The following is a 72089-nucleotide window of genomic DNA, read 5'->3' as shown; positions in this document are numbered from 1 at the left end:
AAAGCCAGAAGATGCTGGGAAGATGTCATATGGACCCTGAGGAAACAAAAATGCCAACCCAGGCAACTATACCCAGCAAAACCTGGGAGGCTCTGTTAGTGCATGGCAAATACAGAGGGGGAACCTCTCAGCCAGCCACTGAACTGAGCACAGGGTCCCCAATGGATGAGATAGAGAAAGAACCAAAGGAGCTGATGTGGTTTGCAGCACCATAGTAGGAGGAACAACAATATGAGTCACCCAGTACTCCCAGAGATCCCAGGGACAAAACCATCAACCAAAGAGTACACTTGGAGTTACCCATGGCCCCAGACACATCAGCAGCAGAGGATGATCTTGTTGGACACCAAATGGGGGAGAGGCCCTTGGTCCTGGAAAGACTTGATACCATAGTGTAGAGGGGGAGGTGAGGTGGGTTGATTGGGGAAGGAGATGGCTTACAAGATTTTTGGGGGAGGGGGAACCAAGAAAGGGGACAACAATTGAAGTGTAAATAAAGAATATACCTTTTAAAACTCTCAATTATCATAGATGGAGACACCAAGGTATTCCATGACAAAAATAAATTTACAGAGTATCTTTACACAAATCCAGCCCTACAAAGGATAATGAATGGAAAACACCAACAAAAAAGAGGGAAACTACACACTAGAAAAGCAAAAAAATAATCTTCTTTTAACAAATCAAAGGGGAGAAAGCCACATAACATAACTCCACCTCAAATAACAAAAAATAACAGGAATCAACAATCATTTTTCCTTAATATCCCTAAATAATCAGTGGAGTCAATTCTCCAATAAAAAGACATAGACTAACAGACTGGATACATAAACAGGAGCCAGCATTTTGCTGCATACAAGAAACACACCTCAGTGACAAAGAGAAACATTACCTCAGAGCAAAAGGCTAGATAACAATTTTCCAAGCAAATGGTTCCAGGAAACAAGCTGGAGTAGCCATTCTAATATCAGATAAAATTGACTTTCAACCAAAAGTTATCAAAAAACACAAAGGATGCTTCATACTCATCAAAGGAAAAATCTACCAAGATGAACTCTCACTTCTGAACACCTATGCTCCAAATGCTAGGGTATGAATATTCATAAAAAAATTACTAAAACTCAAAACACACATTGTGCCTCACACAATAATAGTGGAAGACTTCAACATGTCACTTTCATCACTGTACAGATTACGGAAACAGAAACTAAACAGAGACACAGTGAAACTAACAGAAGTTATGAACCAAATGGATTGAACAGATATCTATAGAATATTTTATCCTAAAACAAAAGAATATACCTTCTTCCCAGCATGTCACATTTCTCCAAAAATGACCACATCCTCTGTCACAAAACAGACTTTAACAGATATACGAATAATCCCATGCACCCTATCAGATCACCACAGACTAAGGCTGGTCTTCAATACCAACAAAAAACAATAGAAAATCCACATACACATGGAAACTGAACAACAGTCTACTCAACAATAACTTGGTGAAGGAATAAAGAAAGAAAGAAATTAAAGACCTTCTTGAATTTAATGAAAATGAAGGCACAATACATCCAAACTCATGGGATGCAATGGAAACAGTACTAAGAGGCAAGCTCATAGCTCTGAGTGCCTCCAAAAAGAAACTGAAAAGAGCATACACTAGCAGCTTGAAAGAACATCTTAAGGCTCTATAACAAAAAGAAGCAAATACAGCCAAGAGGAGTAGATGGCAGGAAATAATCAAACTCGGGGCTGAAATCAACCAAGTAGAAACAAAAAGAACTATAAAAAGAATCAACCAAAATAGAAGCTATCTTTGAAAAAAACCAACATGATAGATAAAGCCTTAGTCAAACTAATGAGAGGGCACAGATATAGTATCCAAATCAACAAATTCAGAAATGAAAAGGGAGACATAACAACAGATACTAGGGAAATCAAAAAATCATCAGATCCTATACTCAACAGTGGGATTGCTTCAAGTTTCTCTCCATTTAATTTGGTGTTGGCTACTAGTTTGCTGTATATTGCTTTTACTATGATTAGGTATGGGCCTTGAATTCCTGATCTTTCCAAAACTTTTATAATGAAGGAAGGCTGGATTTCGTCAAATGCTTTCTCAGAATATAATGAAATGATCATGTGATTTTTTTTCCTTTGAGTTTGTTTATATAGTGGATTACATTGATGAATTTCTGTACATTGAACCATCCTTGCATCCCTGGGATGATACCTACTTGATTGTGGTGAATGATTGTTTCATGCAATGGAAACAGTGCTAAGTATACTAAAAACCTATACTCAACAAAACTAGAAAATCTAGATGAAATAGACAATTTTCTAGACAGGAATCATGTACCAAAGTTACATCGGGATCGGATAAATTATCTAAACAGTCATATAATACCTAAAGATATAGAAGCAGCTATTAATATTCTCCCAACCAAAAAAAAAAAAAAAACCCACCCTGGACTAGATGAGTTTAGTGCAGAGTTCTATCAGACCTTCAAAGAAGACTTACTACCAATACTCTTCAAACTATTCCACAAAATAGCAGCAGAAGGAACACTACTCAGTTTATTCTATGAAGCCACAATTACTCTGATACCTAAACCACACAAAGACCCAACAAATAGAACTTCAGACCAACTTCCCTTATGAATATTATGAATATCAATGCAAAAGTACTCAATAAAATACTTGCCAACTGAATCCAAAAACACATCAAAACAATCATTCACCACAATCAAGTAGGTATCATCCCAGGGATGCAAGGATGGTTCAATGTACAGAAATTCATCAATGTAATCCACTATATAAACAAACTCAAAGGAAAAAATCACATGATCATTTCATTGTATTCTGAGAAAGCATTTGACAAAATCCAGCATCCCTTCATTATAAAAGTTTTGGAAAGATCAGGAATTCAAGGCCCATACCTTAATCATAGTAAAAGCAATATACAGCAAACTAGTAGCCAACACCAAATTAAATGGAGAGAAACTTGAAGCAATCCCACTGAAATCAGGGACTAGACAAGGCTGGCCCCTCTCTCCCTACCTTATCAATATAGTACACTAAGACCTATTCAGAGAAACTAGACAGTAAAAGGACATCAAAGGGATACAAATTAGAAAGGAAGAAGTCAAAGTATCACTATTTGCAGATATTATAATACACTTAAATGACCCCAAAAATTCCACCAGAGAACTCCTAAACCTGATAAACAACTTCAGCAAAGTGACTAGATATAAAATTAACTCAAACAAATCAGTAGCACTCCTATACTCAAAGTATAAAGAGGCTGAAAAAGAACTTAGGGAAATCATACCTCTCACAATAGTCACAAATAATATAAAATACCTTGGTGTGACACTAACCAAGCAAATGAAAGATCTGTATGAGAAGAGCTTCAAGTCACTGAAGAATGAAATTGAAGAAGACCTCATGTGATGTAAATATCTCCCATGCTCATGGATTGGTAGGGTTAATATAGTAAAAATGGCCAATCTTACCTAAAGCAATGTACAGATTTAATGCAATGCCCACCAAAATTCCAAATCAATTCCTCTTAGAGTTCAAAAAAGCAATTTCCAAATTTATCTGGAATAACAAAAAAACAGTATAGCAAAAACTATTCTCAACAATAAAAACACCTATGATGGAATCACCATCCCTCACCTCAAGCTATACCACAGAGCAATAATGATAAAAACTGTGTGATATTGGTACAGTGACAGGCAGGTAGATCAATTGAATAGAAGACCCCAAAACAAACCTACACACCTATGGTCACTTGATCTGCACCACTACATTTCTTGGTTGGATTGCAAGCTGCCACAACTACTCTGAAAATCTATTTGGAAGTTCCTCAGAAAACTGGACATAGTACACCAGAGGATCCAGCTATACCACCCCTGGGCATATACTGAGAAGATGCTCAAAATGTATTAAGGATACATGTTCCACTATGTTCATAGTAGCCTTATTTATACTTTCTAGAAGCTTAAAATAATCCAGTTGTCCTTCAACAGAGAAATGGATAGAGAAAACATGATACATTTACACAACTGAATATTACATAGCTATTAAAAACAATGAATTCATAAAATTCTTAGCCAAATGGATAGAACTAGAAAATATCATCCTGAGTGAAGTAAACCAGTAACAAAAGAACACACATGGTATATACTCACTGGATAAGTGGATATTAGCCCAGAAGCTCAGAATACCCAAGATATAATTCACAGACCACATGAAGCTCAAGAAGAAGGAAGACCAAAGTGTGAATACTTCAGTTTTTCTTAGAAGGTAGAACAAAATGCCCATGGGTGGAGATACAGAGACAAAGTGTGGAGCAGAGACTGAATAAAAGGCCATCCTGAGAATGCCCTACCTGGGAATCCATCTTATATACAGTTACCAAACACAGACACTTTTGTGGATGCCAATAAGTACTTGCTGACCAGAGCCTGATATATCTGTCTGCCACACCAACCCCAGTAGAATCTGTGTGACAAGTTCCACAGACTGAGGTATTAGACTTCAAAAGAAGGAGCTCTCCTGGAACTGGTTGTGGAACTCTGCCGGAGCAAACATATTGAGCCATAGTTCTCATGACAGTTTTTCTGGTTTGCTTTCTTTTGTTCTTTTTTCTTAGTTACAGGTTCCTGGTAGCCTAGGCCAAAATCTTAAGCAACAATAATAAGTATGAAACATCCCTTGAGATGGGATCACTAGCATGACCTTATCTTGGGGAAACCAACACTTTACTTTTTAAACGATTTACAAAATTATTATTATAGATAAAAACTTTCCCAACAACAAAATTTCATATGGCTACATGTGTGGCATCCAAGGTGGGTTCCTGTATATGGTAAAGTAAGCCTTAATTAGAAAAAATTGAGATAGTTTAAATTTATGTATTGAAGATTTATTAAAAAATATCAGGCATTAGATGTTAAATAATAATTAACCATATGGAACTGAAAAGTTAGCTCAGCAGTTAAAAACACTTACCATAAGATTTATTAACCTGTTCTTGGGAATATGCCACTAACCTTGGATGACCGCCCTATTGAATACATCCTTTTAGAATTGCTATATTTTGATGATTTATATTAATAATTATGTTACCTGTTCTGTTTGTGATTCACTGAATATGCAGTTTCAGAGTTGTAATGCTTGGATAATTTTTGTATTTTACTGTGCCAAATGATCTTAGATAGTATCAGTGATTGTTTCACTAGATATGGTTTCTAAGAGTTGTTATGTTTGGTTTTTAGTGTATAAAATCCTCTGCTTGAGAGCTGTAAAATACACTTAGATTCAAACTGTCTTTGTGTTTGTTTCTGTTTGTCACTGGCAAATCCTTACCCACCTGAACTTTGAGGACACTCATCTCAGGGACTCCCATACCTGACTGGGGTGGTCTGTGGCAGCTGTCTCCTGAGAGGCTCTGCCAGTGCACAGGATCCCCAATAGAGGAGCTACAAAAAGGACCCAAGAACCTGAAGGGATTTGCAGCCCCATAGGAGGAACAACAATATGAACCAACCAGTACCCCCAGAGCTCCCAGGGACTGAACCATGAACCAAAGAGTATACATGGAGGGACCCATGGCTCCAGTCACATATGTAGCAGAGGATGGCCTTGTTGAACATTAATGGGAGGAAAGGCCCTTGGTCCTGTGAAGGCTAGATGTCCAAATGTAGGGGAATATCAGGACAGGGAAGCAGGAGTGGGTGACTTGGTGAGCAGGGAGGGGAAGGATGGGATGGGGGGGACTTTTGGGGAGGAAAGGAGGAAAGGGGATAATGTTTGAAATTTAAATAAACTATATAATTAAAAAATAAATTGGAGATGAAGGGAAATGCAAAAAAAACTGTATAATCTTATGGTCTCAAATATTCACAAAAATATATATTCAAACAAGTATCATAGCACATGTAGCATCTAGACTCAAGAAAAAAACTGAAGGGTACCAGTCAGAGCTGAACAGGGACAGGAAAGGGGCAGTATGAGTAAAATCAAGACTCAAGACACACTGTCCTGAAAATACCATAAACCCATCATTTTATACAGTGAATACATACTAACAGAAATATTTAAAGGCATTTATATACTTATAATGTAACTTTATTTTTACTATTTTCTCCAGAAGCATTTTAAATTTAGCTCAAAGTGTGAGAACTCGTTAGAAGTGAATATGTAACTTAACAGATATTATTACTCAGGATTTCTCCCCTTTATTCTATTTTGTGGAGATTTAAAAATATATTCTCCAGACGGGAGGTGATGGTGCACACCTTTAATCCCAGCACTTGGTAGGCAGAGGCAGGCGGATTTCTGAGTTTGGGGCCAGTTTGGTCTACCAAGTGAGTTCCAGGACAGCCAGAGCTACACATAGAAACCCTGTATTGAAAAACCAATATATATATATATATATATATATATATATATATATATATATATATATATATATATCCCTACCACTTAAGACAAAGAACTTTTTAATTCATTTATTCATCTATAAAAACATATACTTTTGAACAAAAACAAACAAATAAATTACCCTAATCAGACTGAGTATGTATATATGTAACAATAGCAAAGAAATGTGCCTGTGATTTCAAGAGGAACTGGAGCAGGGGTATATATGGTGGGAGCTGGATAGAGGAAAGGGAGAAATGTTGTGATCACACTTCAAGTTTTAAAAAGTAAAAATTATAATAAAAAAGAAAATATTAGAAATTAAATGAAAACCAAAATTATAACATAAGCAAGAAAAGAAAGTCACAACAGATGTACAGAAAGGAAAGAGCATCTTCTGTATGAATTCAAGAACATCAGCAAATGGAAAAGGCAGTGATTTCTGGGGGCTGACAGTAAGGGCATGATTCCACAACAGCAGAGGAACAAAGAAATTTCTGGTGGTGGTGAATGTAATCTGAGTCTCAATAGTGATGGTTAGGATCAGGTTCATACTTACTAAGAAGTAGGAGATGGTACTGCAAAAGTCTATACATTATACTATGTGTAATTCTTAAAGGTTTACTATGATTACTTAATTTCATTTTTTCATTATTGTATTAACTGAGTATACAAGCATGTCAGGAGGGAGCACAGCATTGCTACTTCAGGCTTGTAGAAATCAAAGGTGAAAGGGCTGGAGAGATTGCTCAGCAGATAAGAGCACTGACTGCTCTTCTAGAGGTCCTGGTTTCAGTTCCCAGCAACTACATGGTGGCTCACAACCATTTCATCCAATGCTCTCTTCTAGTGTGTCTGAAGACAGCAACAATGTGCTCACATTCATAAAATAAATAAGCGAATATTTAAGGAAGAAAGGGGAAAGGAAGGAAGGAAGGAAGGAAGGAAGGAAGGAAGGAAGGAAGGAAGGAAGGAAGGAAGGAAGGAAGGAAGGAAGGAAGGAAATCAATCAGAGGTAAACTTTTTTTTTTTTTGCATTTTTTTTATTCGATATAATTTATTTACATTTCAAATGATTTCCCCTTTTCTAGCCCCCCCCCACTCCCCGAAAGTCCCGTAAGCCCCCTTCTCTTCCCCTGTCCTCCCTCCCACCCCTTCCCAGTTCCCCGTTCTGGTTTTGCCAAATACTGTTTCACTGAGTCTTTCCAGAACCAGGGACCACTCCTGCTTTCTTCTTGTATCTCATTTGATGTGTGGATTATGTTTTGGGTATTCCAGCTTTCTAGGTTAATAACCACTTATTAGTGAGTGCATACCATGATTCACCTTTTGAGTCTGGGTTACCTCACTTAGTATGATGTTCTCTAGCTCCATCCATTTGCCTAAGAATTTCATGAATTCATTGTTTCTAATGGCTGAATAGTACTCCATTGTGTAGATATACCACATTTTTTGTATCCACTCTTCTGTTGAGGGATACCTGGGTTCTTTCCAGCATCTGGCAATTATAAATAGGGCTGCTATGAACATAGTAGAGCATGTATCCTTATTACATGGTGGGGAATCCTCTGGGTATATGCCCAGGAGTGGTATAGCAGGATCTTCTGGAAGTGAGGTGCCCAGTTTTCGGAGGAACCGCCAGACTGCTTTCCAGAGTGGTTGTACCAATTTGCAACCCCACCAGCAGTGGAGGAGTGTTCCTCTTTCTCCGCACCCTCTCCAACACCTGCTGTCTCCTGAATTTTTAATCTTAGCCATTCTGACTGGTGTAAGATGAAATCTTAGGGTTGTTTTGATTTGCATTTCCCTAATGACTAATGAAGTTGAGCATTTTTTAAGATGCTTCTCCGCCATCCGAAGTTCTTCAGGTGAGAATTCTTTGTTTAACTCTGTACCCCATTTTTTAATAGGGTTGTTCGGTTTTCTGGAGTCTAACTTCTTGAGTTCTTTATATATATTGGATATTAGCCCTCTATCTGATGTAGGATTGGTGAAGATCTTTTCCCAATTTGTTGGTTGCCGATCTGTCCTCTTGATGGTGTCCTTTGCCTTACAGAAACTCTGTAACCTTATGAGGTCCCATTTGTCAATCCTTGCTCTTAGAGCATACGCTATTGGTGATCTGTTCAGAAACTTTCTCCCTGTACCGATGTCCTCAAGGGTCTTCCCCAGTTTCTTTTCTATTAGCTTCAGAGTGTCTGGCTTTATGTGGAGGTCCTTGATCCATTTGGATTTGAGCTTAGTACAAGGAGACAAGGATGGATCAATTCGCATTCTTCTGCATGCTGACCTCCAGTTGAACCAGCACCATTTGTTGAAAAGGCTATCTTTTTTCCATTGGATGTTTTCAGCCTCTTTGTCGAGGATCAAGTGGCCATAGGTGTGTGGGTTCATTTCTGGATCTTCAATCCTGTTCCATTGATCCTCCTGCCTGTCACTGTACCAATACCATGCAGTTTTTAACACTATTGCTCTGTAGTATTGCTTGAGGTCAGGGATACTGATTCCCCCAGATTTCCTTTTGTTGCTGAGAATAGTTTTAGCTATCCTGGGTTTTTTGTTGTTCCAGATGAATTTGATAATTGCTCTTTCTAACTCTGTGAAGAATTGAGTTGGGATTTTGATGGGTATTGCATTGAATCTGTATAGTGCTTTAGGCAAAATGGCCATTTTAACTATATTGATTCTACCGATCCATGAGCATGGGAGGTTTTCCCATTTTTTGAGGTCATCTTCCATTTCCTTCTTCAGAGTCTTGAAGTTCTTGTCATACAGATCTTTCACATGTTTGGTAAGAGTCACCCCAAGATACTTTATACTGTTTGTGGCTATTGTGAAGGGGGTCATTTCCCTAATTTCTTTCTCAGCCTGCTTATCCTTTGAGTATAGGAAGGCCACTGATTTGCTTGAGTTGATTTTGTAACCTGCCACTTTGCTGAAGTTGTTTATCAGCTGTAGGAGCTCTCTAGTGGAGTTCTTTGGGTCACTTAGGTAGACGATCATGTCGTCTGCAAATAATGATAGTTTGACTTCCTCCTTTCCAATTTGTATCCCTTTGACCTCCTTATGTTGTCGAATTGCCCGAGCTAGTACCTCAAGTACAATATTGAAAAGATAAGAAGAAAGGGGGCAGCCTTGTCTGGTCCCTGATTTCAGTGGGATTGCTTCAAGTTTCTCTCCGTTTAGTTTGATGCTGGCTACCGGTTTGCTGTATATTGCTTTTACTATGTTTAGGTATGGGCCTTGAATTCCTGTTCTCTCCAAGACTTTAAGCATGAAAGGATGCTGAATTTTGTCAAATGCTTTTTCAGCATCCAATGAAATGACCATGTGGTTTTGTTCTTTGAGTTTGTTTATGTAGTGGATTGTATTGATGGATTTCCGTATATTGAACCAACCCTGCATTCCCGGGATAAAGCCTACTTGATCATGGTGGATGATCGTTTTGATGTGTTCTTGGATTCGGTTGGCAAGAATTTTATTGAGTATTTTTGCATCGATGTTCATAAGGGAAATTGGTCTGAAGTTCTCTTTCTTTGTTGGATCTTTGTGTGGCTTTGGTATCAGCGTAATTGTGGCTTCGTAGAAGGAATTGGGTAGTGTTCCTTCTGTTTCTATTTTGTGGAATAGTTTGAAGAGTATTGGTGTTAACTCTTCTTTGAAGGTCTGGTAGAATTCTGCACTGAAACCATCTGGTCCTGTGCTTTTTTTGGTTGGAAGACTTTCTATGACTCCTTCTATTTCTTTAGGCTTTATGGGACTGTTTAGATGGTCTAGTTGGTCCTGATTTAATTTTGGTATTTGGTATCTGTCAAGGAAATTGTCCATTTCCTCCAGATTCTCCAGTTGTGTTGAGTACAGGCTCTTGTAGTAGGATCTGATGATTTTTTGGATTTCCTCAGTTTCCGTTGTTATGTCTCCCTTTTCATTTCTAAGTTTGTTAATTTGGATACTTTCTCTGTGCCCTTTGGTCAGTCTGGCTAAGGGTTTATCTATCTTGTTGATTTTCTCAAAGAACCAGCTCCTGGTTTTGTTGATTTTTTGTATGGTTCTCTTTGTTTCTACTTGATTGATTTCGGCCCTGAGTTTGATGATTTCCTGCCTTCTACTCCTCCTGGGTGAAATAGCTTCTTTTTGTTCTAGGGCTTTCAGGTGTGTCATTAAGTTGGTAATGTATGCTCTCTCCATTTTCTTTTTGGAGGCACTCAGGGCTATGAGTTTTCCTCTTAGCACTGCTTTCATTGTGTCCCATAGATTTGGGTATGTTGTGTTTTCATTTTCATTGTGTTCTAAAAAGTCTTTAATTTCTTTCTTTATTTCTTCCTTGACCAAGGTGTCATTGAGTAGAGTATTGTTCAATTTCCACGTGTATGTGGGTTTTCTGTTGTTTCTGTTGCTATTGAAGACCACTTTTATTCCATAGTGATCAGATAGGAGGCATGGGATTAGTTCTATCTTCTTATATTTGTTGAGGTCTGTCTTGTGACCAATTATATGGTCGATTTTGGAGAAGGTACCATGAGGTGCTGAAAAAAAGGTATATTCTTTTGTTTTAGGATAGAATGTTCTATATATATCAGTTAAATCCAATTGGTCCAAAGCTTCAATTAGTTTCATTGTGTCCTTGTTTAGTTTCTGTTTTCCTGATCGGTCCATTGAGGAAAGTGCAGTGTTGAAGTCACCCACAATTATTGTGTTAGGTGCAATGTGTGCTTTGAGTTTTAATAAAGTTTCTTTTATGAAAGAGGGTGCCCTTGCATTTGGAGCATAGATGTTCAGGATTGAGAGTTCTTCTTGTTGTATTTTTCCTTTGACCAGCAAGAAGTGTCCCTCAGAGTCTCTTTTGATGACTTTGGGTTGAAAGTCAATTTTATCTGATATTAAAATGGCTACTCCAGCTTGTTTCCTGAGACCATTTGCTTGTAAAATTGTCTTCCAGCCTTTTACTCTAAGGTAGTGTTTGTCTTTGACCCTGAGGTGTGTTTCCTGTAAGCAGCAAAATGTAGGGTCCTGTTTACGTATCCATTCAGTTAGTCTGTGTCTTTTTATTGGGGCATTGAGTCCATTGATGTTAAGAGATATTAAGGAATAGTGATTGTTACTTCCTATCATTTTTGACGTTATTTTTTAAATTTGATTGCTTAACTTCTTTTGGGTTTGATGAAAGGTTACTATCTTGCTTTTTCCAGGGTGAAGTTTCCCTCCTTGTATTGGTGTTGTCCTCCTATTATCCTTTTTAGGGCTGGGTTTGTGGATAGATATTGGGTGAACTTGGTTTTGTCGTGAAATATCTTAGTTTCTCCATCTATGGTGATTGAGAGTTTTGCTGGATATAGTAGTTTTGGTTGGCATTTGTGTTCTCTTAGAGTCTGCATGAGATCTGCCCAGGACCTTCTAGCCTTCATAGTCTCAGGTGAAAAGTCTGCTGTGATTCTGATAGGTCTTCCTTTATATGTTACTTGGCCTTTTTCTCTTACTGCCTTTAATATTCTTTCTTTGTTTAGAACATTTGGTGTTTTGATTATTATGTGACGGGAAGTATTTCTGTTCTGGTCCAGTCTGTTTGGAGTTCTGTAGGCTTCTTGTATATTCATGGGCATCTCTCTCTTTAGGTTAGGGAAGTTTTCTTCCATAATTTTATTGAAGATATTTGCTGGCCCCTTAAGTTGTAAATCTTCACTCTCATCTATGCCTATAATCCTTAGGTTTGGTCTTCTCATTGTGTCCTGGATTTCCTGGATATTTTGGGTTACAAGCTTTTTGCATTTTGCATTTTCTTTAACTGTTGAGTCCATGGTTTCTATGGAATCTTCAGCATCTGAGATTCTTTCTTCTATTTCTTGTATTCTGTTGTTGATATTTGCATCTCTGTCCCCTGATTTCTTCCCAAGGCTTTCTATCTCCAAAGTTGTCTCCTTTTGAGTTTTCTTAGTTGTTTCTACTTCTGTTTTTAGATCCTGGATGGTTTTGCTTAGCTCCTTCACTTGCTTGTTTGTGCTTTCCTGTAATTCTTTAAGAGATTTTTGTGTTTTTTCTTTCATGACCTCAGCCTGTTGACCAAAGTTCTCCTGTATTTCTTTAAGAGATTTTTGTGTTTCGTCTTTCATGACCTCAGCCTGTTGACGAAAGTTCTCCTGTATTTCTTTAAGTGTTTTTTGCATTTCCTCCTTGTTGGCTTTTGTATTCTCCTGGATTTCTTTCAATGATTTTTGTGTTTCCCTTGCAAGGGCTTCTAACTTTTGATCCATTTTCTCCTGAATGTCCTTCATGTGTTCCTGTACCAGCATCATGACCAGTGATTTTAAATCCAAATCTTGTTTTACAGGTGTGATGGGGTATCCAGGACTTGCTGGTAGAGGAGAATTTGGTTCAGATGTTGCCATATTGCCTTGATTTCTGTTAGTGACGTTCCTGCGTTTGCCTTTTGCCATCTAGCTCTCACTGGTGTTACTTGGTCTTGTCAGTGCTGGACTCACCAGTGCAAGCTGCCCCTTCCCCGTTGGCCTCTGGTGCACAGCTTACACTCTGCACTGCCTGTAGACAGGGTGCTGTGGTCCAGGCTGTTCAGATCCCGAAGCAGGCACCTGAAGGCTCCCGCTGGGGCCCGCAGGATTTATTGGAGCACACTGACTTCTCCCAGCTGGCCGCCCGGAAGCCCCCACTAGCCTCTTGAGGGACCTGGAGATGTGGCGGCCACCCAGGCTGATCTGAAGCGGAGAGAGTTGAGCTGGGGGCTTCTGCCTGAGGCCTTGCCCCAGATTGTGTCTGTGGACCAGGTGGAACCTGTGTGCACCCCCAGGGAGCTCCGAAGGTGTGACCTCCCCTGTGCTCCGCTCACTCCGCTGGGCAGCCGATTTCCCCAACCGGGCTGGCGCACACTAGGTTAGCCTTGTCGCCCGGGCCCTGAGTCCAGGCAAACGCCTGGGAGGCCAAGGTCCGAGCAAAGTTCCCCTGGGGCTATGTCTGTTATTTGGGTCCGCCAGGTGACCCGGATGGCGGGCGTGCGTGTCCGCGCTCCCCGAAAGCACCGGGAGAGTCTGTTGTGCTAATAACCTCCTGGGCGGGTTGACACACAGATGGCCCACCAAGCCGCCCAGTTCTTGGGGTCAGTCCTGTGCCTTTTGGGGCCTAGACCCCCGTTTTGTTAGCCTCAGGCTACGCTTGTTAGCAGTCTCTGCCCTCCCGAGCACTCTGGCTCCTGTAGGCAAAAAGGCGGCGCGTGCGCCGGCCGGGGCAAAAAAAAAAACTCCTGGCTGGGTTGGCGCCCCGATGGCCACTCGAACGGCCCAGGGCCTGGGTGCAGGCCAACGCCCATCTGGCTCAGACCCCTGCGGTGTTGGGCCTAGGATTATGTTTGTGTACCTCAGTCTGACCGATCTCTGGAGCCCGGGGTCAAGATGGAGGTGAGTCTCTCCTGACTGGCGGGAAGCCGAGTTCTGAAGTGGCTTCTGTGCAGCGAAAGGCTCCACAGAACCGCAGTTGCTTGCCGCCCGGCTGGTCAGCGAAGGTCAGTGGTCGTGGGCGCAGGGCCTAACTGGACCCTGTGTCGCCTTGGTTCCACCGCTGATGGCCCTTCAGCTGGAGCAGCCACTGCTACCGCCGCCGCCGCCGCCGCCCATCAGAGGTAAACTTTTAGAAGTCAGTTCCCTTTACCTACCATGTGGGACCCAGGAGTTGAACTCAGACTATCAGAAATGGTAACAAATACCTTTACCCAATGAACCAACTTATTGGCCACCTAATTACTTATTTCAAAAACTGTGGACTGATGAGATGACTCAGTGACAAGTTTCCTGATTTCCAAGCCTGAGTAATGTCAATGTTTCAGAACCAAAATAGTGGGAGGGGAACATTAACTTCAGCAATTTCAATTTTGAACTCTATTTATAAGCAGGTGTACATAGCCAAAACAAAACAATAAATAAGTGTAAAAATTTAAGTGAACATAAGCTAATGAAGCATATTGAACAGTAAATAAATTTTATTATAATACATGCAATGCACTGTGAAACACCCAACAGAAAACAGAAGTATGCATATAGAGTAAGAACAATATCTAAGGTATATTATGTAGGAAGCAGGTATGGAGCTGGAGATACAGGCCAGTCGAATACTTGATGGCATGCTCCAGGACAACAGCTCAATATGTAGTTCTGAAAGATAATGTTTCCAAAATTCATAATAAATAATTGGTTTTATGCTTCAATATTTTTAAAGTATATTTTAACAAGTATAAACATACATTGTGATATATTCATGTTTATAAACCTCTGGAAGGTCTACCTGAAAGTATGAACAAGCTGTGTCTTGAAGAAGAATCATGGGTAGTGTTCCCTTTGGACAGTACCTTCTACATTTTCAGGGTTGAACATAAAATCTATAAAAAATAAATATCCCAAAGAACCTCACCTTCAAATCTTTGGAAGTTACTAAAAGTAAAGCTAAACTGTGAATCTTTCAAGAAAGAAAAAGAAGCACATGTGCCTATGAACACACGGGGGAGATGGACGCTCTGATGCAGGAGCATCTTAACCTGTGATGTCTCATCCTAGTAACTTGATGGCACTGAGGATGTCTGAGGGATTCCACAAATACACTCCTAGGAGTGTCTGTAAGGACATTTCCTGAGTCAATTGCTGTTCTAATCTGTGGTTTAAGACATTAATGCAGCTTAACATTGAACAAAATGTTTAAAAATGGGAGAGTCTTCTTAGGGAGAGACTGGTTGGAGGAAGTAGGAAATCAGGGACAATTCTTTGGGAGCTGTATCTCCTCTTGGTCACTTATTTCACTCAGTTGTGCTTACATAGGCCATGACTTTAAAAGCTCTGTTCTACTGCATCTTCCCATCATGGAGAAAATCTCAAAATCATGAGATAAAACTAATCCTTCCTCTTTCCATTGTTTTATGCCCAAAGCAGTGAGATTATACCTAAAATTTACCCTATGTTCTCTGAATAAGATACTGGAGCTCTTGTTTGCTGGCCAGCCTAACAAAATAAAAATAAAAAGCATCATTAAAGGTAAGTGTCAGGTCTATCATATTTACAGGGAAACCACCCCTAATTGCAGCATTTGTCAGTCAGGACAATTTGCTGTAAAAAAAAAAAAAAAAAGTGGGGGGGGGGGCAACAATCTGGTCTTGCTGCTATTTTTTATTAGATATTTTCTTTATTTACATTTCAAATGTTATCCCCTTCTGGTTTCCACTCCAAAAACTCCCCTATACCATCCCTCCCCTCCACTCCCATTCACCAACCCACCCACTCCCACTTCCCTGTCCAGGCATCAAGTCTTCTCAGGATGAAGAGCCTCTCCTCCTTTTGATGTCCAACAAGACCATCCTTTGCTACATATGCAGCTGGAGCCACGGGTCCCTCCATGTGTACTCTTTGGTTGGTGGTTTAGTCCCTGGGAGCTCTGGGGGTACTAGTTGATTCATATTGTTATTCCTCCTATGAGACTGCAAGCTCCTTCAGCTCCTTCAGTCTTTTCTCTAGCTCCTCTATTGGTGACCTTGTGCTTAGGCCAATGGTTGCCTGAGGGCATCCACTTCTGTATCTGTCAGGTACTGACAGAGCCTCTCAAGACACAGCTATATCAGGCTCCTGTCATCAAGCTCTTGTTGGCATGCACAATAGTTTCTGGATTTGGTGACTGTGTATGGGATAGATCACCAGGTGGGGCAGTCTCTGGATGGTCCTTCCTTCAGTTTCTGCTCCACAGTTTGTCTCTGTATCTCCTCCCATGGGTATTTTGTTCCTCCTTCTAAGAAGGACCAATGTATTATAATGCTAAGTGCAGGCCCCCATGATCTGGAGTCCACATATGCCTTTGACCTTGCCCCCCCAAATAATTTGATTGGTAAGTAAAGATGTCAACAGCCGATACCTGGGCACAAGAGACATAGGTAGGGTTTAGGATTCCTGGACTTGTGGTTAGAGGAGAACCAAGAAGAGAAAGATGGTGGAGAAGGAGGAGAAGTCGCCATGGGATAGGAAAGCCATGGAAACATTGCCCTGAAGGCTGGCCAACTGGAGTTAAGAGCATCCCAGATGAAACATAGTAAGTAGTAACTAGGGGTTATCAATAGGAAAGTAAATTTGAAGAGCATAGAGGGTAGGTATCTGACCAGCTCTTGTGATATTTAAGATTTATTGTAAATATAAAGGCTGTGTGTGTGTGTGTGTGTGTGTGCGCGCGCGTGTGTGTGTGTGCTTTATCTGGAACTAAGTGGTCAAAGCCGATCTAGAAACCTTAGATTGGGATTAAATAATTTCTACATCAATAGAATAGGGGGTACAGGATGCTATAGGTCCGCCAATGCTGAAAAGATGAAGGAATAAAAGTAAGGAAATCAGACTCCTAGAAATAAAGAGTGACAATTCAACTGTCAAATATAAATATCTGATGCCAAGAGACAGGTGTCAAGGCCTTGGCAGTGCTGAACATTGATGGCCCAGTTTTGTGAGGCTACAAAATCACAGGGAAGGGATAAGGGCTTACCTAAGTAGAAGAGGGCAAACAAGGACCAGGCCTTCAAAACTGGTTACACAAACGTTGGGAATCACAACATTTATGTTCTTCTTTCACATTTCCTCTGAGAAGGTATTTGTTCACGCAATGGGTCCAGCATGTCTGGGCCCCATAAATGAGAGATTCACCTGCATAGTAAGAAAGGGAAGAGGCAAAGCGTAAGTATTTTGAAAGGAATCAATGACTTTTTTAATGAAAACACCCAGAACTCAGTTTCAATCTTTCTAAATTTACACATGGAGAGTACAATATTTAAAAAACTACCAAATGGAATTTTAGTTACAAAACCTTTCATCCCCAATTATATCCACTTAGCCCTGGAGAACCTGCAAAAACATATCTTTTATCTTCATTGATTTATTTGTTTGGCCTACCAAGCCAGCTAACACTAGAGGAAGGGAGCCCTTTCCTATTGTTATATAGAAACATATTCTCCCACACTCACCATTTTTACCCACATGTCTGTGGAAGGCTTTATCCCACAAGGACAATCATTATCATTCTGAGACAACTAAGATGGCACATACCTGAAGAAACTGTCAATAAGAGACACTTCTGATCTCGTTTTGTTAGGCAATATCCTGAATGCGTAACACAATGCTTGGTAGAATTGAAATGACTGCACATGACACATAGCAGAGCTGAAAGGCAAAACACAATGTAAGAGGTTTACTCAAGATAAGCTTCAAGCATGGTGCCTGGGGTCATGAAGAAAAAATAATCACTAGTGGGGATGTTACATCCTGTGCTGACCAAATGGAATTTTAGTTACAAAACCTTTCATCCCCAATTATATCCACTTAGCCCTGGAGAACCTGCAAAAACATATCTTTTATCTTCATTGATTTATTTGTTTGGCCTACCAAGCCAGCTAACACTAGAGGAAGGGAGCCCTTTCCTATTCCTGCAGGCCTCTGGAAAAAGATGTTTTCAAGGCAGCAAACTTTAGGAGGACTCTAAATCCTGGCAATCTACCCCAATTCCTGGCAATGGACAGAACATAATGATGAACATCAGAAACCTGATGCAGGCTGCCTGAGCCAACCACACATGGATGGGCAGGTCCTTTCATTTTCTCATTGTTATCATTCTATCAAGAAATTTCCTTGCCCAACTTCCAATCTACATTTAAGATCATGAACAACTAAGTGTGAAAAGTTGAAAATGGTTTAGTATTAAGGAGGTAAAATGAAGATGAAAAGGGGAAGTAACTTAAGAAAGGACAAGGAGAGCCAAAAATAGAAGGGAGGCCATCTTTGGTCCTGTGACCATGTATAGGGGCAGACAGGTAGTCAGGGATCACAGGAGTAGAAGATTGCTTGAGACACACCCTGCCAGGAGTCCATCTGCACCCAGGAGCTCAGCAGCAACATAGCCAGCCAGCCGGGCTCCTACCCTGGCAGTGGACATCTGCCCTGCAGGGGGGCAGTTAGAGGAAGTCCCATGCTTAGAGGCAAGGTGACAGCATCTGTGCTTCTGTGACTGTGTAGAGGGGCAAACTGGTAGGCAGGGATCTCCAGAATAGAAGATCGCTTGGGACACAACACACCAGGACTCCACCTGCACGCAGGAGCTCAGCAGCACCACAGCAATCTGTGCCAGGGGAAAGCAGGTCACCCAGGGTTGCTGAGTTAGGCTTATAGGCACACAAGAGGGACAAGCACCAGCCAGTAACAGCAGGAACAACTAACACCAGAGATAAGCAGATGGGAAAAGGCAACCTTATAAATGTAGCTAACAGAAATCAAGGTAATGTGGCAACATCCAAATCCAATTCTCTGACAATGGCAAATCCTGATTACCCCAAGACACCAGAAAAGCAAGACTTGGATTTAAAATCAAAGGTCATGATGCTGACCTGTGATTCATGGATTCAAGAGGAGGGATTCAAGAAGGAAATAAATAACTCCTTTAAAGAAATACAGGAGAACACAAATAAACAGGGAGAAGCCCTTGAAAAATGTGAAGGAAAAACACAACAAAACAGGTGAAGGAATTGAACAAAGCCATCCAGGATCTAAAGATGAAGGTAGAAACAATAAGGAAATCACAAAGGGAAACAACTCAGGACAAAGAAAACCTAGGAAAGAAGTCAGGCATCATGGATCCAAGCATCAACGACACAATGCAAAACATAGAAAAGAGAATCTCAGATACATAAAATGCCATAGAAAGCATTGATACTTCTTCCTTTCCAATTTGTATCGCCTTGACTTCCTTATGTTGTCTAACTGCTCTAGCTAGAACTTCAAGTACTATAATAAAAGGTATGGAGAGAGAGGGCAGCCTTGTCTAGTCCCTGATTTTAGTGGGATTGCTTCAAGTTTCTCTCCATTGAGTTTGAAGTTGGCTACCGGTTTGCTGTATATTGCTTTAACTATGTTTAGGTATGGGCCACGAATTACTGTTCTTTCCAAGACTTTGAGAAAGAAAGGATGCTGAATTTTGTCAAATGCTTTTTCAGCATCTAATGAAATGATCATATGTTTTTTTTTATTTGAGTTTGTTTATATAGTGGATTGCATTGATGGATTTCCATATATTGAACCATCCATGCATCCCGGGGACGAAGCCTACTTGATCATGGTGGATGATCATTTTGATGTGTTCTTGGATTCGGCTGGCAAGAATTTTATTAAGTATTTTTGCATCGATATTCATAAGGGAAATTGGCCTGAAGTTCTCTTTCTTTGTTGGATCTTTGTGTAGTTTCGGTATCAGCATAATTGTGGCTTTGTAGAAGGAGTTGGGTAGTGGTTCTTCTGTTTCTATTTTGTGGAATAGTTTGAAGAGTATTGGTGTTAGGTCTTCTATGAAGGTCTGATAGAATTCTGCACTGAAGCCATCTGGTCCCGTGCTTTTTTGGTTGGGAGACTTTCTATGACCCCTTTTATTTCTTTAGGGGTTATGGGACTGTTTAGATGATCTACTTGATCCTGATTTAATTTTGGTGTCTGATATCTGTCTGGGAAACTGTACATTTTCTCCAGATTCTCCAATTGTGTTGAGTATAGGCTTTTGTAGTAGGATCTAATGATATTTTGAATTTCCTCAGTTTCTGTTGTTATATCTCCCTTTTCATGATAGTATACTTAAGTGACCAAAAAACTCCACCAGAGAACTCCTACAGCTGATAAACAACTTCAGCAAAGTGGCTGGTTATAAAATCAACTCAAGCAATTCAGTTGCTTTCCTATACTCAAAGGATAAGCAGGACAAGAAGGAAGTTAGGGAAATGACAACCTTCACAATAGCCACAAACAATATAATGTATCTTGGTGTGACTCTAACCAAACAAGTGAAAGATCTATATGGCAAGAACTTCAGGTCTCTGAAGAAGGAAATCGAAGGAGATCTCAGAAAATGGAAAGATCTTCCATGCTCGTGGATTGGCAGGATTAATATAGTTAAAATGACCATCTTGCCAAAAGCAATCTACAGATTCAACACAATCCCCATCAAAATCCCAACTCAGTTCTTCACAGAGTTAGAAAAAGCAATTCTCAAATTCATCTGGAATAACAAAAAACCCAGGATAGCTAAAACTATTCTCAACAGTAAAAGAACTTCTGGGGGAATCAGTATCTGAGACCTCAAGCAATACTACAGAGCAATCGTGTTAAAAACCACATGGTATTGGCACAGTGACAGGCAAGTGGAACAATGGAATAGAATTGAAGACCCAGAAATGAATCCACACACCTATGGTCACTTGATCTTCGACAAAGGAGCTGAAAACATCCAGTGGAAAAAAATAGCCTTTTCAACAAAGTGCTGGGGATTGTGTTGAATCTGTAGTGCTGGTTCAACTGGAGGTCAGCATGCAGAAGAATGTGAATTGATCCATTCTTATCTCCTTGTACTAAACTCAACTCCAAATGGATCAAGGACCTCCACATAAAACCAGACACACTGAAACTAATAGAAAAGCAACTGGGGGAAATCCTTGAGGATATAGGCACAGGGGGAAAGTTCCTGAACAGAACACCAATAGTTTATGCTCTAAGATCAAGAATTAACAAATGGGACCTCATAAAATTACAAAGTTTCTGTAACGAAAAGGACACTGTGAAAAGGACAAATTGTCACCCAACAAATTGGGAAAAGATTTTCACCAACCCTACATCTGATAGATGGTTAATATCCAATATATACAAAGAACTCAAGAAGTTAGAACCCGGGGAACCAAATAACCCTATTAAAAATGGGGTACAGATCTAAACAAAGAATTTTCACCTGAAGAAATTCGGATGGCCAAGAAGCACCTTAAAAAATTCTCAACATCATTAGTCACTAGGGAAATGCAAATCAAAACAACCCTGAGATTTCCCCTCACACCAGTTAGAATGGCTAAGGTTAAAAACTCAGGAGACAGCAGGTCTTGGCGAGGATGTGGAGAAAGAGGAACACTCCTCCACTGCTGGTGGGGTTGTAAGATGGTACAACCACTTTGGAAATCAGTCTGGCGGTTCCTCAGAAAACTGGACATGACACTTCCGGAGGACCCTGCTATACCTCTCCTGGGCATATACCCAAAGGATTCCCCGGCATGCAATAAAGACACATGCTCCATTATGTTCATAGAAGCCTTATTTATAATAGCCAGAAGCTGGAAAGAACCCAGATGTCCCTCAATGGAGGAATGGGTACAGAAAATGTGGTATATTTACACAATGGTATACTATTCAGCAATTAAAAACAATGAATTCACGAAATTTTTAGGCAAATGGTTGGATCTGGAAAATATCATTCTAAGTGAGGCAACCCAGTTACAAAAGAATACATATGAAATGCAATCTCTGATAAATGGATATTAATTAGCCCAGAAGCTCTGAATACCCAAGGCACAATTAGCATAACAAATGACTCCCATGAAGAAGTAAGGAGAGGGTCCTGATCCTGGAAAGGCTTGATCTAGCATTGGAGGGGTGAATCAGGACAGAAAAAAGGAGAGAGGTGATTGGAGAATGAGTGGAGAGAAGGTTTATGGGACATATGGGGAGGAAGGAACTGGAAAAGGGGAAATCATTTGGAATGTAAAGAAAGAATATAGAAAATAAAAATATATAATTAAAAAAAGAATGCAAAAAAGCATTGATACAACAATTAAAGAATATGAAAAATGCAAAAAGCTCCTGAGCTAAAACATACAGGAAATCCAGGACAAGATGAGAAGACCAAACCTAAGGAATGTAGGTATAGAAGAGAGTGAAGATTTCCAACTTAAAGGGCCAGGAAATATCTTCAAAAAAATTAAAGAAGAAAACTTCCCTAAGCTAAAGAAAGAGATTCCCATGAACATACAAAAAGCCTATGAACTCCAATAGATTTGACTAGAAAAGAAATTTCTCCCATCACATAATAATTAAAACACCAACTGTACAAAAAGTAGAAAGAATATTAAAAGCAATAAGGGGAAAAAGTCAAGTAACATAAAGGTAGACCTATCAGAATTACACTAGACTTCTCATCAGAGACTATGAAAGCCAAAAGAGACAGACATATTCCAAGTCTAACATCGGTTGGGTCTCAGCCTGTCAGGCTTCTGCCTGCACCCAGGGCCTGGGTGGCTCTGCAGCTGATCTGTGTGCCAGCTCTGTTGGGGTATGTTTGCCCTGCAGACTATAGGGCATTTGGAGGGGCTCTCTGCCATCTTGGCTCCCAGACTCCAGACAGATCTGACAGGCAGTGCCAGGTACAAAGACATTCTGAGTCTAGCATCATTTGGGTCTCAGACTGTCAGGCTTCTGCCTGTACCCAGGGCCTGAGCAGCTCTGCGGGCTGTCTGTATGGGCTAGAATGACACCCGAAAGTAGATCAGCACATCAGCAATCTGTGCCAGGGAAAACCCAATCATCCAGTGGTACAGAAATAGCCTTACAGGCTGACAGGAGCTTCAAGTACCAGCCAGTGACAACAGCCCTGTTGGGATATGTTTGCCCTGCAGATTATTCAGCATTTTGAGGGGGTCTCCGCCATCTTGGCTCCCAGATGCCATATGGATCTGACAGGCATTGACAGGTACACAGACATATTCCGAGTCTAACATCACTTAGGTCTAAACCTATCAGGTTTCTGACTGCACACAGGGCCTGGGCAGCTCTGTGGGCCAACAGTGTGCCAGCCTTGTTGGGGGACACTTGCCCTGAAAAGTGATCAGTGCTTGGAAAAGGTTCCCACAGCATCCACCATCTTCACTCCCTGATGGAGTAGAAAGGCAGCACCAGATTCACAGAGACAACCCAACTATAACATTGCTTGGGGCAAGACACACCAGGGCTAGAATGACACCCAAAAGTAGATCAGCACATCAGCAATCTGTGCCAGGGGAAACCCAATCATCCAGTGGTACAAAAATAGCCTTACAGGCTGACAGGAGCTTCAAGCACCAGCCAGTGACAACAGGACCAACTAATACCAGAGATAATCAGATGGCAAAAGGCAAATGTAGGAACATTACTAATAAAAATCAAGGCAATATGGCAGCATCTGAACCCAATTCTCCAACAAAAGCAAGTCTTGGATACCCCAACACATGGAAAAACAAGATTTGGATTGAAAATCACTGGTCATGATGCTGTTACGGGATCACAAGAAGGACATAAAAAATCTCTTAAAGAAACACAGGAGAGACATCTCCAGGTCCTGCAAGAGGCAAGAGGGGATTCCGGGAGGCTGGTTGGGAGGGTGAACCCAGCTGGCCCCAGCAGGAGCCTTCAGGTGTCTGCGTTGGGATCTGAACAGCAGATCTGGCAGCACACAGCTTGCTCAGGTGGCACAGAGCTTAGGTTCCAGTCCTGAGGCCTATGGCGGGAGCCCTCAGATCGCTCCGCTTCGGGATCCAGATCAGCCTGGGCTGCAACACCACATCTCCAGGTCTTGCAAGAGGCAAGAGGGGCTTCCCGTAGGCCAGCTGGAAGAAGTCAGTGTGCTCGGGTGAATCCAGCGGGCCCCGGCAGGAGCCTTCGGGTATCTGCTTTGGGATCTGAACAGCCTGGGCAACAACAAGCACCCTGTCTCCAGGCAGTGCAGGAGGTAAGCTGTGCACCAGAGGCCACCTGGGAAGAGGTAGCTTGCATTGGTAAGTCCAGCATTGACAAGACAAACTAACACCAGTGAGAACTAGATGGCAAAAGACAAAAGCAGGAACGTCACTAACAGAAATCAAGGCAATATGGCAACATCTGAACCCAATTCTCATTAACAGCATGTCCTGGATACACCATCACACCAGTAAAACAAGACTTGGATTTAAAATCACTGGTCATGATGCTGGTACAGGAACACATAAAGGACATACTTAAAGAAATTCAGGAGAAAATGGATCAAAAGTTAGAAGCCCTTGCAAGGAAAACACAAAATTCATTGAAAGAAATTCAGGAGAATACAAAAGCCAATAAGGAGGAAACGCAAAAAAACACTTAAAGAAATACAGGAGAACTTTGGTCAACAGGCTGAGGTCATGAAAGAGGAAACACAAAAATCTCTTAAAGAATTACAGGAAAGCACAAACAAGCAAGTGAAGGAGCTAAGCAAAACCATCCAGGATCTAAAATCAGAAGTAGAAACAACTAAGAAAACTCAAAGGGAGACAACTTTGGAGATAGAAAGCCTTGGGAAGAAATCAGGGGACAGAGATGCAAATATCAACAACAAAATACAAGAGATAGAAGAAAGAACCTCAGATGCTGAAGATACCATAGAAACCATGGACTCAACAGTTAAAGAAAATGCAAAATGCAAAGAGCTTGTAACCCAAAATATCCAAGAAATCCAGGACACAATGAGAAGACCAAACCTAAGGATTATAGGCATAGATGAGAGTGAAGATTTACAACTTAAAGAGCCAGCAAATATCTTCAATAAAATTATGGAAGAAAACTTCCCTAACCTAAAGAGAGAGATGCCCATGAATATACAAGAAGCATACAGAACTCCAAACAGACTGGATCAGAACAGAAATACTTTCCATCATATAATAATCAAAACACCAAATGTACTAAACAAAGAAAGAATATTAAAGGCAGTAAGAGAAAAAGGCCAAGTAGCATATAAAGGAAGACCTATCAGAATCACAGCAGACTTTTCACCTGAGAATATGAAGGCTAGAAGATCCTGGGCAGATCTCATGCAGACTCTAAGAGAACACAAATGCCAGCCAAAACTACTATATCCAGCAAAACTCTCAATCACCATAGATGGAGAAACTAAGATATTCCATGATAAAACCAAGTTTGCCCACTATCTATCCACAAACACAGCCCTACAAAGGATAATAGGAGGAAAACACCAATACAAGGAGGGAAACTTCACCCTGGAAAAAGCAAGATAGTAACCTTTCATCAAACCCAAAAGAAGTTAACCAATCAAATTTAAAACATAACGTCAAAAATGACAGGAAGTAACAATCACTATTCCTTAATATCTCTTAACATCAATGGACTCAATGCCCCAATAAACAGACATAGACAAAACGACTGGATATGTAAACAGGACCCTACATTTTGCTGCATACAGAAAACACACCTCAGGGTCAAAGACAAACACTACCTTAGAGTAAAAAGCTGGAAGACAATTTTACAAGCAAATGGTCTCAGGAAACAAGCTGGAGTAGCCATTTTAATATCAGATAAAATTGACTTCCAATCCAAAGTCATCAAAAGAGACTCTGAGGGACACTTCTTGCTGGTCAAAAGAAAAATACAACAAAAAGAACTCTCAATCCTGAACATATATGCTCCAAATTCAAGGGCACCCTCATTCATAAAAGACACTTTATTAAAGCTCAAAGCACACATTGCACCTAACACAATAATTGTGGGTGACTTCAACACTGCACTTTCCTCAATGGACCGATCAGGAAAACAGAAACTAAACAGGGACACAATGAAACTAATTGAAGCTTTGGACCAATTAGATTTAACAGATATATATAGAACATTCTATCCTAAAGCAAAAGAATATACCCTTTTCTCAGCACCTCATGGTACCTTCTCCAAAATCGACCATATAATTGGTCACAAGACAGACCTCAACAAATATAAGAAGATCGAACTAATCCCATGCCTCCTATCAGATCACTATGGAGTTGAAGTGGTCTTCAATAGCAACAAAAACAACAGAAAACCCACATACACGTGGAAACTGAACAATATTCTTCTCAATGATACCTTGGTCAAGGAAGAAATAAAGAAAGAAATTAAAGACTTTTTAGAACTTAATGAAAATGAAGACACAACATACCCAAATCTATGGGACACAATGAAAGCAGTGCTAAGAGGAAAACTCGTAGCCCTGAGTGCCTCCAAAAAGAAAACGGAAAGAGCATACACTAACAGTTTAATAACACACCTGAAAGCCCTGGAACAAAAAGAAGCAATTTCACCCAGGAGGAGTAGAAGGCAGGAAATCATCAAACTCAGGGCTGAAATCAATCAAGTAGAAACAAAGAGAACCATACAAAGAATCAACAAAACCAGGAGCTTGTTCTTTGAGAAAATCAACAAGATAGATAAACCCTTAGCCAGACTAATGAAAGGACACAGAGACAGTATCCAGATTAACAAACTTAGAAATGAAAAGGGAGAAACTGAGGAAATTCAAAAAATCATTAGATCCTACTACAAAAGCCTATACTCAACACAACTGGAGAATCTGGAGGAAATGGACAGTTTCCTAGACAGATATACAACACCAAAACTGAATCAGGATCAAATAGACCAACTAAACAGTCCCATAACACCTGAAGAAATAAAAAGTGTCATAGAAAGTCTCCCAACCAAAAAAAGCACAGGACCAGATGGCTTCAGTGCAGAGTTCTATCAGACCTTCATAGAAGACCTAACACCAATACTCTTCAAACTATTCTACAAAATAGAAACAGAAGGAACTCTACCCAACTCATTCTATGAAGCCACAATTATGCTGATACCAAAACCACACAAAGATCCAACAAAGAAAGAGAACTTCAGGCCAATTTCTCTTATGAATATTGATGCAAAAATAATAAAATTCTTGACAACCGAATCCAAGAACACATCAAAACGATCATCCACCATGATCAAGTAGGCTTCATCCCAGGGATGCAGGGAACATTTAATATAAGGAAATCCATCAATGCTATCCACTACATAAACAAAAGCAAAGAAAAAAAACCATATGATCATCTCATTAGATGCAGAAAAAGCATTTGACAAAATCCAGCATCCTTTCATGCTAAAAGTATTGGAAAGAACAGGAATTCAAGGTTCATACCTAAACATCGTTAAAGCAATATACAGCATACCGGTAGCCAACATCAAACTAAATGGAGAGAAACTTGAAGCAATCCCACTAAAATCAGGGACGAGATAAGTGTGTCTTCTCTCCATATCTTTTCAATATAGTACTTGAAGTTCTAGCTAGAGCAATTAAACAACATAAGGAGGTCAAGGGGATACAAATTGGAAAAGAAGAAGCCAAATTATCACTATTTGCAGATGACATGATAGTCTACTTTAGTGACCCAAAAACCTCCACCAGAGAACTCCTACAGCTGATAAACAACTTCAGCAGAGTGGCTGGTTATAAAATCAACTCAAACAAATCAGTTGCCTTCCTATACTCAAAGGATAAGCAGGCTGAGAAAGAAGTTAGGGAAATGACACCCTTGAAAATAGCCACAAACAATATAAAGTATCTTGGTGTGACTCTAACCAAACAAGTGAAAGATCTATATGACAAGAACTTCAGGTCTCTGAAGAAGGAAATTGAAGAAGACCTCAGAAAATGGAAAAATCTGCCATGCTCATGGATTGGCAGGATTAATATAGTTAAAATGGCCATCTTGCCAAAAGCGTTCTACAGATGCAATGCAATCCCCATCAAAATCCCAACACAGTTCTTCACAGAGTTAGAAAAAGCAATTCTCAAATTCATCTGGAATAACAAGAAACCCAGGATAGCTAAAACTATTCTCAACAACAAAAGAAATTCCGAGGGAATCAGTATCCCTGACTTCAAGCAATACTACAGAGCAATAGTGTTAAAAACTGCATGGTATTGGTACAGTGACAGACAAGTGGACCGATGGAATAGAATTGAAGATCCAGAAATGAATCCACACACCTATGGTCACTTGATCTTCGACAAAGGAGCCAAAAACATCCAGTGGAAAAAAGATAGCCTTTTCAACAAATGGTGCTGGTTCAATTGGAGGTCAGCATGCAGAAGACAAAACTTCATGTACTGAACTTCACTCCAAGTGGATCAAGGACCTCCATGTAAAACCAGACACACTGAAACTAATAGAAAAGAAACTGGGGAAGACCCTTGAGGACATGGGCACAGGGGAAAAGTTCCTGAATAGATCACCAATAGCTTATGCTTTAAGATCAAGAATTGACAAATGGGACCTCACAAAATTACAAAGTTTCTGTAAGGCAAAGGACACTGTTAAAAGGACAAAACGGCAACCATCAAATTGGGAAAGGATATTCACCAACTCCACATCTGATAGAGGGCTAATATCCAATATATACAAAGAACTCAAGGAACCAAATAACCATTTTAAAAATGGGGTACAGATCTAAACAAAGAATTTTCACCTGAAGAAATTTGGATGGCCGAGAGGCACCTTAAGAAGTGCTCAACATCATTAGTCATTAGGGAAATGCAGATCAAAACAACCCTGAGATTTCACCTTACACCGGTCAGAATGGCTAAGGTCAAAAACTCAGGAGACAGCACGTGTTGGCGAGGATGTGGAGAAAAAGGAACACTCCTCCACTGCTGGTGGGGCTGTAAGATGGTACAACCACTGTGGAAATCAGTCTGGAGGTTCCTCAGAAAACTGGACATGAGACTTCCAGAAGACCCTGCTATACCTTCTCCTGGGCATATACCCAAAGGATTCCCTGGCATGCAATAAAGACACATGCTCCATTATGTTCATAGCAGCCTTATTTATAATAGCCAGAAGCTGGAAAGAACCCAGATGCCCCTCAAAGGAGGAATGGATACAGAAAATGTGGTATATTTACACAATGGAATACTACTCAGCAATTAGAAACAATGAATGCACAAAATTTTTAGGCAAATGGTTTGATCTCGAAAATATCATCCTAAGTGAGGTAACCCAATCACAATGGAATGCAATCTCTGATAAGTGGTTATTAATTAGTCCAGAAGCCCTGAATACCCAAGGCACAAATTGCATAACAAATGACCCTATGAAGAAGTATGGAGAGGGTCCTGATCCTGGAAAGGATTGATCTAGCATTGGAAGGGAATATAAGGACAGAGAAAAAGGAGGGAGGTGATTGGAGAAGGGATGGAGAAAAGAAGGTTTATGGGACATATGGGGAGGGGGATCTGGGAAAGGGGAAATCATTTAAATGTAAACAAAGAATATAGAAAATAAAAATATTTTTAAAAAAAAGAATGCCTGAGAGAATTCTGCAATAAAAAAAGACAGAAATGTTTCCATGAAACATGAAATCTAAATTATATTTTAGAAGCACAGAAGAAAAAAGAAACACAGGAGAAAAATTAATCAAAAGTAGAAACCCTTACAAGGGAAACACAACACTCATTTAAAGAAATGCTAGAGAATATGGGTCAACAGATAGAAGCCAATAAAGAGGAAATGCAAAAAATCACTTAAAGAAATACAGGAGAACTTGGGTTAACAGGCAGAAGTTATGAAAGAGGAAACACAAAAATCTCTTAAAGGATTACAGGAAAATACAAACAAACAAATGAAAGAACTGAGCAAAACCATCCAGAATCTAAAAACAGAAGTAGAAATGACTAAGAAATCATAAAGATAGAAAACCTTGGGAAGAAATCAGGGGTCATAAATGCAAATATCAACAACAGAATACATGAGATAGAAGAATCTCAGATGCCGAAGATACCATAGAAACCATTGACTCAACAGTCAAAGAAATGCAAAATGCAAACACTTGTAACCCAAAACATCGAGGAAATCCAGGACACAATGAGAAGACCAAACCTAAGGATTATAGGTATAGATGAGAGTGAAGATTTACAGCTGAAAGGGCCAGCAAATATCTTCAACAAAATTATGGAAGAAAACTTCCCTAACCTAAAGAGAGAGATGCCCATGAATATACAAGAAACCTATAGAACTCCAAACAGACTGGACCAGAACAGAAATACCTCCTGTCACATAATAAACAAAACCCCAAATGTATTAAACAAAGAAAAATATTAAAGGCAGTAAGAGAAAAAGGCCAAGTAAGATATAAAGGAAGAACTATCAGAATGACACCAGACTTCTCACCAGAGACCATGAAAGCCAGAAGATCCTGGGCAGATTTCATGCAGACTCTATGAGAACACAAATGTCATCCAAGACTACTATACCCAGCGAAACTCTCAATTACCATAGATGTAGAATCCAAGATATTCCATGATAAAACCAAATGTACACAATATCTTTCCACAAACCCAGCCCTACAAAGGATAATAGATGGAAAACACCAATACAAGGAGGGAAACTACACCCTGGAAAAAGAAAGATAGTAACCTTCCTTCATCAAACCCAAAAAAAGATAACCACTCAAATATAAAAATAACATCAAAATGACAGAAAGTAATAATCACTATTCCTTAATATCTCTTAACATCAATGGACTTAATTCCCCAATAAAAAGACATAGACTAACAGACTGAGTACATAAACAGGACCCTACATTTTGCTTAATACAGGAAACACATTGACAAATGGGACCTCATAAAATTACAAAGTTTCTGTATGGCAAAGGACACCATCAAAAGGACAAATCGGCAACCAACAAATTGGGAAAAGATCTTCACCAATCCTACATCAGATAGAGGGCTAATATCCAATATATATAAAGAACTCAAGAAGTTAGACTCCAGAAAACCAAACAACCCTATTAAAAAATGGGGTACAGAGTTAAACAGGGAATTCTCACCTGAAGAACTTCGGATGGCGGAGAAGCATCTTAAAAAATGCTCAACTTCATTAGTCATTAGGGAAATGCAAATCAAAACAACCCTGAGATTTCACCTTACACCAGTCAGAATGGCTAAGATTAAAAATTCAGGAGACAGCAGGTGTTGGAGAGGATGTGGAGAAAGAGGAACACTCCTCCACTGCTGGTGGGGTTGCAAATTGGTACAACCACTCTGGAAATCAGTCTGGCGGTTCCCCCGAAAACTGGGCACCTCACTTCCAGAAGATCCTGCTATACCACTCCTGGGCATATACCCAGAGGATTCCCCACCATGTAATAAGGATACACGCTCTACTATGTTCATAGCAGCCCTATTTATAATTGCCAGATGCTGGAAAGAACCCAGGTATCCCTCAACAGAAGAGTGGATGCAAAAAATGTGGTATATCTACACAATGGAGTACTATTCAGCCATTAGAAACAATGAATTCATGAAATTCTTAGGCAAATGGATGGAGCTAGAAAACATCATACTAAGTGAGGTAACCCAGACTCAAAAGGTGACTCATGGTATGCACTCACTAATAAGTGGATATTAACCTAGAAAACTGGAATACCCCAAACATAATCCATACATCAAATGAGGTACACGAAGAAAGGAGGAGTGTCCCCTTGTTCTGGATAGACTCAGTGAAGAAGTATAGGGCAAAACCAGAACGGGGAAGTGGGAAGGGGTGGGTGGGAGGACAGGGGGAGAGAAGGGGGCTTATGGGACTTTCGGGGAGTGGGGGGCTAGAAAAGGGGAAATCATTTGAAATGTAAATAAAAAATATATCGAATAAAAAAAATACAGGAAACACACCTCAGTGTCAAAGACAAACACTACCTTAGAGTAAAAGACTGGAAAACAGTTTTCCAAGCACATGGTTCCAGGAAATGAGCAGGAGTAGGCATTCTAATATCCAATAAAATAGACTTTCAACCAAAAGTAATCAAAAAAGACAGAAAAGGACTCTTTTTATACAAATCAAAGGAAAAAACTACCAGGAAGAACTCACAATTCTGAACATCTATGCTCAGGCAAGAGCATAGGGCAAGGGCAGCCTCATTTGTAAGAGAAAGTTTACTAAAGCTGAAAGCACACATTGCACCTCACACAATAATTGTGGGTGACTTCAACACCCCACTCTCTTCAATGTACAAGGAAACACAAACTAAACAGAGACACAGCGAAACTGACATTTTGAACCAAATGGATTTAATAGATATCTATAGAACATTTCATCCTAAATCAAAAGAATATACTTTCTTCTCAGCACTTCATGGTACCTTCTCCAAAATTGGTCATATAATTGGTCACAAAACAAACCTCCACAGATATAAGTAGATTAAACTAATGACATGCCTCCTATCAGATCACTATGGAGTAATGATGATCTTCAATAGCAACAAAAACAACAGAAAGCCCACATACACATGGAAGCTGAACAATGCTCTACTCAATGATACTTGGTCAAGGAAGAAACAAGAAAAGAAATCAAAGACTTTTTAGAATTTAATGAAAATGAAGGCACAACATACTCAAACATATGGGACACAATTAAAGCTGTACTAAGAGGAAAACTCATAGCTCTGAATGTCTCCAAAAAGAATCTGGAGAGAGCACACATTGGCAGCTTAACAGCACACAAGAAAGATCTATAACAGAAAAAAAAAAAAGCTGATACACACACAAGGAGTAGAAGAGAGAACATCATCAAACTCCGGGTTGAAATCAACCAAGTAGAAACAAAAAGAACCATACAAAGAATCAACAAAATCAGGAGCTGGTTCTTTGAGAAAATCAACAAGATAGATAAACCTTTAGCCAGACCGACCAGAGAGCACAGAGACAGTATCCAAATTAACAAAATCAGAAAGGAAAAGAGAGAAATAACAACAGAAACTAAGAAAATTCAAAAGTTTATCAGACCCTACTACAAAAGCCTATACTCAGTACAACTGGAAAATCTGTATGAAATGGATAATTTCCTAGACAGATACCGACTACCAAAGTTTAATCAGAATCAGACAGGCCATCTAAACAGTCCCATAAACCCTAAAGAAATAGAAGTAATCATTGACAGTCTCTCAAGCAAAAAAGCACAGGACCAGATGGTTTTAGTTGGCCTCATTCTTCACACCTCCTGTCTGTTTCTCTGCCCTTCTCTTCTAGGGTCCCCTGTCAAAAACCCCCGTGGGCTGGGGCACAAATCAGATAGTGGTTGGTTACTCCCATAAGCTTTGTGCCAGCATTGCCCTAGCACATCTTGCATCAAGACACCAGTGTAGATTAAAGAGTTTGTGGGAAAGGTGATGTTTCTTTTTTTTTTCTTTTGCAAGCATGTAAGTATGTTCCTATACTGAAGACACTAGAATGTGAGATGAAACTGAAGCGTCTATGTAGGTACCAGCTTGACTTCTTCATGTTCAGTGAACTGTGTAGGTGTTGTCTTCAGCAATTGCACCTTTCTGTCAGTTTTTGAAGAGCAAGTTATAGTCCTACAAACAATAAGGATTGTTTGGGGATTCCTGTGGGACTCCTTTAACCAACAAGCCAATTATATGCAACCCATTCATAGTTCTGGAATCTTTATTTGGTGACAAGGAGTAGCCCATTGGTGCTCTGCCGACTCCATTATTTGGAGATTTCATTTAGATTAACTTTGTGTGTCTGTGTGTGTCTGTGTGTGTGTGTGTGTGTGTGTATGTGTGTGTATGTGTGTGTGTTTGCATGTGTGCATGCATGTGTGTGTATCCATATATAGAGAGAGAGGTAGAGATAGATAGATAGATAGATAGATAGATAGATAGATAGATAGATAGATAGATGATAGATAGATAGATAGATAGATAGATAGATAGATAGATAGATAGATAGATAGACAGATACATACATACATACATACATACATACATATATGGAAGGATCTACTGTACTATGTTCCCATGCTACACTTCAAATGAACCTTTGTCCTTTGAGACAAGTCACTTTCTTTGAGACAAGTCATTTTGTATAATTATTAAGATGCTTTCCTGGTCTACAGAGTGAGTTCCAGGACACCCAGAGCTGCACAGAGAAACTCTGTCTCAGAAGAAAAAGAAAGAAAAAAAGATGCAGAGAAAAATATTCAAAGCAACCACTGTGCAACTTTATATACACAAGAACCAATACAGAAACTGCCCATGAGAAAGGAGATAAAATTCTTGTTGAGTATTTAGCAAACTGGAACACAATACTATATTTCCTGGATCCTCTCATTGGGAGCAAAAGGGGGATGGGGGGTTTTCTGATGGACACATCTTGGCATCTAGACATGTCTTAGCAGGTCTTGGCAGCCCATCTGACTGGACCTCATATCCACAACCACTTAGCTCCTGGTGACTACCCAGCCATGCACAGGACTCACCCTCTCACTATATCTGAGGGAAACTCAAAGCCCTCTAGAATCCTAGACCTTAAAGCTGCTCAGGTCTGGCCAAGCTCAGAGTTTCAAGTAGCATTTCATATATCCTAAGTTCTGAGGAATGGCAGGAAGGACTCTACGACCTGCAGTATGTGTTATGTCTCAGCTGCTCCAAAGCTTCAGGATTTTTTTTTCCTTGTTTTATTTGTGTTTGTTTTTTGTTTTCCCTCTCATCAGGAAAAACTCAACATAGATCATAGATTGATCAATGGTTCCTCTGTGAGGTCAAAAATTTAAAGCAAGCCCAACTACTAGTACAAAAACTAGTAATTCCAAATAGGACACAAATCATTTGAGCAAATATTGATTAATATTCTGATATATGCTCAGGATGTGCACTTCTCCTGCTGATCTAACCATTACCTAAATGGATGCTTAATGTCCACAGTAAATAAACTAAGAGAGTAAAATTTAAAACTTGTGGCCATGACAATTGGGTATGTTCTTACCTGCCTATCACTATAAGAAGATGTAGAATGGTTATAAGATCCAGAAGTTATTATAAAGAGGGCTGCTATAAACATAGTGGAGCATGTGTCCTTGTTATATGTTGGAGTATCTTTTGGGTATAGGTCCAATAGCTGGGTCTTCAGATAGAACTATTTCCAATTTTCTCAGCAACCACCAGATTGATTTCCAGAGTTGCTGTACTAGCTTGTAGTCCCACCACCAATGGAGGAGTGTTCAACTTTCTCCAAATCCTTGCCAGCATCTACTGTCATCTGCGTTTTTGATCTTAGCCTTTCTAATTGGTGTGAAATGGAATCTCAGGATTGTTTTTGATTTGCATTTCCCTGATGACTAGGGATGGTGAACATTTTTTAAGAGCTTCTGGCAATTTGAGATTTCTCAGTTGACTATTCTCTGTTTAGCTCTCTACCCCATTTTCAAACAGGGTTATTTAAATCAGGTTATTTATTCATTGGAGTTTGACTTCTTTATAATAGCCAGAAGCTGAAAAGAACCCAAATATCCCTCAACAGAAGAATGGATACAGAAAATGTGGTACATTTGCCCAATGGATAACTACTCAGATATTAAAAACAATGACTTCACAAAATTTGCAGCCAAATGGATGGAACTAGAAAATATCATCCTGGGTGAGGTGACCCAGATGCAAAAGATCAAGCATAGTATGTACTCACTGAGAAGTGGATATTGGACCAAAGGCTTACAATGCCCACCATACATCCTACAGACCATTAGGAAAAGGAAGACAAGTGTGTGGATGCTTCAGTCCAACATAGAGGGGGAAACAGGTTGATCTCAGGAGGTAGAGGGAAGGTGGACCTGAGAGAGATTGGAGGGGGAGGACAAAAGGGTGCAGGATCAGGTACTGGAGGGATGAGAGAGAGGTACAGGGATTAAGGAAATCGAATAAAAGCATGTAGCAGTGAGGGATGAGGAACTGAGGGTAGCCATGGGAAAATCCCAAACATCAGGGAAGTGAGAGGCTCCCAGGACCTAAGGAGATGACTTTAGGGACAGCAAAGGAGAGATAGAACCTCCAGTAGATAGGCATGAGCCCCAGTGGAGGAATGCGGACACCCACCCATCTCAAAGTTTTTAACCCAGAAATGTTCCTGCCCAAAGGGATGACAGGACAAAAAATGGAGCAGAGACTGAAGGAAGGGCCATCTGGGAATCACCCCACCTGGGGATCCATCCCATGTACAGACATTGAACCCCGACACTGTTGCTGTTGCCAGGAGGAACCTAGTGTGACTGTTACCTGGGAGTTTCTGCCAGCACCTGGCTCATAAACCCTGGTGTGGGAGCTGGGGGAAGGACTGGAGGAGCAGAGGAGCATTTCAACCCCATAAGAAGAACAATATCAGCTGGATAGACCATTCAATGCTCCCAGGGATTAGAACACCAACCAAGGAGTGTACAGAGAGGGATGCATGGCTCCAGATACATATGTAGCAGAGGGTGGCCTTGTCTGGCATCAATGGTAGGGGAGGACCCTTGGTCCTGTGGAGTTTGAAGCCCCAGATTAGGGGGATGCTGAAGCAGTGGAGTGGGAGCGGGTGGGTATCGTGGAGAACCCTAATAGAGGCAAAGAGGAGGGGGAAGAGGGCAGATGTGGGATGATGGGTTGTGGGAGGATAACTGGGAAGATAGATATCATTTGAGATGTAAACAAATAGAATGATTAATTTAAAAAAAGAAATAAAGCAATAAAATCTATAACATATATAGAATGTATAAAATATAAAAATAAAAAGATATAAATAAAAAAATAAGATCCAGAAGCTATGAATGCCTCAGAGGAAAGAGTCTTCAAGACACAACAGAACTAATGCATTCATGAACTCAGAAAGGCTGGGACAGCATGCTTATGATCTCACTGGACTGAGCCAAGTAGAATCCAAGCACTGAGACAAGAGAAGTCTACTAGGTCCAACCACTAACTAAGAAGCTACTTCATATTGATACTGACAAAGGAAAAATCAGTTTTGTTCAGTGGAGTCTGACTGGGTATATCTACCACATTCTAGGGTAGACTCCAATTTTTGGGAGTTTGATCAAGAAAAACTAAGTTCTATGTTCTTGTGTGTGTGTGTGTGTGTGTGTGTGTGTGTGTGTGTGTGTGTGTGTGTGTGTGTGTTTCCACTTTGACTTGGGGTTTGTTGTTTTAATTTTCATTTTTTCATTTTGTTGGGTTTATTTCTTTTTTAAAGAAAAAGAAACAGAGAAAGAAAGAATATTAATAAAGTTAAGTGGTTAGGTAAGTAGGGAGAATCTGAGCTGTGTGGGGAGAAGATGGAAAGATGATTATATTGTATTCTATGAAATAAAGTAATCAAGTAAACTGGAATAACTAAGAATGTTGGGTGTTGGGCTTCAGACAGAAGTTAGAGGCATATGGTAGAGAACAGAGGGTGAGGAAGAAGACAGAATATTGGAGGAAGAGCACCAGACACAGGAAGGTGAAGAGGAAGGAAGAAGGTGATAGTAGGCAGAGCAGAGGTAAGGGAAGAAAGGAGATGTAGGGACATGAGGATGAGGGATTTGGGGATCATTTCTGAATGTAGTAAATTGCTGCTCTTCACTGCCTCACAGACAGCAATCTGTGACAATCAGAACATCTGTCCACCAACATCAGCCACATTAACTGCCAGAATCTCTTACTTTCCAAGAGGCTCACCAGCAAGGAGGGGGACAGCAGGAGCAGAGGAAGAAGGTGACATCCAATTATAGTGTGATCCTATGACCAGAGACAGTCAAAGAGGACAGAACACTCAGGGCCCAGCCTCACCAACACCCACTTTATATATAACCCAAGACTTCTTAGAGATTATCCATGTGTTCCTAAAAACCCCTCAAATAGATGTCACAGACAATAAATAAACCATGCCTACTTAGGGCCAAGATGATGTATAACCTAGAGAGTCCCATGTTATCCTTTTATGCCTAAGTGGAAACAATACCCATTGTAAATCTAGACTACATCATTATTTACAAATGAAACTTCTTGACACTTTAAAATTATTGTAAAGTACACTCTCTGAGCTATGTTTTAAAAGATGGGATTTGGGAAACTTTTAGAGACTGATACAACTGGTAATTCCTATATATACCACCTTAAAGACTGTTTATTGAGACTCTGCCATGAAAAGTCCATATCCATACTTGGGGGTTGTTAAATCAGGGCCTGTCCTTTTCTGACAAATCCACAGCCTGGAAAGTCTCAAGTTACAAATCTTCTAAGGTTCTAATTTCTATCAGCAATAGAAGGAATAAGTGTTGGTAAAGAAACACTCTGTCTGTAAGGCCATGGGAACACGGAGAAGCATTAGTATTACACACAGAATATTTTGTCTACTCTATCAGCTGTTATTTTTAGAATCCTTGCTTAACTTAGTTTAGTAAGTTACACTAGTGAGAAAACTGAAATAAGAATGAGATCACTTCTATTGTCTGGGTTGAACCTACTTATACTTGAAGACAAGACAAAACAACTAGGGAGAAACAAAGAATGAATATATGAATATGTAATAGGATAAATTGTTCAACAAAGTTTCAGTACAACAACTGAAATTCCATTGGGCTGAGATGGTAGATTTCTGTAGCTAAGAAATTCAACTGATTATCAAGACGTACGGCTATTGGCTAATTCTATTCCCCTTGTTCCACTAAGACTATCCTTATAAATATTGCTAGTAATCTCTACTGATAAATCTATCTTTGCATAACCAGGGAGCTTGTCCACATCTAAGCAATGATAAACATATAATTATGTATTAGTAGTAAACAGTGTAAAATTTTATATCAGAGTATTGAGCATTCGTGGATTTCAGTATCAGGAGAAGTTCGCTGGAGTGAATTTCCTGATTTAATATAGTTAGATCTCTATACCTACTTTACACTTTGAATTTATAGTATGCTTTATTTCATCAAGTCCTTATATTTACTTATACTTCTCTATCATTTGCAAAAATAAATAATGTTGAGCATTATTCATTGCAATATAATGAGGTTATTATAATTTCATTTGGTTGTGATTGTATCTGCAAGATCATTTCATATAAGAGGAATTGGTGGATTAAAGAGTATAGTTACTATTTTAATCAATTTGCTAAAGTAAAATCTACAGAAAAGAAAGGTGACAGGACCTGGTACAAACCAGACTGGACATAGGGAGAGTGCACTCCACCAGACATGACAGTGTCATGAAGGAAGTAAATCTCCCTAAGAATCCACAATCGTAGGATATTCTTCTAGGAGTTTGTTCTAGCATGGGGCTGAATAACTCAGAGAGAGGATGGGAGCAGACCATTTCATTTTCCTAGGGTTAACAGCAGGATGTTATGTGAGACAAGACTGAGGGCAGGAAATAACCTAGAAAATGCTCAGATCGCTAGAAGAAGCTTACTGGAAATGTCTCTGAAGAAGCCCCCTCATATAAATATATAGTCTTCTTCTCATTACTTAGACAACTTTTATCTTACTACAATTAGGACAAAGTATCATGTTATTAAGTTTCTGGTTGTTGACAATCTGATAGGTTCTTTTAATTTGCATTTCTCATACGGTAAAAGGAGTATGATTAAACACATTTTTTCTATATTTAGTAGCTATTTGTTTTTATGGTGAAAGTTTATGTTCTTAAATTATTTCTCTGTTAGATTATCCATGGTTTTTTATTTCTATTTTTTACAAACTCATTGAACATTAAGGACATTAGCAATTAGTCCAGAATATCAGTTGACATTTTTCCCTAAAAGGAATGTTTTTTAGATATTTTATTATCATTTGAGATGATTATATAATTAAATCATATATCCCTTTCCCCTCCCCAAAAACATACCATATGGCCCTCCTTGCTTTGTTTTGAATTCATGTGGTTTTTATTTTAAGAACTCTAGATTTTTTTAGTAATAATTATAAAGGTTTTTCACAAATTTCTAAAAGAATTATCCTACATCTTTTATAGTATTTTTGTTTTAACATTTCTTAGCATCAAAGGGGGACAAAAGACAAATTCCCATTGTGCTTTGAATATGTTTAATAAGTAAGAGTAATTGGAATTAGCAATTAAATTTCATTTAGTACGAGTGAGAGTAATGCAGCAAGGCTGACTTTCAAGGGAGCTGTGCATTCACTGGTTTAAGGCAGAGGCTGAGAAGAGAGATCAGCCTGGGGCATGAAGCTGGGTATTTTTAGCTACAAATTATAATTGGAGCCTTGGAAATGAAAGGGAATCTGTGAGTAGTATTAAGCTTTTAAAAGCCCAGGTATAATCAGTTAAATAGAGATCTCTCCAAAATTCAAAGAGAAGAAGTGACCAGAGAAAAGAAGGGGAGGAGAGTGTGGTGTAGAGTACAGCATAACAGTGTTCTGGGGAAAGAGAGAAATAAAATGGAACCCTGTAACTAAAAACTCAAAGAACTGAAGGTCCGAAAATTACTGTCCCATTTCTCTACATTTAGTTTTTTTCTTGATTAGTATATCACATGTAATCTCTCCAGTGCACAGAACATCAGTTTACAGGTTTAAGCTACAAATGCCTGAGTATGACTAGAGGTTGGTAGTTTAAAGAATAGCACCCCAAGACTTCCCTCCACTCCCTTTTGTGGAAACTTACCCTCCACAGAGCAGAGAAGAGAAAAGGTCACGATGAGGAGTGTGCTGATTGTTATGATTGGATTCATGTTGGATGGAAGAAGACGGCTTGGGATGTTGTAAAAGATTACCACTGCCTCTCTTTATAAAGCTGGAGAACAGGACGAGAACACCAACTAGGCACAAGGAGGAAGTGCCCTTTTCTTTTTCAAAAAATCAGATGTATGATAATGTGTGAAGTACGGGCTGCCCAGCTATCTAACTACAGCTGAGTCAGATAGTGTTCCTCCCTTATCGATTCTTCTGTGTGTGCAAGTATGCATGATGTAGTTTTCTAGTCCTTCAAAAACTTCTCTCTATATACTAATTGGGAAATGTCTGCTCACTCTAGGATTCAGAAATGGAAAAATGTGACTCTGATCTGAAAGGGCTCCAGAAAAGCAACATGTAGCATGAAGGTTTCCTGCACAGCTTATTCCAATGTTGGAAAATTCTCCAGTTTGAGTCATAGGAAAGGAAGAGTTTTAAGCCTAACCAACTGCATGTAACCCCCCAGGCTTCTGTCTTCCAACATCTCCATCTTCCCTCCTTAGGAAGTTCTACCTCTTACCATGCTGGAAGTCTGACATATTTGGGTGTTCCCAGAAAATCTTAGAGTTGAGGAGTTCAAAGGTTAAGGAAGAAATTATGGTGCTTCTTCAAAGATATTTCCATTAAGCTCCTTCTAGGAATCTGAGCATTTTCTGGATTATTTCCTGTCCTCAGCCTTGTCTCACATAAATTCTGCTGTTTACTCTAGGGAAGTGAAATGGGCTGGTCCCAACCTCTGAGTCATTCAGCCCTGTGCTAGAACAAACTTCTAGAATATCCCACCCTGTGGCCACCTCCCTTTCTCAGGGAGGTTTACCCTCTTCAAGATACTGTCATGTCTGGTGGCGTGCACTCTCGCTATGCCCATTCTAGTTGGCACCAGGCCCTATTACCTTTCTTTTCCAGGTGACTTTGATTTTGTTTGGCTCCATTATCTGAGCTTTATTTAAAACCAATAACCATTAAGATCTTTTCTGTCTCCTTGCTGGCCTTGTCCTTTGTGGGGATTTGGTGTGTGCCATGTTCTAAAACCTTAACAGACAGGACTCTCCCTGTTCTTCTGTACACCTTTCACATATCACATGCTAAAAATAACTCTGTAAAGCATGTATAACAATTATCATTTCTTCGAAAGAAAGAATAACGTCAGAAAGATACACTAATGTAACCAAGGTCACACAGATACTAGCAAGTTGTTAGGGATGTAAACCCATGATTGTCTGTAACAATGTTATACATGAGATAAATATTATCCTATTTCAAATTTATAATTTTTATAATTAGTGGTATTTTTCTGCTTTTCCCAACCCTTGAGAAACAGGTTAATTTTTAATCAAGTTCCAGTCCAAAGGCAAACAGGACATCAAAGACTGAGGGGTACAGATCAGGAAGTCAGATTTTATCTAAAATAGAGAACAAACTTGTTTTTCTGCTTGAATAAACAGAGTTTTTCGTTGTTTTTTTTTTTTTAAGCAGATGATGATGCTGATATAGAAATATAGGGAAATGTCTCTAGAGTAAAATGACTCCAGTGGCTGCTGAAAATTTCCAGCTTTTCTCTTCATGGGTTCGTTGTGAGCGACATAAGCCTTAAATATGTGTTTTAGTCCCATCATGGCTGATAACTTGCCATGAAACTTGGAGATCACAGTATGTGGTCCAAGTTAGTTCTGGCTACATGTCCTCTATAAGCCAATTAAAAGACACAACTTAGAAGTGGAAAGCAGCAAAAGGAACTGACAAAATGTGTCAATCAAGAGCCTTAATAATGTTTACCTCAGGCATCCATTAGCCTCATTGTTGCCATCCCGTTTCCACCTCTGTGTCTGACCTAATGTCCTTGTGATAGTCAGGTGAAATCTTTTGAACTCTATTAACTCATCAGGCTACCAGCTTCTACCAACCCAAAAGCTGAGAATGTCATCAGGTAGTATCAGAGAGTTGCTACACAGAGTGCTGAGCTCTACAGTGACCAAGATCGCTCATGTTTCCACCAATGTGTTTGAAAGTATCTTCATTCATCCCCTTCTTTTATGTTTCTTTTTTTCATATTTTTTATTCTATATATTCTTCATTTACATTTCAAATGATTTCCCCTTTCCTGGATCTCCCTCCCTGTAAATCCCATAAGCCCTCTTTCCTCCTCCTGTTCCCCAATCCATCCCTCCCTGCTTCCCTGTCCTGGTGTTCCCCTACACTGCTGCACTGAGTTTTTCCAGGACCAGGGGGAATCCTACCTTCTTCTTGGGCATCTTTTGATATGTGAATTGTGCCTTTGGTAGTCCAAGTTTCTAGGCTAATATGCACTTGTCCTAAGAGTGTTCTTTTGTAATGAGGTTACCTCACTCAGGATGACATTCTCCAGTTACATCCATATGTCTAAGAATTTCATGAATTCATTGTTTCTAAGGGATGAATAGTACTCCACTGTGTATATATACCACATTTTCTGCATCCATTCTTCTGTTGAAGGACATCTGGGTTCTTTCCAGATTCTGGCTATTATAAATAGGGCTGAGATGAACATAGTGCAGCATGTATACTTATTACATGCTGGGGAGTGAATTAGTATTCCTAGGAGTATATGCCTAGAAGTGGTATAGCTGGGTCCACCATTAGTATTGTGCCCAGTTTTCTGAGGAACCTACAGAATGATTTCCAGAGTGGTTGTACCAGCATGCAAACCCACCAGCAGTGGAGGAGTGTTCCTCTTTCTTTTTTTTTTTTTTTTTTTTTTTTGTTTGTTTATTCAATATATTTTTTATTTACATTTCAAACGATTTCCTCTTTTCTGGTCCCCCCCTCCACTCCCCGAAAGTCACATAAGCCCCCTTCTCTCCCCCTGTTCTCCCACCCAACCCTTCCCACTTCCCTGTATTGGTTTTGACTTATACTGCGACACTGAGTCTTTCCAGAACCAGGGGCCACTCCTCCATTCGTCTTGTACCTCATGTGATGTGTGGATTATGTTTTGGGTATTCCAGTTTGCCAGGCTAATATCCACTTATTAGTGAGTGCATACCATGATTGATCTTTTGAGAATGGGTTACCTCACTTAGTATGATGTTCTCCAGCTCCATCCATTTGCCTAAGAATTTCATGAATTCATTGTTTCCTAACGGCTAAATAATACTCCATTGTGTATATATACCACATTTTTTGCATCCATTTTTCTGTTGAGGGATACCTGTGTTCTTTCCAGCTTCTGGCTATTATAAATAGGGCTGCTATGAACATAGTGGAACATATATCCTTATTACATGCTGGATAATCCTCTGGGTATATGCCCAGGAGTGGTATAGCAGGATCTTCTGGAAGCGATGTGCCCAGTTTTCTGAGGAACCGACAGACTGATTTCCAGAGTGGTTGTACCAATTTGCAACCCCACCACCAGTGGAGGAGTGTTCCTCTTTCTCCACATCCTCGCCAACACCTGCTGTCTCCTGAGTTTTTAATCTTAGCCATTATGACTGGTGTAAGGTAAAATCTCAGGGTTATTTTGATTTGCATTTCCCTGATGACTAATGAAGTTGAGCATTTTTTTAAAGATGTTTCTCAGGCATCCGAAGTTCTTCAGGTGAAAATTCTTGTTTAGCTCTGTACCCCATTTTTTAATAGGGTTATTTAGTTTTCTGGGGTCTAACTTCTTGACTTCTTTGTATATAATGGATATTAGCCCTCTATCTGATGTAGAGTAGGTAAAGATCCTTTCCCAATTGGTTGGTTGCCGATTTGTCCTTTTGGTGGTGTCCTTTGCCTTACAGAAACTTTGTAATTTTATGAGGTCCCATTTGTCAATTCTTGATCTTAGAGCATAGGCTATTGGTGTTCTGTTCAGGAACTTTCCACCTGTACCAATGTCCTCAAGGGTCTTCCCCAGTTTCTTTTCTATTAGCTTCAGAGTGTCTGGCTTTACGTGGAGGTCCTTGATGCATTTGGAGTTGAGCTTAGTACAAGGAGACAAGGATGGATCAATTCGCATTCTTCTGCATGCTGACCTCCAGTTGAACCAGCACCATTTGTTGAAAAGGCTATTTTTTTTCCATTGGATGTTTTCAGACCCTTTGTCGAGGATCAAGTGGCCATGGGTGTGTGGATTAATTTCTGGATCTTCAATCCTGTTCCATTGATCCGCCTACCTGTCACTGTACCAATACCATGAGTTTTTAACACTATTGCTGGGTAGTATTGCTTGAGGTCAGGGATACTGATTTCCCCAGAATTTCTTTTGTTGTTGAGAATAGTTTTAGCTATCCTGGGTTTTTTGTTATTCCAGATGAATTTGAGAATTGCTCTTTCTAACTCTATGAAGAATTGAGTTGGGATTTTGATGGCTATTGCATTGAATTTGTAGGTTGCTTTTGGCAAAATGGCCATTTTAACTATTTTAATCCTGCTGATCCATGAGCATGGGAGGTTTTTCCATCTTTTGAGGTCCTCTTCCATTTCCTTCTTCAGAGTCTTGAAGTTCTTGTCATACAGATCTTTCACATGTTTGGTAAGAATGACCCCAAGGTACTTTATATTGTTTGTGGCTATTGTGAAGGGTGTGATTTCCCTAATTTCTTTCTCAGCTTGCTTATCTTTTGAGTATAGGAAGGCTACTGATTTGCTTGAGTTGATTTTATAACCTGCCACTTTGCTGAAGTTGTTTATCAGCTGTAGGAGTTCTCTAGTGAAGTTTTTTGGGTCACTTAGGTAAATTATGATATCATCTGAAAAATAATGATAGTTTGACTTCTTCCTTTCCAATTTGTATCCCTTTGACGTCCATATGTTGTCTAATTGCCCGAGTTAGTACGTCAAGTACAATATTGAAAAGATAAGGAGAAATGGGGCACCCCTGTCTAGTCCCTGATTTTAGTGGGATTGCTTCAAGTTTCTCTTCATTTAGTTTGATGCTGGCTACCAGTTTGCTGTATATTGCTTTTACTATGTTTAGGTATGGGCCTTGAATTCCTGTTCTTTCCAAGACTTTAAGCATGAAATGATGCTGAATTTTGTCAAATGTTTTTTTCAGCATCCAATGAAATGACCATGTGGTTTTTTTCTTTGAGTTTGTTTATGTAGTGGATTGCATTGATAGATTACCTTATATTGAAACAAGCCTGCATCCCTGGAATGAAGCCTACTTGATCATGGTGGATGATCATTTTTATGTGTTCTTGGATTCAGTTGGCAAGAATTTTATTGAGTATTTTTGCATCGATGTTCATAAGGGAAATTTGTCTGAAGTTCTCTTTCTTTGTTGGATCTTTGTATGGTTTTGGTATCAGCGTAATTGTGGCTTTATAGAAGGAATTGGGTAGTGTTCCTTCTGTTTCTATTTTGTGGAATAGTTTGAAGAGTATTGGTGTTAGGTCTTCTTTGAAGGTCTGATAGAATTCTGCACTGAAGCCATCTGGTCCTGTGCTTTTTTTGGTTGGAAGGCTTTCTATGACCCCTTCTATTTCTTTAGGGGTTATGGGACTGTTTAGATGATCTATTTGGTCCTGATTTAATTTTGGTATTTGGTATCTTGTCTAGGAAATTGTCCATTTCCTCCAGATTCTCCAGTTGTGTTGAGTATAGGCTTTTGTAGTAGTATCTGATGATTTTTTTACTTTCCTCAGTTTCTGTTGTTATATGCCCCTTTTCATTTCTAATTTTGTTAATTTGGATACTTTCTCTGTGCCTTTTGGTCAGTCTGAGTAAGGGTTTATCTATCTTGTTGATTTTCTCAAAAAACCAACTCCTGGATTTGTTGATTCTTTGTAAGGTTCTCTTTGCTTCCACTTGACTGATTTCAGCCCTGATTTCCTGTCTTCTATTCCTCCTGGGTTAATTGGCTTCCTTTTATTCCAGGGCTTTCAGGAGTGTTGTTAAGCTGTTAGTGTATGCACTCTCCGTTTTCTTTTTGGAGGCACTCAGGGCTATGAGTTTTCCTCTTAGCACAGCTTTCATTGTGTCCCAAAGATTTGGGTTTTTGATTTCTTTCTTTCTTTCTTTCTTCTTTGGCCAAGGTGTCATTGAGTAGATTATTGTTCAGCCTCTATGTGTATGTGGGCTTTCTGTCATTTTTGTTGCCATTGAAGACCACTCTTACTCCATAGTGATCCGATATGAGGCATGGGATTAGTTCAATCTTTTTATATATGTGTAGGACTGTCTTGTGACCGATTATATGGTCGATTTTGGAGAAGGTACCATGAGGTGCTGAGAAAAAGGTATATTCTTTTGCTTTAGGGTGAAATGTTCTATAAATATCAGTCAAGTCCAATTGGTTCAAAGCTTCAATTAGTTTTATTGTGTCCCTGTTTAGTTTCTGTTTTCCTGATCGGTCCATTGAGGAGAGTGGAGTGTTGAAGTCACCCACAATTATTGTGTTAGGTGCAATGTGTGCTTTGAGCTTTAGTAAAGTTTCTTTTAAAAATGAGGGTGCCCTTGCATTTGGCACATAGATATTCAGAATTGAAATTTCTTCTTGGTGGATTTTTCCTTTGACCAGCAAGAAGTGTCTTTCTGTATCTCTTTTGATGACTTTAGATTGAAAGTCATTTTTATCTGATATTAGAATGGCTACTCCGGCTGCTTTTCTGAGACCATTTGAATTGTTTTCCAGCCTTTTACTCCAAGGCAGATTTTGTCTTTGACATTGAGGTGTGTTTCCTGTATGCAAGCAAAATGTAGGGTCCTGTTTCTTTATCCAGTCTGTTAGTCTATGTCTTTTTATTGGGGAGTTGAGTCCATTGACGTTAAGAGATATTAAGGAGTAGTGATTATTACTTCCTGTCATCTTCAATGTTATTTTTATATTTGAGTGGTTATCTTCTTTTGGGTTTGATGAAGGAAGGTAACTATCTTGCTTTTCCCAGGGTGTAGTTTCATTCCTTGTATTGGAGTTTTCCTCCCATTATTCTTTGTAGAGCTGGGTTTGTAGAAAGATATTGTGCAAATTTGGTTTTGTCATGGATTATCTTGGTTTCTCCATCTATTGTGATTGAGAGTTTTGCTGGGTATAGTAGTCTTGGCTGACATTTGTGTTCTCTTAGAGTCTGCATGAGATCTGTGCAGGATCTTCTAGCTTTCATGGTCTCTGGTGAGAAGTCTGGTGTGATTCTGATAGACCTTTTTCTCTTACTGCCTTGAATATTCTTTCTTTGTTTAGTACATTTGGGGTTTTGATTATTGTGTGACAAGGTCCAGTCTGTTTGGAGTTCTGTAGGCTTCTTGTATATTCATGGGCATCTCTCTCTTTAGGTTGCGAAAGTTTTCTTCTGCAATTTTGTTGAAGAAATTTGCTGGCCCTTTCAGCTGTAAATCTTCACTCTCATCTATACCTATAATCCTTAGGTTTGGTCTTCTCATTGTGTCCTGGATTTCCTGGATGTTCTGGGATACAAGCTTTTTGCATTTTGCATTTTCTTTAACTGGTGAGTCCATGGTTTCTATGGTATCTTCAGCATCTGAGATTCTTTCTTCCATCTCTTGTATTCTGTTGTTGATATTTGCATCTATGGCCCCTGATTTCTTCTCAAGATTTTCTATCTCCAAAGTTGTCTCCCTTTTTAGTTGTTTCTACTTCTGATATTAGATCCTGGATGGTTTTGCTTAGCTCCTTCACTTGCTTGTTTGTGTTTTCCTGTAATTCTTTAAGAGATTTTTGTGTTTCCTCATTCATGACTTCTGCTGTTTGACTCACTTTCTCCTGCATTTCTTTAAGTTATGTGTGTGTGTGTGTGTGTGTGTGTGTGTGTGTGTGTTTCTTCTTTATTGGCTTCTATCTCTTGAGCCTTATTCTCCTGAATTTCTTTAAGTGATTTTTGTGTTTCCATTATATGGGTTTCTAGCTTATTCACGTTCCCCTGTATTTCTTTAAGAGATTCATTTATGTCCTTTTTTTGTTCTTCTAGCAGCATCATGAACAGTGATTTTAAATCCAAATCTTGTTTTGCTGGTGTGTTGTGTAACCAGGACTTGCTAATGTTGAAGAGTTTGTTTCAGACGCTGCTATATTTCCTAGGTTTCTGTTAGTAGCCTTCCTGTGTTTGCCCTTTGCCATCTTGTTCTCTGGAGTTATTTGGTCTTGTCTCTGGCTGGTGTTTGAGTCTCCTGAGGGGCTCTGAGGCTATTTTTGCAACACTGGATGGCTGGGTTTCCCCTGTAGCAGATTGCTGATGTGCTGTCCTCCTCTTTGGTGCCCTTGCAGCCCTAGTGTGCTTTGCCCCAGATTGTGTCTGTGAACCAGATGGTGCCCATTTGCTCCTTCAGGGAGTGCTGAAGTGTGTATGCTTCGGGGACCTTTTCCGCGTGCTGATCACTCTGCTGGGCAGCCTATCTCCTAACCATGTTGGTGCACACAAGGCTAGGCTAGCTGTTCAGGCCCTGAGTCTAGGCAAAAGCCTGGGAGGCCAAGGTCTGAGCAAAGATCCCCTCGTGCTATGGCTGTTAATTGGTTCTATCAGGTGGCCAGGATGGAGGAGTGTGCGCAAGCTCCCTGAAAGTGCTGGGAGAGTCGGCTAGGCTAACAACCTCCTGGCCAGGTTGGCACACAGATGGCCCACTGAGCAGCCCAGGGCCTGGGGTCATTCCAAGCCCTCTCCATCTTGGACCCCCCCTCCCCCGCTATGTTAGCCTCGGGCTATGACTCTTAGCTGACTTTGCCAGCTAGAACTCTCTGGTGTCCCGTAGTCAAAATGCCAGTGCATGCGCCTTCAGGGCAAACATCCTTCTGGCCGGGTTGGCACACAGATGGCCCACCGAGCAGCCCAGGGTCTGGGGACAGTCCAAGGCCTGTCCGGCTTAGACCCCCGCTATGTTAGCCTTGGGCTATGACTCTTAGCTGACTTTGCCTGCTAGAACTCTCTGGTGTCCCGTAGTCAACATGGCAGTGCACGCGCCGGCTGGGCAAACAACCTCCTGGCTGGGTTTGCACACCGATGCCCCCCCCCAACAGCCCAGGGCCTGGGTGCAGGCCAAAGCCCATTGGGCTTAGACCCCCGCGATGTTGGTCTCAGGTTATATTTGTGTACTTCAGTCTGTCTGATCTCTCTGGTGCCCGAGATCCAAGATTGCGGAGAGACTCTCGTAACTGACTGGCAGGAGGCAGAGCTCTGATGTAGCTTCTGTGAGGTGAAAGGCGCTGTAAATCTGCCACTGCTTGCAGCCCGGCTGGCCAGCGAAGGTCAGTGGTAGTGAGCACAAAGCCTGCCTGGACCCTGTCACCTTGGTTCCACTGTTGATGGCCCTTCCGCTGGACCAGCTGCTGCTGCTGCTGCTGCTGCCGCTGCCACTGCTGTCTGCAGTGTTCCTCTTTCTTCACATCCTTGCCAGCACCTGTTTTCTCCTGAGTTTTTGATCTTAGCCATTCTGATTGGTGTGAGGTGAAATCTCAGAGTTGTTTTGATTTGAATTTCCCTGATGACTAAAGATGTTGAACATTTCTTTAGGTGCTTCTCTGCCATTCGAAATTCCTCAGGTGAAAATTCTTTGTTTAGTTATATAAAAACCCCATTTTTGATAGGGTTATTTGACTCTCTGGAGTCTACCTTCTTGAGTTCTTTGTATATCTTGGATATCAGCCCTCTGTCGGAGGTAGGGTTGGTAAAGATCTTTTCCCAAATTGTTGGTTGTCATTTTGTCCTTTTGACAATGTCCTTTGCCTTACAGAAACTTTGTAATTTTATGAGGTCCCATTTGTTAATTCTTGATCTTAGAGCATAAGCTATTGGTGTTCTGTTTAGGAAATTTTCCCATGCCCATGTCCTTAAGGGTCTTCCCAGTTGCTTTTCTATTAGTTTCAGTGTATCTGCTTTTCTGTGGATGTTCTTGATCCACTTGGACTTGAGCTTAGTACATGGAGATAAAAATGGATCAATTTGCATTCTTCTGCATCCTGACTTCCAGTTGAACCAGCACCATTTGTTTAAAAGGATATCTTTTTTCCATTGGATGGATGTAGCTCCTTTGTGGAAGTTCAAGTGACCATAATTGTGTGAGTTCATTTCTGGATCCTCAATTCCATTCCATTGATCTACCTGCTAGTCACTGTACCAATACCATGCACTTTTTAACACTATTGCTCTGTAGTACCACTTGAGGTGGGGGATACTGATTCCCCCAGAAGTTCCTTTACTCTTGAGAAGAGTTTTAGCTATCCTTGGTTTTTTGTTATTCCAGATGAATTTGAGAATTGCTGTTTCTAATATGAAGAATTGAATTGGGTACCCTCCAACCGCCTCCCTACAGGTCAGATGACCCCCAGTATTTGGGTATGTAGCTCTGTGGCCCCAATCAAGACTGAGTGCAGGACTGTGCTGACTGTTTCCTCTGCACTGCTGGGTGTATAGCTGGTTTCCTGAGTCACTTGGAGATGGTGTGCTGTGACAGGGGATGTTCCTGATCTAGAGGCTTAAACTGGAAGGCTCCTGCCAAAGGCCTCCTGACAGGATCCTCTGAGTTGTAGGGCAGGTTTCACCTGTGCTGGCTGCCTCCTCCACAATGGGTGCTTGGTGGATATCTGGCTTCCTGTGCCACTTGGAGATGGTGCACTGTGGTAGGGGGGTATTGCTGATCCAGAGGCAGAAACTGGAAGGCTCCTGCCAGGGTCCTCTGGAGAGGATCCTCTGGGCTGCAGGGCAGGTCTCACCTGTGCTGGCTCCTTTGTTTTGTTTCTATAAAAACTTCATAAAATTGCTACCTCATTAAAACATGATATTTGGGGAAACCTAAATCTGTGTTCAGGGGCTCTAATCACTCATATTTGACACCATAATATATGGTCTCTTTTCTGCCTCCAGGACTCCACCACCACCACCACCACCACCACCACCACCACCACCACCCCAGCTACACAACCATCTCAACGTTTTTAACCCAGAAATACTCCTGTCCAAAGAAAGAACAGAGACAAATGTGGAGCAGACACTGAATGAAGAGCCAACTTGGCACCACCCTACCTGGTGATCCATCCTGTCTACAGACGTGAAACCTGACACTGTTGCCATAGCCAAGAGGCACTTGCTGGCAGGAACCTGGTATGAATGTTCCTTGGGAGGTTCAGCCAGCAACTGACAAATATATGGAAGCTTAGAGCCAACTATCATACTAAACTCAGGGACCCTGGTGGGGGAGCTGTTGGAAGGACTTAGAGAGCTAAAGGGGATTTCAACCCTATAGGAAGAACAACATCAGTCGCCACCCCTTTCTGTCAGATGTGGTAGACCTGCACTACATCTGGCACTGAGAAGACCAGACTTCCTGATACTCTCTAGACAACAGAAAGGAGTAAGGCATTCGGTAAGAATAAACTCCCGCCCCTAGAGGCCCAAAGCCCATCTGCTCTGGGACTCACTAGCCAGCAACCTCTGGAACACCACTCCCCTTCTGCCCCTTTTACTCCTCACTGCTTCCACATCACCACCTCTCTCCATCGGATGTGGTAGACCTGCCCAAACCTCTGGCACGGAGAGGATCCGACTTCCTGATACTCTCTAGAGAACTGACAGGAGCAAGGCATTTGAGAATTGGCAGGAGCAGGTCATTTGAGAACTGGCAGCAGCAGGGCATTAGAACAGGCAGAAGCGGGCCATTCGAGAACCAGCATCAACAGGGCATTCAAGATCCATTAGCAGCATATCATTTGAGAACTAGCAGCCTGCAGGGCATTCAACTCTTGCCAAGTCTGCCAGAGGGGAGACCCCATTGCATGATACTTCCTGGAGAATCAGCTATTTGCAGGGCATTGGACAGAAAGAGAATCCCAGGAGTACAGAAACACAGGCCTGCAGGACAGAGAAGATAGAGACTGCAAGACCAGCTAACACCAGAGATAACAAGATGGCCAAAGGCAAACACAAGATCATTACCAACGGAATCCAAGGCAACATTGCACCATCAGAACCCAGGCCTCCCACAACAGCAAATCCTGCACGCTCCATCACATCAGAAAAACAAGAACTAAATTAAAAATCACATTTTGTATCGATGATGGAGGACTTAAAGAAGGACATAAATAACTCCCTTAAAGAAATACAGGAGAGTGGTCTCCTCCCCCTCTGGATCGGGAAGAGCCTGGGCCACAGCACCCCATCCCCAGGCAGTGCAAGAGGCCAGCTGTGCACCCGGAGGCCAGCTGGGAGGAGGCAGCGTGCACAGGTGAGTCCGGCCCTGCAGGTCAGAGGATCCAGTCCAGAGGCCTCTGGCGGGAGTCTTCCAGTCTCCATCTCTGGATCAGGAACAGCCTGGGCCACAGCGCCCCTTCTCCAGGCAGTGCAGGAGGCCAGCTGGGCACCCGGAGGCCAGCTAGAAAGAGGCAGCCACTGGTGAGTCCGGCACTGACAACAAGAACAACTAACACCAGTGGGAACTAGATGGCAAAAGGCAAACGTAGGATCATTACTAACAAAAATCAAGGCAATGTGGGAGCATCTGAACCCAATTCTCTATTAACAGCATGTCCTGGATATCCCAACATACCAGAAAAACAAGATACCCCCTAATGTAAGTGAGTGTAAGTCATTTGTGACTTTATTTTCTTGCTTATTTTATAATTCAATCATTTCACTTAATTTTGGGTGCTGAATTTCATTTCTCTTTTTATCACATTTTATTTTATTTTTTAAAATTGAAATATAATTATATCACACCTCCTTTTTCCTTTCTCCCTCCAACTCATCCTTGCTCTCTCTTGGAATCATAGCTTATTTTTGTTTGTTACTGCTACTTGCTACAATCTCTCCAACATTTCTGTCATGATGTTCCCTGAACCTTAGGCCCAGGAGTTGGACTAGACATGCGTAGTCCCTTGTCTGAATTTTGACCAGTGTCAGTGTTCTGTATATATAAATGTATTCTGCTCATTATGCTTAGTTATATATATATGATTTCAAAGCTGACCAAATGGTGTCAGATAATCACTTAGAGTCTACACCATAGGGAAGATCTTTTTTTCTGGCTCTCAGTATTCCTTGTTTGCCTATAGAAACCTATCTGGGTTTCTGTTCTATGTTTCCTGATTTCCTGTTCTATGTTAACATAACTAATGGTGTTATATTTGTTTAGGCAGCCATACTGTTGAGGTATCATGGTAAAGCTTTTATTTCTATGAGATATAATCTTGCAATAGATTTTTCTGGTTATCAGCCTCTTACAATCTCTCTATCATATCTCCACGATGGTCTCTGAGTCTTGGGTGCAGGCATTGTATTATAGATGTATCAGTTTGAATTTAAAAAGCACGATCACTTATTTTATGTGTTTTGAGCCAGTGGTAGTTTTCTTTTTTTTAATATTTTTTTATTTTCTATATTCTTTGTTTAAATTCAAAATGAATTTAAGAGAGATTTTCTCTTAAGAGAAAGATTTTCTCTTTCCCAGTTCCCCCCTTCTGGTAAGTTCCCTAAGCCCTCTTCTCTCTGCCCATTCTCCTATCAACCCCCTCCTACTTCTCTGTCCTGGTATTCCCTTACAATGCTGGAACAAGCATTTTCAGGATCAGGGACCTCTCTTTCCTCCATCTTGGGAGTCATTTGATATGTGAATTGTGTCATGGGTATTCAGAGTTTCTGAGCTAATATCCACTTATCAGTGATTGTATTCCAAGTGTGTCCTTTTGTGATTGGGTTACCTCACTAAAGATGATATTTTCCAGATCCAATCATTTGCATAAGAATTTCATGAATTCATTGTTTTTAATTGTTGAGTAGTATTCCATTGTGTAAATGTACCACATTTTCTGTATCCATTCTTCCACTAAGGGACATCTGGGTTCTTTCTAGCTTCTGGCTATTATAAATAGGGCTGCTATGAACATAGTGGAGCATGTGTCTTTATTGCATGCAGGGGAATCCTCTGGGTGTATGCCCAGAAGTGGTATTGCAGGGTCCTCCAGAAGTGTTATGCCCAGTTTTTGAAGGAACAGCCAGAATGATTTCCAGAGTGGTTGTACCAACTTGCATTCCCACCAGAAGTGGAGGAGTGTTCCTCTTTCTCTGCATCCTCGCCAACACCTAGTGTCTCCTGAGTTTTTAATCTTATGCATTCTGACTGGAACAAGGTGAAATCTCAGGGTTGTTTTGATTTGCATTTCCCTAATGACTAATGATGTTGAACATTTTTTAAGGTGCTTCTCAGCCGTTCAAAGTTCTTCAGGTGAAAATTCTTTGTTTTTCTCTATACCCCATTTTTAATAGGGTTATTTGGTTCCTTGGGGTCTAACTTCTTGAGTTCTTTGTATATATTAGATATTAGCCCTCTGTCGGATGTAGGGTTGGTGAAGATCCTTTCCAATTTTTTGGTTGCTGTTTTGTCTGCTTGACTGTGTCCTTTGCCTTACAAAAACTTTGTAATTTTATGAGGCCTCATTTGTCGATTCTTGATCTTAGAGCATAAGCTATTAGTGTTCTAGTCAGGAACGTTTCCCCTATGCCCATGTTCTCAAGGGTCTTCCCCAGTTCCTTTTCTATTAGTTTCAGTGTGTCTGGTTTTATGTGGAGGTCCTTGATCCACTTGGAGTTGAGCTTAGTACAAGGAGATAAAAATGGATCAATTCACATTCTTCTGCAAGCTGACCTCCAGTTGAGCCAGCACCATTTGTTGAAAAGGCTATCTTTTTTCCACTGGATGTTTTCAGCTCCTTTCTCAAAGACCAAGTGACCATAGGTGTGTGGGTTCATTTCTAGGTCTTCAGTCCTATTCCACTGATCTACCTGCCTGTCACTGTACCAGTACCATGCAGTTTTTAACACTATTGCTCTGTAGTACTGCTAGAGATTCGGGATACTGATTCCTGGAAACTCTGTTATGGTCCAGTCTATTTGGAGTTCTGTAGGCTTCTTGTATATTCATGGGAATCTCTCTCTTTATGTTAAGAAAGTTTTCTTCCATAATTTTATTGAAGATATTTGCTGGCCCTTCAAGTTGTAAATCTTCACTCTCCTCTATGCCTATAATTCTTAGGTTTGGTCTTCTCATTGTGTCCTGGATTTCCTGGATGTTTTGGGTTACAAGCTTTTTGCATTTTGCATTTTCTTTAACTGTTGAGTCCATGGTTTCTATGGTATCTTCAGCATCTGAGATTCTTTCTTCTATCTCCTGTATTCTGTTGTTGATAATTGCATCTATGGCCCCTGATTTCTTCCCAAGGTTTTCTATCTCCAAAGTTGTCTCCCTTTGAGTTTTCTTAGTTGTTTCTACTTCTGATTTTAGATCCTGGATGATTTTGCTTAGCTCCTTCACTTGCTTATTTGTGTTTTCCTGTAATTCTTTAATAGATTTTTGTGTTTCCTCTTTCATGACCTCAGCCTGTTGGCCAAAGTTCTCCTGTATTTCTTTAAGTGATTTTTGCATTTCCTTCTTATTGACTTCTAAATTCTCCTGAACTTCTTTCAATGATTTTTGTGTTTACCTTGTAAGGGCTTCTAACTTTTGATCCATTTTCTCCTGAATTTCTTTAAGAGATTTATTTATGTCCTTCATGTGATCCTGTAACAGCATCATGACCAGTGATTTTAAATCCATATCTTGTTTTTCTGGAGTGTTGATGTATCCAGGACATTCTGATAATGAAGAATTGGGTTCAGATGCTGCCATATTGCCTTGATTTCTGTTAGTAACATTCCTGCATTTGCCTTTTGCCATCTAGTTCTCACTGGTGTTAGTTGGTCTTGTTGTCAATGCTGGACTCACCAGTGCAAGCTTCCTCTTCGCAGCTGGTCTCTGGGTGCACAGCATACTTCATGCACTGCCTGGAGACTGGGTGCAGTGGCCCAGGCTGTTCCTGATCCCGAAGTGGAGGCCTGAAGGCTCCCGCCAGAGGCCTCAGGGCTGGATCCTCTGCTCCTCAGGGCCTGACTCACCAGAGCATGTTGCTTGCTCCCAGCTGGCCTCCGGGTGTACCTGGATTCAAAAATGTGTGTTCTCCTGGAAATCTTTGACTCTCGCTCACAAATTGCCTTATTAAGATGGTGGTACCTTTTTAAAGGCCAGTTTCCCTCCTTTTGTTGGTGTTTTCCATTCATAATCCGTTGAAGGGCTGGATTTGTTGAAAGATACTGTGTAAATTTGTTTTTCTCATCAAATACCTTGGTTTCTCCATCTATGGTAATTGAGAAATCTGCTAGGTATTGCAGCCTGGGTTGGCATTTGTGTTCCCTTAGGGTTTGTATGACATCTACCCAGGCTCTTCTGGCCTTCATAGTCTCTGCTGAGAAGTCTGGTGTGATTCTGATATGTCCACCTTTATATGTTACTTGACCTTTTTCCCTTGCGGCTTTTAATATTCTTTCTTTGTTTAGTACATTTGGTGTTTTAATTATTATGTGATGGGAGGAATTTCTTTTCTGGTCCAATCTCTATGGAGTTCTGTAGGCTTCCTGTATGTTCATAGGCATCTCTTTCTTTAGGTTAGGGAAGTTTTCCTCTATAAATTTGTTGAAGACATTTACTGGCCCTTTAAATTGGAAATCTTCACTCTCTTCTATATAAGGATCTATAAATCCTTAGGTTTGGTCTTCTCATTTTGTCCTGGATTTCCTAGCTGTTTTGGGTCAGGAGCTTTTTGCATTTTGCATTTTCTTTGACCGTTGTGTCAATGCTTTCTGTGGTATCTTCTGCATCTGAGATTCTCTCTACTGTCTCTTGTAATCTATTGTTGATGCTTGGATCCATGACTCCTGACTTATTTCCTAGGTTTTCTATGTCCAGAATTGTTTTCCTTTGTGATTTCTTTATTGTTTCTAGCTCTGTTTTTAGATCCTGGGTGGTTTTGCTCAATTCCTTCACCTGTTTGGTTGTGCTGTCCTGTAATTCTTTAAGGGCTTCTCCCTCTTTACCTGTGATTTCCTGTATTTCATTAAGGAAGTTATTTATGTCCTTCTTGAAGCCTTCTATCGGCATTATGATTTATGATTTTAAATCCAAACCTTGTTTTTCCGGTGTGTTAGGGTATCCAGGACTTGCTGTTGTGGGAGAATTGGGTTCAGATGGTGCCATGTTGACTTGATTTCTGTTAGTAACATTCCTGTGTTTGCCTTTTGCCATCTGGCAATGTCTGGTGTTAGTTGGTCCTGCTTTCTCTGGCTGGTACTTGTCCCTCTTGTGTGCCTGCAAGCCTGTCTCAGCACCCCTGGGTTTCCACATATCCGTCCTTTCAAAGGATAATGAATGGAAAACACCAACAAATTGAGGGAAACTACACACTACAAAAATCAAGAAAATAATCTTCTTTTAGCAAACCAGAAAGAAGAGAGCCACAAAAACATAACTCCACCTCTAATAAAATAAAATAAAATAAAAAAAACAGGAATCAACAATCATTATTCCTTAATATCTCTTAGCACCAATGGACTCAATCCCCCCAATAAAAGACATAGACTAACAAACTGGATATATAAACATGACTCAGAATTTCCAGGAGCCATCCTCACTTAGATCTCAATGCTAAGAGCTCTCGATACCAGGAGCCATCCCCAACTAGATCTTGATGCCAGGAGATCTTGATACTGGGAGTCATTTTCACTTAGATCTCCATGCCAGGAGTCATTCTTATGTAAATCTAAACTCTCCCCTTTGAAGCTTATCTGTGGATAGGTTACTATAGCAACTCCTTTCCATTTCACCTCCTCATGACCGCCTTTATCATGCCAAAATTCCAGCAGCAATAACTAGCCTTTCCCAAAAATTATGAGAAACTGTTTCTTAGAAATAATGCCAACCCCCTGAGATTATTCTGCCTTTTACTCCTCCCAAACCTTGTGAGCTTCCCTTTATATTGGCTTGTGTAAAAAATAAAATTTGACAGCTTGATCAGAATACAGACTTGCTGTCCATCTCCGTGTCTCCTGTTTCTTGCCTTCCTCTTAGGTAATTCTGGGGACCCTGTTGACTGTCCTGTGAGTCGGGACACAGAATTTTGCTGCATACAGGAAACTCTCCTCAGGTACAAAGAGAGACACTACCTCAGAGTAAAAGACTGGAAAGCAATTTTTCAAGCAAATGGTCCCAAGAAACAAGCTGATATAGCCATTTTAATATCAAATAAAATTGACTTTCAACCTAAAGTAATCAAAAAAGATAAGGAAGGACACTTCATACTCATCAAAGGACAAAACTACCAAGATGAACTCTCAATTCAGAGAGTTCTCACATCTCAATGCTCCAAATACAAGGGCGCCCACATTCATAAAAGAAACTTTACTAAAGCTCAAAGCAGACATTTCACCTTGCACAATAATAGTGGGAGACTTCAACACCCCACTCTAGTCAATGAACAGATCAGGGAAACACAAACTAAGCAGAGAAACAATGAATCTAACAGAAGTTACAAACCAAATGGATTTAACAGATATCTATAGAACATTTTATCCTAAAACAAAGGAACATACCTTCCTCTCAGCACCTCACAGTAACTTCTCCAAAACTGAGCATATACTCAGTCACAAAACAGACCTCAGCAGATATAAGAAGACTGAAATAGTCCCATGCACCCTATCAGATCACCAAGACTAAAGCTGGTCTTCAATAACAACAAAAACAAAAGAAAACCCACATACACATGGAAACTGAACATTATATTCAACAATAACTTGGAGAAGAAGGAAATAAAAAACAAAATTGAAGACCTTTTTAGAATTGGATGAAAATGAAGGCAGGCACAACATACCCAAACTTATGGGACAAAATGAAAGCAGTGCTAAGAGGCAAGCTCATAGCTCTGAGTGCCTCTAAAAAGAAACTGGAAAGAGCATACACTAGCAACTTCACAGCATATCTGAAGGCTCTAGAACAAAAAGAAGCAAATACATGCAAGAGGAGTAGATGGTAGAAATCATCAAGCTCAGGGCTAAAATCAACCAAGTAAAAACAAAAAGAACTACACAAAGAATCAACCAAACCAGGAGCAAGTTATTCATAAAAACCAACAAGACAGATAAACCCTTAGCCAGACTAACCAGTGGTCCCAGTATCCAAAACAGCAAAATCAAAAATGAGAAGGGAGACACAACAACAGATACTGAGGAAATCAAAAAAAAAAAAAAAAAAAAAAGCAGCTTCAAATAAACTTGAAAATCTAGATGAAATGGACAATTTTCTAGACAGATACCAGATACAAAAGTTAAATCAGGATGACATAAATAATCTAAATAATCCTATAACCCCTAAAGAAATAGAAGCAGCCAGAAATTCAAGGACCATACCTAAACATAGTAAAAGCAATATATACCAAAACAGTAGCCAACATCATACTAAATGGAGAGAGACTTGAAGCAATCCCACTGAAATCAGGGACTAGACAAGATTGTCTACTCCCTGTCTGTTCAATACAGTACTCGAAGTCCTAGCTATAGCAATTACACAACAAAAGGGGGTCAATGGGATTACAAATTGGAAAGAAATAAGTCAAAGTATCACTATTTGCAGATGATATGATAGTATACTTAACTAGTACCAAAGATTCCACCAGAGAACTCTTTAACCTGATAAACATCTTAAGCAAAGTGGCTGGATATAAAATTTACACAAACAAATTAGTAGCCTTCCAATACTCAAAGGATAAAGAGGCTGAGAAAGAAATTAGGGAAATGACACCCTTTACAATAGTCACAAATATTATAAAATACCATGGTATGACTCTAATCAAGCAAGTGAAATATCTGTACAACAGTAACTTCAAGTCTCTGAAGAAAGAAATTGAAGAAGATCTCAGAAGATGAAAAGATTTCCCATGCTCAGGGTTAATATGGTAAAAATAGCCATCTTGCCTAAAGCAATCTACAGATTCAATGCAATCTTCATCAGAATTACAACTCAATTCTACATAAAGTTAGAATGAGCAATTCTCAAATTCATCTGGAATAACAAAAAAAAAAAAAAAAACAGGGTAGTGAAAAATATTCTCAACAATAACAGAACCTCTGGTGGAATCACCATCCCTGATGACAGAGGAATAGTGGCAAATTTTGCATGGTATTGGTACAGTGATAGGCAGTTAGATCAATGGAATAGATTTGAAGACCCAGAAATGAACCCACACACCTATGGTCACTTGATCTTTGACAAAAGAGATACAACTATCCAGTGGAAAAAAGACAGTGCTGGGTCAACTGGCAGTCAGCATGGAGAAGGATGCAAATTGATCCATTCTTATCTCCCTGTACAAAGCTCAAGTGCAAGTGGATGAAGGACCTCCATATATATATACAACTAAACTTGAAAGTCTAGATGAAATGGACAATTTTCTAGACAATCTAATAGAAGAGAAAGTGGGAAAGAACCTGGAGCACATGGGCACAGGAAAAAAATTCTCTGAATAGAATATCAATAGCTTATGCTCTAAGATCAAGACTCGACAAATGGGACCTCATAAAATTGCAAAGCTTCTATAAGGCAAAGGACACTGTCAATGAGACAAAACAGCAACCAACAGATTGGGAAAAGATCTTTACCAATACTATATCTGATAGAGGGCTAATATCCAATATATACAAAGAACTCAAGAAGTTAGACTTCAGAGAACCAAATAGCCCTGTTAAAAATGGGGCATAGAGCTAAACAAAGAATTCCCAAATCAGGAATCCTGGATGGGTGAGAAACACCTAAAGAAATGTGCAACATCCTTAATCATCAGGGAACTATTTATCAAAATAGCCCAGAGATTCTACCTCACCAGTCAGAATGGCTAAGATCAAAAACTCAGGGGACAGAAGATTCTGGAGAAGATGTGAAGAAAAAGGAATACTCCTCCATTGCTGGTGGGATGGCAAGCTGGTAAAACCACTCTGGAAATCAGTTTCTCGGTTCCTCAGAAAATTGGACATAGTACTACCTGAGGACCCAGCTATATCACTCCTGGACATATGCCCAGAAGATGCTTCACCATGTAATAAGGACACATACTCCACTGTTCATAGCAGCCTTGTTTATAATAACCCAAAGCTTGAAAGAACTGAGATGTCCCTCATCAGAAGAATGGATACAGAAAATGTGGTACATTTGCACAATGGAGTACTACTCAGCTATTTAAAACAATGAATTTATGAAATTCTTAGGCAAATGGGTGGAACTAGGAAATATCATCCTGAGTGAGGTAACCTAATCTCAAAAGAACATACATGGTGGATATTAGCCCAAAATCTCAGAATACCCGAGATACAACTCACAGGTGACAAGAAGCTCAATAGAACCAAAGTGTGGATACTTTGAACCTTTCTAGAAGGTGGATCAAAATACCCATGGCTCACAGCCAAACCAATAGACTGAGCATAGGGTCCCCAATGGAGCAGTTAGAGAAAGAACCCATGGAGCTGAAGATGTTTGCAGCCCAACAGGAGGAACAATAATATGTACCAATCAGTACCCCAGAGCTCTCAGGGACTAAACCATAAACCAAGGAGTACACATGGAGGGACCCATGGCTCCAGCTACATATGTAGCAGAAAATGGCATTTCAGACATCGATAAGAGAAGAGGCCATTGTTCCTATGAAGGCTCAATGGTCCAGTATAGGGGAATACCAGGTCAGGAAGGTAGGAGGGGTTGGTAATCAGGGAGAGGAAGGATAGGATGGGAGTTTTTGGAGGGGTAATGAGGAAAGTGGTTACCATTTGAAATGTAAATAAAGCAAATATGTAATAAAATATGTAATAAAAAAGAAAAAATTGCAAATTCAAACCACTGAACACATATGAGAGTGGCTGAAACAGCAGTGATACATATGACTGCCCATATCAAGTGTTTCATGACCAGTGTGATGGTTTGAATGAGACAGTGGAAAATCCCTTTAATCCCAGCACTTGGGAGTCAGAGGCTGGGTGTGAGTGTGAGTCCAGTCTGGTTTACAAAATGAGTTCCAAGATAGCCATGGCTATACAGAGAAACCCTGTCTCAAAAACAATGTCCTCTACAATGTTGGATATTTGAGAGCTTGATACTCAGTTGGTGGCACTCTTTGAAGAGGTGTAGTCTTGTTGGAAGAAGTCTTCATCTGATGTCAGACTTTGACATTTTAAAAGTTATATGCTGTTCTCAGGTCCCACACTCCTTTTTGTACTTGCAGTTCAAGATTTGAGCACTCATTGCCCAAGAGTAGGGGAATGCCAGGACAGGGAAGTGCGAGTGGGTGGGTTAGTGAGCAGGGGGAGAGGCAATGGGATAGAGGGTTTTCAGAGGAGAAACATGGAAAGGGGATAATATTTGAAATGTAAATAAAGAAAATATCTATTAAAAATTGAGCCCTAAGCTTCCTGCACCAAAACACATGTTTCTTGCTGGCATGCTTCCCAACCATCACAGATTCTGATCCATCTTGAATCATAAGCCAAATAACCTCTTTAACAAGTTGCCTTGGTCACTGTGTTTTTTCACAGGAATAGAAAAGTAACTAATATAGACATTTCCAGGGAGTGGGTGGGCCTTTGCTGTGACAAGTCTGATCATGATAGTTTTTTTGTTTTGTTTTGTTATTTTTGGATGTGAAAGACTTTAAGACTTTGGAACTTGGAACTAGAAAAAACACTGAACACTGTAGGCAGTGCTTAATGAGCCATCCTGTAGGAGATTAGAAGACAGTAATGCTGAGAACTATGAGGACTGCAGAAGCCCAGATCAGGAGGTTCCAGGGAGGAACAATATTAGCCTTGGGCTAGAGATTGTGCTTGTGATATTTCTTCAAAATATATGGCTGTCTCTTACCTATGTTCAGCAGATGACACTTTCATTCAAGTGAAGAGGCAGTCTACAAGACTGAAAAAATACCAGTTATACATCCAAAAGTGGGTTAATATCTAGAATATATAAAGAACTCAAAAAGCTAAACATAAAGAACAATAATCCAATGGGAAAAACATGAGGCATGGAACTAAACAGACAATTCTCACAAGATGAAATACAAATGACTAAAAAATACCTGTTTAATGTTCATTATCCTAGCCATCAGGAAACTGCTTTGCAATTGCATCTTACTCTAGTCAGAATAACTGAGATCCAAATGACAACAAGAGTTGGCTTGGATGAGAACACTTACTCATTGCTGGGGGGAATATATTCTGCTATAGCTACTATAGAAATCAGAATAAAAGTTCCTCAAAAATCTAAAACTAGATCTATCACCACATGCTCCAGCCATATCATTATTGAACATATACATCCTGCTATCAAGTCCAGTGATGCTCAGTTAGGAAATGGAAACAGTCTAAATGCCCATTGACTAACTGAATGGATATGTAAAATGTGGTATATCTAAAGAATTGAATATTATTCAGTTGTTCTTTTAATTTAAATTTTTTAAATTAAATAAATAAATCAAATAAATCAAAGCATAACACACCAAAAATTAAACATTCAGAAAGTCTTTAAAACTCAGTGAACTTCTATACACTTAGAAATGAGCATTCAGGGTGGCAGCTGGTCCAGTGGAAGGGCCATCAGCAGTGGAACCAAGAAGCCACATGCCTCCTGCCAGTCAGTTACAAAAGTATCTCCGCCATCTTGGATCTCAGGCGCCAGAGAAATCAGACAGACTGAGGTACGCAAATTTAAACCAAGGCCAACATCGCAGGGGTCTAAGCCCAACGGGCGTTGGCCTGCACCCAGACCCTGGGCTGTTCAGGGGGCCATCGGTGTGCGAACCCGGCCAGGAGGTTGATTGCCCAGCCCGGCGCACACTCTGCCATTTTGACTATGGGACACCAGAGAGTTCTAGCAGGCAAAGTCAGCTAAGAGTCATAGCCTGAGGCTAACATAGTAGGGGTCTAAGATGGACAGGCCTTGGACTGACCCCAGGCCCTGGGCTGCTTGGTGGGCCATCTGTATGCCAACCCAGCCAGGAGGTTGTTAGCCTAGCAGACTCTCCCAGCACGTTCAGGGAGCAAGCACACACCACCATCCTGGCCACCTGACAGAACCAATTAACACTCATAGCCCGAGGGGAACTTTGCTCGGGCTTTAGCCTGCCAGGATTTTGCCTAGACTCAGGGCCTCAGCAGCTAGGCTAGCCTTGTGTGCACCAACCTGGTTGGGAGAAAGGCTGCCAGCAGAGTGACCAGCACTCGGAAAAGGTCCAGCAGCAGCATAGACCATCAGCACTCGCTGAAGGAGCAAACGGACACCACCTGGTTCACACAGACAACCTGGGGCAAGGCACGCTAGGACTGCAAGGACACCCAAGAGGAGAGCACTGCATTAGCAATCTGTAACAGGAGAAACCCAGCCATCCAGAGTTGCAGAAATAGCCATATAGCCTCACAGTAGGCACAAATACCAGCCAGAGACAAGACCAACTAATGCCAGAAATAGCAAGATGGAAAAGGGCAAATGCAGGAAGGCTACTAACAGAAACCTAGGAAATATAGCAGCGTCTGAACCAAACACTTCAACATCAGCAAGTCCTGATTATGCAAGCACATCAGAAAAACAAGATTGGGATTTATAAAAACTGTTCATGATGCTGCTAGAAGAACACAAAAAGGACATAAATGAATCTCTTAAAGAAATACAGGGGAACATGATTAAGCTAGAAACCCGTATAATGGAAACACAAAAATCACTTAAAGAAATTCAGGAGAAAAAGGTTCAAGAGATAGAAGCCAATAAAGAAGAAACACACACACACACACAAAAACCTTAAAGAAATGCAGGAGAAAGTGAATCAAACAGCAGAAGTCATGAAAGAGGAAACACAAAAATCTCTTAAAGAATTACAGGAAAACACAAACAAGCAAGTGAAGGAGCTAAGCAAAACCATCCAGGATCTAAAATCAGAAGTAGAAACAACTAAGAAATCACAAAGGGAGACAACTTTGGTGATAGAAAACCTTGAGAAGAAATCAGGAGCCATAGATGCAAATATCAACAACAGAATACAAGAGATGGAAGAAAGAATCTCAGATGCTGAAGATACCATAGAAACCATGGACTCAACAGTCAAAGAAAATGTAAAATGCAAAAAGCTTGTATCCCAGAACATCCAGGAAATCCAGGACACAATGAGAAGACCAAACCTAAGGATTATAGGTATAGATGAGAGTGAAGATTTACAGGTGAAAGGGCCAGCAAATATCGTCAACCAAATTATGGAAGAAAACTTTCCCAACTTAAAAAGAGAGATGCCCATGAATATACAAGAAACCTACAGAACTCCAAACAGACTGGACCTGAGCAGAAATACCTCTCGCCACATAATAATCAAACCCCCAATTGTACTAAACAAAGGAAGAATATTAAAGGCAGCAGGAGAAAAAGGCCAACTAAGATATAAAGGAAGATCTATCAGAATCACACCAGACTTCTTAACAGAGACTATGAAAGCTAGAAGATCCTGGGCAGATCTCATACAGACTCTAAGAAAACACAAATGTCAGCCAAGACTACTATACCCAGCAAAACTCTCAATCACAATACATGGAGAAACCAAGATGTTCCATGATAAAACCAAATTTGCACAATATCTTTCTACAAACCCAGCTCTACAAAGAATAATAGGAGGAAAACTCCAATACAAGGAGGGAAACTACACCCTGGAAAAAATAAGATAGTTACCTTCCTTCATCAAACCCAAAAGAAGATAACCACTCAAATATAAAAATAACATTGAAAATGACAGGGAGTAATAATCACTACTCCTTAATATCTCTTAATATCAATGGACTCAACTCCCCAATAAAAAGACATAGACTAACAGACTGGATAAAGAAACAGGACCTTACATTTTGCTGCATACAGGAAACACACCTCAATGTCAAAGACAAAATCTTCCTTGGAGTAAAAGGCTGGAAAACAATTTTGCAAGCCAATGGTCTCAGAAAACCAGCCATTCTAATATCAGATAAAATTGACTTTCAATCTAAAGTCATCAAAAGAGATACAGAAGGACACTTCTTGCTGGTCAAAGGAAAAATCCACCAAGAAGAACTTTCAATTCTGAACATCTATGCGCCAAATGCAAGGGCACACTCATTTTTAAAAGAAAATTTACTAAAGCTCAAAGCACGCATTTCACTCAACACAATAACGTGGGGACTTCAACACTCCACTCTCCTCAATGGACCGATCAGGAAAATAGAAACTAAACAGGGACACAATAAAACTAATTAAAGCTTTGGACCAATTGGACTTGACTGATATTTATAAAACATTTCACCCTAAAATAAAAGAATACACCTTTTTCTCAGCACCTCATGGTACCTTCTCCAAAATCGACCATATAATTGGTCACAAGAAAATCCTCAACAAACATAAAAAGATCGAACTACTCCCATGCCTCCTATCGGATCACTATGGAGTAAGAGTGGTCTTCAATGGCAACAAAAAATGACAGAAGGCCCACATACACATGGAGGCTGAACAAAAATCTACTCAATGACACCTTGGCCAAAGAAGAAATAAAGAAAGAACTCAGAGATTAAATTTAATTAAAGAAATTAAATTTAGAATTTAATGAAAATGAAGGCACAACATACCCAAATCTTTGGGACACAATGAAAGCAGTACTAAGAGGAAAACTCATAGCCCTGAGTGCCTCCAAAAAGAAAATGGAGAGTGCATACATTAGCAGCTTAAGGGCACATCTAAAGACCTGGAAAAAAAAGAAGTCAATTCACCCAGGAGAAGTAGAAGACAGGAAATGATCAAACTCAGGGCTGAAATCAGTCAAGTGGAAACAAAGAGAACCATACAAAGAATCAATGAATCCAGAAGATGGTTTTTTGAGAAAATCAACAAGACAGATAGACCCTTAGCCAGACTGACCAAAGGGCAGAGAGAAAGTATCCAAATTAACATAATTAGAAATGAAAAGGGGGATATAACAACAGAAACTGAGGAAAGTAAAAAAATCATCAGATCTTACTACAAAAGCCTATACTCAACACAACTGGAGAATCTGGAGGGAATGGACAGTTTCTAGACAGATACCAAATACCAAAATTAAATCAGAACCAAATAGATCATCCAAACAGTCCCATAACCCCTAAAGAAATAGAATGTGTCATAGAAAGCCTTCCAATCAAAAAAAGCACAGGACCAGATGGCTTCAGTGAAGAATTCTATAAGAGCTTCAAAGAAGACTTAACACCAATACTCTTCAAACTATTCCATCAAATAGAACAGAAGGAACACTGCCCAATTCCTTCTATGAAGCCAAAATTACGCTGATGCGAAAACCACACAAAGATGCAACAAAGAAAGAGAACTTCAGACAAATTTCCCTTAGGAACATCTATGCGAAAATACTCAATAAAATTCTTGCCAAATGAATCCAAGAACACATAAAAAACGATCATCCACCATGATCAAGCAGGCTTTATTCCTACTTGCAGGGATAAAGGGTTGGTTCAATATAAGGAAATCCATCAATGCAATCTACTACATAAACAAACTCAAAGAAAAAAACCACAAGGTCATTTCATTGGATGCTGAAAAAGCACTTGACAAAATTCAGCATCCTTTCATGCTTAAAGTCTTAAAAAGAACAGGAATTCAAGGCCCATACCTAAACATAGTAAAAGCAATATACAGCAAACCGGTAGCCAGCATCAAACTCAATGGAGAGAAACTTGAAGCAATCCCACTAAAATCAGGGACTAGACAGGCTGCCTACTTTCTCCTTTTCTTTTCAATATTGTACTTGAGGTACTAGCTCGGGCAATTAGACAACATAAGGAGATCAAAGGGATACAAATTGGAAAGGAAGAAGTCAAACTATCATTATTTGCCGATGATAAGATAGTCTACCTAAGTGACCCAAAAAACTCCACTAGAGAACTCCTACAGCTGATAAACAACTTCAGCAAAGTGGCAGGTTATAAAATCAACTCAAGCAAATCAGTAGCCTTCCTATACTCAAAGGATAAGCAGGCTGAGAAAGAAGTTAGGGAAATGACCCCCTTCACAATAGCCACAAACAGTATAAAGTACCTTGGGGTGACTCTTACCAAACATGTGAAAGATCTGTATGACAAGAACTTCTAGACTCTGAAAAAGGAAATAGAGGAAGACCTCAAAAAATGGGAAAACCTCACATGCTCATGGATCGGCAAGATTAATATAGTTAAAATGGCCATTTTGCCAAAAGCAATATACAGATTCAATCCAATACCCATCAAAATCCCAACTCAATTCTTCACAGAATTAAAAAGAGCAATTCTCAATTTCATCTAGAATAACAAAAAAAAAAAAAAAAAAAAAAAACAGGATAGCTAATACTATTCTCAACAACAAAAGAAATTCTGGGGAAATCAGTATCTCTGACCTCAAGCAATATTACTGAGCAATAGTGTTAAAAACTGCATGGTATTGGTACAGTGACAGGCAGGCGGATCAATGGAACAGGATTGAAGATCCAGAAATGAACCCACACACCTATGGCCACTTGATCCTCGACAAAGAGGCTGAAAACATCCAATGGAAAAAAGATAGCCTCTTCAACAAATGGTGCTGGTTCAGCATGCAGAAGAATGTGAATTGATCCATCCTTGTCTCCTTGTACTAAGCTCAACTCCAAATGGATCAAGGACCTCTACATAAAGCCAGACACTCTGAAGCTAATAGAAAAGAAACTGCGTATATGCCCAGTTTCATACCACTCCTTGGCATATACCCAGAAGTTTCCCCAGAATGTAATAAGGATACATGTTCCACTATGTTCATAGCAGCCCTATTTATAATTGCCAGAAGCTGGAAAGAACCCAGGTATCCCTCAACAGAAGAGTGGATGCCAAGAAATGTGGTATATATACACAATGGAGTATTCAGCCATTAGAAACAATGAATGCATGAAATTCTTAGGCAAATGGATGGAGCTGGAGAACATCATACTAAGTGAGGTAACCCAGACTCAAAAGATGAATCATGGTATGCACTCACTAATAAGTGGATATTAACCTAGAAAACTGAAATACCAAAAACATAATCCACACATCAAGTGAGGTACAAGAAGAACGGAGGAGTGGCCCCTTTTTCTGGAAAGACTCAGTGAAGCAGTATAGGGCAAAACCAGAACAGGGAAGTAGGAAGGGTTGGGTGGGAAAACAGGGGGAGGGAAGGGGGCTGATGGGACTTTCGGGGAGTGGGGGTCTAGAAAAGGGGAAATCATTTGAAATGTAAATAAAAAATATATCGAATAAAATTTTTAAAAATTAAAAAAAATAAATTTAATAATAGAAGACTGGAATAAAAGAAATGAGCATTCAGAACAGAAACTGTAGGCATTCACACAGACTTTTGCACTTTTGGTATCAAATATATTCTATACACTTATCTCCTACCCAAAACAAAAAAAATTAGAACTAGAATAACAATTAGTTTTATGTCCTCTTTCATAATGTGTGTTCCTTACCTGCATTCAGCCCTTCCTTAACCCCTAATGTTCAGTCTTCCTTGTTCTTTGTTCATGGTATATTGTGTCCATGTGCATCTATTGACATATATGCATATATTATTGGCTAGATTCTGTATATGAAAGAGAGCATTTTTTCTTTCTGTGATCCTGTTTAATATTCCTGATTTACATAATAATATTCCTACATTCTGGTTTCAGCCTGTGCCCCGAGCAGACCTCAGTCTCACAACACCCAGAGGAAGCTCAAGTCACAGGTGCTCTAACATACCCAGGATCACAGGCAAGAAGGCCAAAGCATCTTCCCCAACACTGGGAATAACTTGGACCTCCAGGATGCAGAAAACTCTGCTCAGCAAGAGGCATGGGTTCCTTCAGATCTGAGCGCATGCCCTGAGCAGACCTTTGGCATTGGCTCAGCACCCAGTCCTACAACATCCAGAGAGAGCCTGACTTCCAGGTGCCTTGAAATGCTCAGGATCACAGGAGAGGCCACATCTGCTCTAAAACCCATAATAATGGGATCCCCCATGATCCAGGGATGCAGGAACCTCTGACCAGCCAGTGGCACTGGTTCCTTCTGGTCTGAAACTGCCCCTGGAGCAGACCTAATGTGCTGGCTCTGCACCCACTCTTACAACACCCAGAGGGAGACAGACTCCCAGGTGCTCTGAAATACCCAGGATCACAGGATCAGAGAGGAAGTTCACCACTCAGAAGATGAGACATACCAAGGAACACTGGAGCTCTGACACACTAAAGATCACAGCATCTTCCCCAACACCCAGCATAACTGAGACCTCCACAGAAACCAGGGAAACACAAATCCCCACACAGCCAGAGACATGGGTTCCTTCCAGCTTGCACCTGTGCCTGGAGAAAAACCCAGGGCTCTGATTTACCCCCTGCAACACCCAGAGGAAGCTTGACTCCCAGGAGCCCTAACACAACAGGATCTCAGGAGCTTGGTCACACCAGGATTTTAGGATCCAAGTGGTAGCTTGACTGCCAGGAGCTCTGACACACCCAGGATCTCAGGATCACAGGATCACAGAATCACAGAATCACAGAATCACAGAATCACAGAATCACAGAATCACAGAATCACAGAATCACAGAATCACAGAGACAGCTGGACTCTGAGGAAATCTGACAAACCAGATTCATAGGAGGGAGAGGCTCCAGTCAGAGACAACAAGAGCAAGTAGCACCAGAGATAACAAGATGGAGAGAGGCGTGCACACATACATAAGCAACAGAAACCAAAGCTACTTGGCATGATAAGAACCCAGTTCTCCCACTATAGCAAGTCCTGGATACACCATTGCACTAGAAAAGAAAAATTCAGATTTAAAATTACATATCATGATGATGACAGAGAACTTTAAGAAGGGCATAAATAACTCCCTTAAAGATATACAGGAGAAAACAGTTAAACATGTAAAAGCCCTTAAAGAAGAAACACAAAAGTCTAAACAGTCCTATAACCCTTAATAAAATAGAAGCAGTCATTGAAAGTTTCTCAACCAAAAAAAAAAAAAAAAAAAAAAAAAAAAAAAGTCCAGGACCAGATGGGTTTAGTGAAGAATCCAACCAGGCCTTCAAAAAAGACCTAATACCAATACACTTCAAACTATTCCACAAATAGAAACAGAAGGAACACTACACAATTCATTCTATGAAGCCAATTATGCTTATACATAAACCACACAAAGACCACACCCACCCACAAACCCACTCCTTCCTCAACATCATGATGTTCCCATACACTAAGGGCATCAAGCCTGCAGAGGAGCAAGAGCCTCTCTTTCCATTAATGCCAGATAAGGCAATCCTCTGCTACATATGCAGCTGGAGCCATGGGTTTCCTCATGTGTACTCTTTGGTTAGTGGGTGGTTTAGTCCCTGGGAGCTCTGGGAGGGTCTGGTTGGTTTATATTGTCGTTCCTCTTATGGGGTTGCTTCAGCTCCTTCAGTCCTTTCTATAACTCCTCCATTAGGGTCCCCATGCTCAGTCCAATGGTTGGCTGCATACATCTGCATCTGTATTTGTCAGGCTCTGTCAGAACCTCTCAGGAGACAGCTATATCAGGCTCCTGTCAGCATGCATTTCTTTGCATCCTCAATAGTGTTTGGGTTTGGTGTCTGTATATGGGATGGATCCCAGGTGTGGCAGTCTTCAGTCTCTGCTCCACACTTTGTCCCCATATTTCCTTTAGACAAGTG

The 72089-nt window shown here is 40.3% G+C and overlaps 1 protein-coding gene across 1 annotated transcript; it reads right to left on the bottom strand.

Moving 5' to 3' along the window:
* Positions 1-16968: 16968 nt before the first annotated feature.
* LOC127689790 (prostate and testis expressed protein 14-like) lies at positions 16969-40554 on the bottom strand. Its single transcript, XM_052189383.1, has 3 exons — positions 40488-40554; positions 17493-17606; positions 16969-17093 (listed from the first exon to the last, which is right to left on the bottom strand). The coding sequence occupies exons 1-3, from the start codon at positions 40552-40554 to the stop codon at positions 16969-16971; spliced, it is 306 nt and encodes a 101-aa protein (XP_052045343.1).
* Positions 40555-72089: the final 31535 nt, after the last annotated feature.

This window comes from Apodemus sylvaticus, chromosome 7 (assembly GCF_947179515.1).
Source record: "Apodemus sylvaticus chromosome 7, mApoSyl1.1, whole genome shotgun sequence".
Classification (NCBI taxonomy): Eukaryota; Metazoa; Chordata; class Mammalia; order Rodentia; family Muridae; genus Apodemus; species Apodemus sylvaticus.
Note: the sequence above shows the minus strand (reverse complement) of the source record. Positions and strands in the feature narration are given on the sequence as shown.

Excerpts from the sequence above, each read along its gene's own strand:
- LOC127689790 (XM_052189383.1), bottom strand. The coding sequence starts at position 40,554 with ATGAATCCAATCATAACAATCAGCACACTCCTCATCGTGACCTTTTCT. Across the intron at positions 17,607-40,487 it reads TCTTCTCTGCTCTGTGGAGG|CTCTGCTATGTGTCATGTGC; the intron begins GTAAGTTTCCAC and ends TTTGCCTTTCAG. Across the intron at positions 17,094-17,492 it reads CTTATTGACAGTTTCTTCAG|GTGAATCTCTCATTTATGGG; the intron begins GTATGTGCCATC and ends CTTACTATGCAG.